Source organism: Sturnira hondurensis, unplaced genomic scaffold, assembly GCF_014824575.4.
Source record: "Sturnira hondurensis isolate 20B ecotype Veracruz unplaced genomic scaffold, ASM1482457v3 Scaffold0003087, whole genome shotgun sequence".
In the NCBI taxonomy this organism is placed as follows: domain Eukaryota; kingdom Metazoa; phylum Chordata; class Mammalia; order Chiroptera; family Phyllostomidae; genus Sturnira; species Sturnira hondurensis.
This window is the reverse complement of record NW_028075718.1, coordinates 219,557-291,645: the sequence shown is the minus strand read 5'-3', so window position 1 is coordinate 291,645 and position 72,089 is coordinate 219,557. Positions and strand designations below refer to the sequence as shown.

Here is a 72,089-nt window from a genome sequence, read left to right as displayed (position 1 = left end):
TAATTATGATGTGCCTTGGTGTGTTCCTTCTTGGGTCCAACTTCTTTGGCACTCTCTGAGCTTCCTGGATTTCCTGGAAGTCTATTTCCTTTGCCAGACTGGGGAAGTTCTCCTTTATTATTTGTTCAAATAAGTTTTCCACTCGTGGCTGTTTGTTTCCCCCTTCTGGTACCCCTATAATCCGGATGTTGGAACGTTTAAAGATGTCCTGGAGGTTCCTAAGCCTCTCCTCATTTTTTTGAATTCTCATTTCTTCATTCCTTTCTGGTGGGATGTTTTGTTCTTCCTTCTGGTCCATTCCATTGATTTGAGTCCCAGTTTCCTTTCCATCACTATTGGTTTCCTGGACATCTCCCTTCATTTCAATTAGTTTAGCCTTCATATGTTCCTCTAATTTGTGACTATGTTCCTTTAATTTGTGACTATAATCTACCAGTTCTGTGAGCATCCTGATAAATAGTGTGTTGAATTGTGCTTCTGAGAGGCTGGCAATCTCTTGGTCTCTTAGAGTTATCGGCTCTGGGAATTTGAGTTCTTCTTGTGCCATCTTTTGGGCTGTTCGTGCCTGTTCCGTAGCAAGATCAGAGCCCTAAAGTGTTCACTAGAACAGGGCAACTAAGTCGCTGGGTTGTGACGCTGTATGTGGGGGTGGAGTCAAAGAGGAACAATGGCGTCCCGTCTGCCACCTCCCGCCACGGCTCCCACAGGTGGCCGGTGCCGCAGCTGCCACCGTCACCTGGGCCCGCGTGTTTCGTCCCACTGCACGTGAGTGCGCCACCGCCATTAGCCCTCCACTGGGTTCACCCCCTGGGGCCTGCGCAGTCCGTCTCACTGTGCGCGAATGTGTAACTGTGGTCAGTCTGCCCCACACCCCGACTGGTTCTGGGCTGCCTGGGCGCCTAGGTCGGGGGATCTTTCCTGCCCGACCCTCCTCCGCTGCTGGCTCCGCCCCTCTTACTGTCCCGGTTGAATGGTTAGTTGTTGTCAGACTTCCGTATAATTCAATTTTCTGTTCTTTGGCTGTGTCTTTGTTCTCCAAACCTTTGTTGTATTCAAACTTGGTTGTGGGAGAAGGCACAGTGTTTCCACCTATGCCTCCATCTTGGTGGAAGTTCAGGATAATGTTTTCTTATTTATTGTCTCCCTATATCTTTTGATTGAATATTTTAAATCATTTGCATTTAAAGTAATATTACTTTGAATATTTTGTGTCAATCCCTTATGGCCTGTACAGTTTCTGTTGAGAAACCAGCTGACAGTCTTGTGGAGCTTCTTGTTGGTAACTAACTGCTTTACTCTTTCTGCTTTTAAGATTCTCTGTTTGTCTTTAATCTTTATTGCACTTTAATTACAATATGTTTCAATGTGTGCCTCTTTGTGGTCATCTTGTTTGAGTCTCTCTGTGCTTCATAGACTTGTGTGTCTTTTTCTTACACCAGATATGGGATGTTTTTCATTCATTATTTCTTCAAATAGGTTCTTAATACCTTGCTTTTTCTCTTCTCCTTCTGCTACCTAGATGATGCGGATGTTGTTACACTTCATGTTGTTGTAGATGTCCCTTAAACTATATTCATTTCTAAAAGTCACAAGTAATGTTTTGTTAAATCCTCACCCAAGGATATGTTTATTGATTTTAGAAGATACAGGATAAGGAGGAAGAGGAAAATGGAGTAAGGGAGAAAGAAGGGTGGGGAGGAGAGAGAGAGAAACACCAATTGGTTGCCTCCTGTACATACATGTCCTGACATGGGATTGGACCTGCAACCTTGGTATGTGTCCTAACAAGGAATCGAATATGCAACCTTTTGGTGTATGGGGTGATGCTCTAACCAACTGAGCCACCTGGCCAAGACAAACTATCCTCATTTTTTAATTATTTTTTTCTTTTTGCTGTACTGATTGGGTGTTTTCTGCTACTTTGTCTTCCAAATTGCTAATGCATACTCTGCTTCATCTTATGTGATAATGATTCCTTCTAGTGTATTCTTCATTTCAGTTATCATACTCTTCATCTCACTGGTTCTTTTTAATGGTTTATGTATCTCTCTTTATGCTATTGATGTCCTTGCCTAGTTTCTTGTGAATCTTTATAATTATTGTTCTGAACTCTGCATCTGGTAGATGGTTTGCCTCCACCTCATTTAGTTCTTTTTCTGGAGATTTCTCTTGTTATTTTACTTGGAATATATTTCTCTGTCTCCAGTTTTGGCTGCCTCTCTATGTCTGTTTCTATGAACTAGGTAGATCTTGGTAGGATAGCCTTATAGTGTAGGTGTCCATTGGGGCACAATGGCACAGCCTGCCTTGTTGTCACCCAAACCAGGTGCTTCAGGTGTGCCACTCTGTGGGCTCTGTGCGCCTTCTTATTTTAGTTGAGTCTTGATTTCTATTAGCATGTCAGTGGGAGGATTGACCCCTTGCCTAATTGGCTATGATAACCAGCTGTGACAGGAGCTTATGTGCAGGGGCCGACCCCATAGAGCAGAACTCACTTTAGTAGGGTCTTGTTTCCTAAGTCTTCCCTTTGAGTGTGTTGCTCTTGGACATGGTTGAGTGGTGCTCTTATGTGGTCTGAGGTGTTAACTGGCTATGTGCCGGCTCTGGGACCTCTCAGGGGATGCAAACCAAGTTCAGTTGCTGCCTGTGCCCTGCCTAGGGCAAGCTGGCTTGAGCTACAAAGTGACCTACAGATGGTCACCACTTAATATTGACTTGGAGGTGCCCTGGAGAGGCCTGACTCAGTAGTGCTGAGCTTGGGGGCTGCTTAGCAAGAGGTATGGAGCATGGGGAGGACAGATACTGCTTGTTTGGGATTTGTGGGCCTTTGAGGTAGAATGAGTCAAGATAGGTAGTTTATATAGAAAAAAACCACTGGAAGTCGCTTGGGTGGGCCTAAATTTTGGGTGGGGCAGGATATCATGGAATCACTAGGGTGGGGCAAGATGTATTAGCTAAGTTAGTGGAGTCTCAGATATGGTGATCTCCTGTGCCTGCAAGGGGCAAGATCAGCAAAGGAACAATGGCCTCTGCCACAACTTCTACCTGGGAGAAAGCTTCTTCTCCAGCCCTCACCCTAAAGCCACACAATTGAGTTCATCCCCATACATCCCCAAGGCCTTTTGAGCTGTTTCCCCAGCACTAGAGAGAGTATGTTCAGGGAGAGTATGTTCAGTAAGTCTGTGCACTGGCCCTTGAAGAAGAATGAATGCCCGGGACTGCAGTAGCCCCTCCACCTCCCATGTTCACTCAGGCACAATCCCTGATGGTTTTTACAGACAGAAGTTATGGGGTCTCCTCCTGACACTGAAACCCTGGGCTGGGGGAGCTGATATGGTATTGGGACCCCTTGCTATTCAGGTTAAACCTCTGAAGCTGAGAAATCCTTCCCAATTTATAGGTTGTTCTGCATTTTCAACCCTCCTATCAGTCTTGAAGTATCTTATTCTTTATATTTCTAGTTATTGGACTTTTTTTCATCTAGATTTCAGGAATTTCTCAATGATGATTGTTTTCTAGTTTGCTTGTTATTTTGACGTGGCCATGGGAGATTGCCACTACTGCATTTTGTTTTACTCTGCCATCTTGACTGGAAGTCCCCAAACATAATTCTTAGAAGCATAAACATTTTAACCAGGAATAAAGTGATGGGTTTTAATTTATTATTTGTACTCATAAAAACAACCTTCATGTAGTCTTCCTCATGTTGAAAAAGACAGAAAACTGTTATTCTATTCAGCATTTAAGATCTCAACAATGTTGCCAGTTTGATTCAAATAAGTTATTATAAAAATTCTCTACAGGTTTGGACGTTCTTACATAACAGCTGAATGCAGAAACAGTCAGATGGAAGAGATGCACAAGGTAAGGTATGGGAAAAGGTTGTGGAGCTCTCATCTTCTTTCCTGGTATACCACTCTGCCAATACCTGCACATATTCACCTACCCAGAAGCTCTCCAAATCGAGTGAAATTTTTTGGTAGCTGTCATTTAAGAGTATATTTGATGTCCATTTGGTCATACTTTTAAAATGTTTTGTTATTATATCCAGCCAGAAAGACATCCATTGTCTTATTACACTACTTCATGATTAGAATGTTTGTTCGTGTTTTCTTCTAACTGTTTCTTAACTTTCTGAATAGAGTATTGCTTTTTATTTCTTGTAAAATAGGTTCTCTAAGGTCCTAGTGAATTAAAATGTAAATATGGTGACTTCCTGGTATAATTATAACCAGTACAGAGATGACTAGTTTCATGATATGTAGTCTTTGAAACAATTAACCTTTACTGACTCAACATAACTTTGTTTAAAAGGGTGTACATTGATTCAGCTATGAAGTAAGGAAAGGGAAACTAAGAGACAGTTTTGATACCCACTTCAGCTTGCCCTGTTCAACAGATATTGAAATTGTTAGATCCTAAGATACTTAGGAATTCTAGCTCTAAGTAATTCACCTCTGTTACTGTTCTTTATAAAGGTTTACAATTACATGAATAAATATTTATTTCTAGAAAATTCATGAAAGTCTATTTGTCCTATTTTATCACAAACCACATAGGTATATAAAGATGTGTTAGGGCTATTGTATTTTTTTTTAAGATTTTATTTATTTATTTATTTTTAGAGGGGAAGGAGAGAGGGAGAGAAACATCAGTGTATGGTTGCCTTTTGTGCATCCCCTGCTGGTAGTTAGCCTGCAAGGAACCGGTTTGCGACCCAGGCATATGCCCTGACTGGGAATCAAACCGCGATCGTCTGGTTCGCAGGCCCGCGCTCAATCCACTGAGCTACGCCAGCCAGGGCAAATTTTTTAAAAGATTTATTTATTTATTTTTAGAGAGAGGGGAAGTGAAGGAGAAAAAGAGAGAGAAACATGAATGTGTGGTTGCCTCTCATGCACCCACCACCAGGGACCTGGCCTGCAATCCAGGCATGTGTCCTGACTGAGAATAGAACTGGTGACCCTTTGGTTCACAGGCTGGCACTCAATCCACTGAGCTACACCAGCCAGGGCATGTTGTAATTTAATTTTAAAGTAATTTCATAAAAGGACTCATTGTGGTGAGGAGTTAGTATATTTTTAGAACATGTGCAGCATGAAGTTATGTTCCTAGAGTACACCCTTCAAGGTCTTTTCAGAGTTCAAATCCAAGAAAACTAGGTTAATCTTGTCTAGAGGCAGAGAGATCCTCCTATTGACCTAATTGGTTTTTCATCTTAAACCTCATATCATAGGAAGTCTACAAGGGGGTCCTTGTAATGACTCACCTTCTCTAGTAGTTAATAATCAACACTGACTGCAAATGTAGCATTGTGTCTTATAGTTCATTAAAATGTCTTCTTTTATTAAATAAATGTGACATGTAATATTGTGTAAGTTTAAGAAGTTCAAGGTGTGACTTTAATACATGTAGCACTATTTGTAAATTACATAATTATAGTACAATATAATTGTCTAGATTCAATATACTGTGCATTAGATGTCTATAGCTTCTTTGCTACTTGTTACACGTTTGTACCTTTAAACACAATCACTCTTAGTCCTCACTCCCCATACCCTGCTAAACCACGATTTTTCTCTGTTGTTTTGGTTTTTAGAGGTTTAACAATTTTAGATTACATTTATAAGTGATATCATAACACTTGTCTTTCTGTTTGACTTAATCTCGTATAGCATAATGTCTATCAAGGTCTATCAATGTTGTTGCAAATGGCAGGATATCCTCCTTTGTAATGGCTGAATACATCCCATTGTGTATATTTATATCTTTCTTATCCATTCATCTGTTGATGATGATTTGGGGTTGTTTTTGTTCCTTGGCTAATACTTCTTTTTTTTTTCAAATTTTTTTATTTAATTATTTTTCAAGTACAGTTTTCTGTCTATTACTCCCATCCCATCCCACCCCCCATCCTCCCCCCTCCCTCCCATTTCCACCCTTCTCAGTTGTTGTCCATGTATCCTTTATATAGGTTCCTCTAAATCCCTCCCTTATTTCCCCTGAAATTCCCTCCCCTCTCCCCTCTGGTCACTGTCAGCCTGTTCTCTATTTCAGTGTCTTTGGTTATATTTTGCTTGCTTGTTTGCTTTGTTGTTTAGCTTCCTGTTAGAGGTGAGATCATATGGTATTTGTCCTTCAACACCTGGCTTATTTCACTCAGCATAATGCTTTCCAGTTCCATCCATGTTGTTGCAAAAGGTAGGAGCTCCTTCTTTCTTTCTGCAGCATAAAATTCCATTGTGTATATGTACCATAGTTTTTTGATCCATTCATTTACTGACGGGCACCTAGGTTGCTTCCAACTCTTGGCTATTGTAAATTGTGCTGCTATGAACATTGGGGTGCATAGGTTCTTTGGGATTGGTGTTTTAGGGTTCTTAGGATACAATCCCAGCAGTGGAATTGCTGGGTCAAAAGGCAAGTCCAATTTTAGTTTTCTGAGAAAATTCCATACTGTTTTCCATAATGGTTGTACCAGTCTGCAATCCCACCAACAGTGGACCAGAGTCCCCTTTTCCCCACACCCTCTCCAACATTTGTTGTTTATTGCTTTGTTTATGATAGCCATTCTCACCGGTGTAAAGTGGTATCTCATTGTAGTTTTAATTTGCATCTCTCTGATAGCTAGTGATATTGAGCATCTTTTCATGTGTCTCTGGATCCTCTGTATGTCCTCCTTGCAGAAGTGTCTGTTCAAGTCCTTTCCCCATTTTTTAATTGGGTTAGTTGTCTTCTTAGAGTGAAGTCGTGTGAGTTCTTTGTATATTTTGGAGATTAAACCTTTGTCTGAGGTATCATTGGCAAATATGTTTTCCCATACAGTTGGTTGTCTTTTTATTTTAATGCTGTTTTCTTTAGCTGCGCAGAAGCTTTTTATTTTGATGAGATCCCATTTGTTTATTCTTTCCTTTATAGTCCTTGCTCTAGGGGACATATCAGTAAAAATGTTGCTGCGTGAAATATCTGAGATTTTCCTGCCAATGTTCTCCTCTAGGACTTTAATGGTGTCATGGCTTATATTTAAGTCTTTTATCCACCTTGAATTTATTTTGGTGTATGATGTAAGTTGGTGCTCGAGTTTCATTTTTTTGCATGTAGCTGTCCAGTTTTCCCAACACCATTTGTTGAAGAGGCTATCTTTACCCCATTTTATGATACTGCCCCCTTTGTCAAATATTAATTGACTGTAGAGAGTTGGGTTTATTTCTGGGTTCTCTATTCTGTTCCATTGGTCTATGTGCCTGTTTTTATGCCAGTACCAGGCTGTCTTGTTTACAGTGGCCTTGTAATACAGTTTCACATCAGGTATTGTGATCCCTCCTACTTTGTTCTTCTTTCTTAACATTGCAGCTGCTATTCGGGGTCTTTTGTGGTTCCATATAAATTTTTGAAGTGTTTGTTCTATGTCTGTGAAATATGCCTTGGCTAATACTTCAATAAATATGGGAGTGCACATTTGACATTAAAATTCAGTTTTTACTTTTTTTGAATATATACCTAGAAATGGAGTTACTAGATTATATGGTACATCAATTTTTAATTTTTAAAAAATGTTATTCACTTACCTTTAGAGGGGAAGGGAAAGAAAGAGGGAGAGAAATATCAGTGTATGGTTGTCTCTTGTGTCCCCTGCTGGGAACTGGCCTGCAACCCAGGCATGTGCTCTGACTGGGAATCGAACCTCGATCGTCTGCTTCGCAGGCCTGTGCTCAATCCACTGAGCTACACCAGCCAGGGCAATTTTTAATTTTTAATTTTTTGAGGAACCTCCATATTGTTTCCCATAATGGCTGGACCAATTTACATTCCAAGCAACAATGTATAAAGGTTCCCTTTTTACCACCCCCTCATCAACATTTGTTTGCTGATTTATTGATTATAGCCACTACAACAGGTGTGAGGTGATATCTCATTGTAGTTTTTATGTACATTTCCCTAATGATTAGTGATGTTGAGCATTTACATGTGCCTGTTGGCCATATGTATAATTTCTTTGGAAAAATGTCTCTAGTTCTTCTGCCCATTTTTTAAATTAAATTGGTTAGTTCTATTGTTGTATTAAGTGGTATTAGTTCTTTATATATTTTGGATTTAACTCCTTATCTGACATTTGCTTTGTAAAAATTTTCTCCCATGCTGCAGGTTGTCTTTTCATTTTGTTGTTTCTTTGGTTGTGCAGAAAATTTGGAGTCTAATATAGTCCTCATTGTTTATTTTGCTATTTCTTGATCTGGAAGAATTCAGATAATAATTATGTAATTTTTACTTAAGGCTTATTTGCACAGAAAAAAATAAAACAAAGAATTTGCAAAAATCTACATAAGTTAAGTATGAAAACCTTGTTTGCTTTTTTACTTTAAATTATTTTATTGTTGTTCAATTAAAGTTGTCCCTACTTTCTTCCCCAACCCCCTCAAAAACCTCTACCCTCCCTTGCTTCCACTCTCCCCTTGGTTTTGTCCATATGTCCTTTTTAGTAGTTCCTGAAAACCCTTCTCCCCACTGTCCCCCCACTCCTCCCCTCTGGTTATTGTTAGATTGTTCTTAATTTCAGTGTCTCTGGATGTATTTTGTTTGCTTTTTTCTTTTGTTGATTATGTTTCAGTTAAAAGTGAGATCATATGGTATCTGTCCCTCACTTCCTGGCTTATTTCACTTAGCATAATGCTCTCTAGTTCAATCCATGCTGTTGCAAGGGGTAGGAGCTCCTTCTTTCTCTCTGCTGCATAGAATTCCACTGTGTAACTGTACCATAGTTTTTTGATCCACTCATTTTCTGGTGGGCACTTAGGTTGCTTCCAGCACTTGACTATTGTAAATTGTGCTGCTATGAGCATTGGGGTGCATAGGTTTTCTAGGATTGGTGTTTCAGGGTTCTTAGGATATAATCCTAGCAGTGGAATTACCAGGTCAAAAAGCAGTTCCATTTTTAGTTTTCTGAGGGAATTCCATACTCTTATCCATAGTGGTTACACCAGTCTGCATTCCCACCAACAGTGCACTAGGGTTCCCTTTTCTCTGCATCCTCTCCAACACTTTTTTGTTGATTTGTTTATGTTGGCCATTCTGACCAGTGTAAGGTGGTATCTCATTGTGGTTTTAATTTTCATCTCTCTGATGGCTAGTGATGCTGAGCATCTTTTCATATATCTCTGGGCCCTCTGTATGTCCTCTTTGGAGAAATGTCTGTTCAAGTCTTTTGCCCATTTTTTAATTGGGTTTTTGTCTTCCTGGAGTGGAATTGTGTGAGTTCTTTATATATTTTGGAGAGCAAACCCTTGTCTGAGGTGTCATTGGCAAATATGTTTTCCCATATAATTGGTTCTCTTTTCATTTCAATGCTGTTTTCTTTAGCCACGCAGAAACTTTTTAATTTGGTTAGGTCCCATTGTTTATTCTTTTTTTTATGTCCCTTGCTTTAGAGGACTTACCCATGAAGATGTTGCTGCATGAAATGTCTGAGATTTCCCTGCCAATGATTTCGTCTAGGACTTTTATGGTATTATAACTTATATTTAAGTCTTTTATCCACCTTGAATTTATTTTGGTGTATGGTGTAAGTTGGTGATCGAGTTTCATTTTCGTAGAGTTAACAATGCCTGTGAATCAATTATTCACTGCATTTGGGATGGAGGTTTTTGTGGCCTCCTTAGTTATAGAAATCCTCCTGAGTATCTAAAGTATTATCTCCATGTCACCCCTACTTGCAGTATTAGAGTTAAAAAACAAACTATCTTTCTGCCAACAATTTTATCCAACTAGCTTCAATTCACAATAGAGTTAAATTTAGCAGATCCTTGTGACACCTGTTCTGCCTTTGCCAAATTTTAATTACATGCATCTCTGCTCAGGATAAGAAAAACACTTTTCTGCATTTGGTGTTGGGAGAGATACTGATTGCCTGGGGTATAGAGTAAGCTTAGCAAACAGAAATATTTCTCCCTAAAAACACCAACAGAAAGTTGCCAATAAAAAACGGCATGCAAAACAAAAACAAAAGGAGAAACAAGTTCTTAAAGAAGTGTGGCATGAACATTTCTTGCTGGAATTTAAAATATCCCACTTCTTAATATGCAGTGGGTTAAACTAATCTGAGAAAAGGATGCTACTATGTTAGTAAAATATATTTAACAGGACAATATTATACCTTTTGGAGGACAGCAGAGAAGAAAATGAAAACACTCTCAGATCATTACCACTGACTATGCAAATCCTGAAACCCTGACGAATGTGAGAATGAGTCCCAAATAGAAACTAGAAACAAAGTGTTGTGAGTCAGAGTTTTAGTGGAAGAAATACTGAATCTTAGTAGTCAAAGATTGAGTACACATGCTGTAATTTCTTTTGTTTAGTATTAGTTCAAAAGGAAACAAGTTCTATAGTCATTGTGTTATTTTTATTATTACCTTTATTATATAGTTTTCTTGTTCATTATAGCAATAACAAACTAGAGAATGGTAGGTCATCATAAAAATACCATTTAAAATTATGTGCTTGAATCAGAAGTAGGCAAGATTAAACAGCACCCCTGGTTTGTTAAATTGTTTACTGTTAGGCTTACTGTTTACTGTTAGGTTTACTGTTAGGCAGGAAGCAAACAGTAAACCTTCAGGAGTTTTAAGAGGAGAATGTGGTTTGGAGGAGAGATTAGTTCATCCCTATGTCCTTTTATTTATTTTCCCAGTCTGTTTCCCTATTATAAACAGGAGGAAAACCTTTTAACATGAGGCTCTGGCCATGCATTTATAATTAGTCAAAACTGCATTCTACTCCACAACCAGAACTCAGGGTAGAAGAATCCAAGAAATACTGTGATTTGTGGCAGTCTTAAACCATAAAAGATGGACTGAGGAAATGCCTTTAGAGCCCAGAAAGATTACATGTATGTGTGAGGCATAGTAAAAGATTATTTGTTGAGTAGCACGACTTGTGGCAACCTGCAGAATGATATGTTTGCCAGTAGGTGGTCAAACTCAGATTCTGAAGAAAAAAATGAATTGGTCAAACAAGTAAATATGTGGGCCAGTGCCCACCAACAGGTGCTAGTTCACTCCTGCCCTAGGATCTGCAAATAAATATTTGAATAAACAAATGATTCATTTATAAAAGGGACCTTGAAAATTCTGCCTGGGCCTGGAAAGTGGCCCGAAGCTTTAAATTTGGAAAGCTCTTCCTGAATAGTACCCCCTGGTAGTTGGAGTTGTTTTTATAAAGGAAGTGATACTGGACCTATAAATTGGGTAGTGTATAAAATTGTGCTTGTAATTAGTTGAGTTTTGGATAAGGGCATGAGTAGAGGCACAGAGGCAAGGAATACATTCAGGAAACAACAAATAATCTATAGTAACAAGTGGTGATAAATGAGGCTTTGAATATAGATTGGATCATTGTGAAGGACATTGAATGCCATTTTAAGAAATTGAATACTACAGGAAATGGAGAAACCAAAGAACTTATATGTATGAACCATAGACATGTACTAAAGGGGGGAATGCTGATGGAAGGGTGGAAGGAGGGGGATAAAGGGGAAAATGGGACAACTGTAATAGCATAATCAATAAAATATACTTTAAAAAGAATTTGACTGTGTCAGATACAATATGAAGCAGCTGGGAAGATTTCTGAGATGGATTCTCTTCTGACTTTTGAGAATGAATATCTGTAGGGGAAAATGACCCTGGCACATTAGATAGGCAGTAGATTTTAAGGTCCACTGCCCTTGCACAGGGACGTTAGTTAAAGAATGTCAGAGGTAAAGAGAACATTTTTATATTACCTACTTCAACCTTCTCATTTCACTGATGGGAAAACAGGAATCTATGGAATTGATATAGCTTGTTTAACATTACACAAGAACTAGAATATTCTTTCTATTACCCCAGACTAACCATCTCATCAGGTTTAGTCCAATTTCTCTTTGCATGGATATTCCATTTTGCTTTCATTTTTGCTGATTTTGAAATGCAGCTAGGCAAAGCTGCATATCACTTCTGAAGAACTATGTAAGTTTCTGCCAATGAAATAAATAGTTCTTGATGCTCTGCAGTCTCCAGTTGTGAGGAAAGATTATCTCATGGGATTCTGGCTAGCCTTTGCTATTTTATGTAAGATTAGAAAAATATTTGAACTTCAGTCCTGGCTGGTGTGGCTCAGTGGATTGAGTGCCAGCCTATGAAGCAAAGGTCACTGGTTCGATTCCCAGTCAGGGCACATACCTGGGTTATGGGCCAGGTCCCCAGTAGGGGGCACACAAGAGGCAACCATCCACTGATGTTTCTCTCCCTCTCTTTTGCCCTCCCTTTCCCCTTTAAAAATAAATAAATAAAATCTTTCCAAAAAAGATTTGAATTTCATTGTAAATTAACTGTGGCGTATCTGTAACCACAATCTTGAGCATGTTAATTTACAAGTAGTCATTTTTTCTTTTCAGTGATGATTCATTTTGTAATCATGAGCTGTCTCCCTCACTTTGCATCTAGGCAAGATTGAGCTTATTTAAAGGTAAAAGAGATAGATGTCTATGCAGTGTGATTTGAAGTCCAGTCCCAGCATGAAGTTTCTAACTAATATGCCTAGCCTCATTTTTATGGGTCTGTTATACGCACATACATTTTAATAATGTCATTCCTTCATTATTGATTATAGCTCGTATCACTAGTAAATGACCCTCCTTATCTCCTTTTAATACATTTTGCTCTAAATTTTACTTTTATTATGTTCATACTGCCATCCTTGACAGTTTGCTTTTGAGTTTGATTAGTGTATCTTTGCAACATATGAATTTTAAGTGCATTTAAGCGTTGTATTTCTGAGAGTGATCACATATTAACAAGGTGACATATTTCTGGGGATTCATTTTTGTGATTTACCCATTATATTAGTTTTGTTTTGCTATTATCACAAATACAGAGGCTTAAAGCAGCACAAATTTAATATTAGCTCATAATTCTATAGGCCAGAAGTCCAGCAAGGTGCAGCAAGTTTCTTGTTGAGAGTATCCTAAGACTGAAATCCAAGTGTCTGTATGGTTGTGTTCTTATCTGGAGTTTCTAGGGAAATGTCTGACTCCAGGCTCCTTCAGGTCATTGGTCACATTCATTTTCTTACATTTGTAGGACTGAGGTCCTCGTTCTCTTGCTAGTTGTTAGTTGTGGTTCTCTCTTAGTTTCTGAAGCTTCCCTTCATTGCCTCTCCATAGTCTCCTCCATCTCAAAACCAACCATGGCCAAATCCTTCTCATGGTTTGAATCTCTCACTTATGCTTCTCCTACTCCCCTGCTATCAGATGGAGAAAGTTTTCAGCTTTTCAAAGCTCCTGTGATTACAATAAGCCTAACCAGAAAAATCTCAACATTTTGAGAAGAAAGGCCCTAATAAGAAAATATGGAGCTCTCAATGATTTCAGGTGAATGGGAAATATGAACATTCTTAGGATATGAATTTTTTTCTCAGCTTTGGTTATAACACAATATTCAGGTATGGCTGTGAGTGATAGACAACAATAAAAGGCACTGGTTTTGAGGCACAGGAGATGGAGGTAAGAGGAAGCATAGTGGAAGGTGTGAATGAAGCATAAGACCACCTAAAAAGTTCCTACTTTCTGCTTTCTTATCTTGCACTGCACTAGTCCAGAGGACAATGTAACCCTGCTTCAAAACTAAACCATTTGATATGGGTAATCTCTTTTTGAGATGTATATTTTAATTGCCATGGAAAGAGTGGTACTAATTTTTCCTACAGAATCTTATTAACCACTAAAAGGAAGAGGTACATGTGCAATACAAAGTGATAATAGCATCATTTGCTTATCATGGTACAGTACAATTAGACAAAATATGTGTGATCTGTAGATGACAGCAAAGATCCCTAAGCAACTTGGTTAGAGTGGGCTTAAGTAAAGTAACTGCAGCTAGGTAAGTAAAGTAATTGCAGTTTTCAGTAACCTGAAAACTTCTTGACTATAATTTCAAAATATTGGGATAATTTATAGACACCAAGGAAGCAAGAGAAGACTAATTGGCTTAGTGTACATCAATCAAGAATGGGCTAGCCATCTTTAAAACAGAACCAGGATCTCCAAAACAGAGACTTCACGTAGTAATCAAATGGTAAATTTAGATGCATCTTCCAAGATAGAGTGGTTGCAATACATCAGTCTCCTCAGATCTATAATTTAATAGGTGGTCATGGCATCATATTTGAATTATAAAAGTTAGTAGAAGCAGTCAAGGAAAAAGGAATAGGGTTTTTTTTGTAGAAATGGTTTATCAGTCCAAGATTAAATTGGACTTTATTCTATGACTCTGGTATTTTCTTCTTTTTTAAATTGTTCTTAAGTACAATTGTCTCCAATATCACACCACCACTCTCCCCTATCCCACTGACACCCACATTCCACCCTCAATCCTGCCCTCCTTTGGCTTTGTCCATAGGTCCTTTCTACACGTTCCTTGATGAACCTTTCCCTTTTTTCTTCTGTTATCCACCTCCTCCTTCCCCTCTGGTTACTGTCAGTGTGTTCTTTATTTCAATGTCTCTGGTTATATTTTTCTCATTTCTTTGTTTTGTTGATTAGGTTCCACTTACTTATAGGTGAGATCATATGGCATTTGTCTTTCATTGCGTGACTTATTTCACTTAACATAATGCTCTTCAGTTTCATTCATACTGTCATGAAGGCTGGGAGCTCCTTCTTTTGTTCTGCTGCATAGAATTCCATTGTGTAAATGCACCATAGTTTTTTGATGCATTCATTTACCGATGGGCACTTAGGTTGCTTCCAGCAGTTGGCTATTGTAAATTGTGCTGCTATGAACATTGGGGTACATAGGTTCTTTTTGTTGGTGTTTCAGGATGCTTAGGGTGTAATCCCAACAGTGGAATGAAGTAACGGTCCCATAAAAGTCCTAGAGGAGAAGATAGGCAGGAAAATCACAGATATTCCACCCAGCAATATTTTTTACCAGTATGTCCCCTAGAGCAAAGGACATAAAGGAAAGAATAAACAAATGGGACTTCATCAAAATAAAAAGCTTTTGCACATCCAAAGAAAACATCAGTAAAATGAAAAGGGACCAAACCATATGGGGAAATATATTTGCCAATGATACCTCAGACAAGGGTATAATCTCCAGAACATATAAAGAACTCACATGACTCTACTCCAGAAAGACAAATAAACCAATTTAAAAACAAGCAAAGGATGAGAACAGACACTTCTGCAAGGAGGACATACAGAGGCCCCAGAGACATATGAAAGGATGCTCAGCATCACTGGCCATCAGAGAGATGCAAACTAAAACCCCAAAGAGATACCACTATGAATCTGGTATCTTCTATCTTCTCACTTACTAAATTCCTTTAGAGTTTACTGAATCAATTGATTGGCCTTCATTTGTTAAGAACATTTAACTATGTCAATCCACTATGTCATGAAAACAGTAATTTAGTCATAACTTATAGGTGTGCTTTACATTTCAGAATTTTTTCTTTTTGCCTTGGGTTTATCTTTGCCTCTGAATTGATTATTTCACTGAATGTTGAGTTGTTCATTTTTACCAGCATTACTTTTTCTGTAGAGTTTCATTGCCAGTGGATATCAGCTACACTCAAAAAAATGAAACTTGATCACCAACTTACACCATACAGAGAAATAAATTCAAGGTGGCTAAAAGACTTAAATATAAATTGAGACACCATAAAAGTCCTAGAGGAGAACATAGGCAGTAAAATCTTACATATTTCATGCAGCAATATTTTCACTCACATCTCTTTTACTGACTTAAAAAAGACACTTCTCCAAGGAGAACATACAGAGACCCCAGAGACATATGAAAGGATGCTCAGCATCACTAACCATCAGAGAGACACAGATTAAAACAACAATAAGATACCGCTTAACACCAGTCACAATGGCTATAAGAAACAAATCAACAAACAAGTGCTGGTGAAGTTGTGGAGAATAGGGAACCCTAGTACACTGTTGGTGGGGTGTAGTACCTAGTACACTGTCTATCACCTAAACTGGTGCAGCCACTGTGGAAAACAGTGTGGAATTTCCTCAAAAAAAAAACCCTAAAAATAGAACCACCTTTGACCTGGCAATTCCACTGCTGGGATTATACCCTAAGAATCCTGAAACACCAATTCAAAAGAACCTATGCACCCCAATGTTCATAGCAGCACAATTTACAATAGACAAGTACTGGAAGCAACCTAAATGCCTACCAATAAATTAGCAGATAAAAAAACTATGGTACATTTACACAATGGAATACTACACAGCAGAAAGAAAGAAGGAGCTCCTGCCCTTCAAGACAGAATGGATGGAACTGGAAAGCATTATGCTAAGTGAAGTAAGCCAGATGGTGAAAGACAAATACCATATGATCTCACCAATAAGTAGAAACCTAATCAATAAAACAAAGAAGCAGGCAAGGTATAACCAGAAACATTGAAATGAAGAACAAACTGACAGTAACCAGTGTGGACAGAGGAGAGGGATAATTGGAGGAAATAGGGGAAAGTCCATTAAGGAACATGTATAAAGGACACATGGACAAAGCTTAAGGGGGTATGTTCAAGAATGGGAGGCATGGATGGGTGGGGTGGCAGGCCATGGCAGTATGAAAATGGAGACAGTTGTGCTTGAACAACAGAAAACAAACAAAACTAAAGTAAAATAAAGAAAAATTATAGTGTGCACTACCAAGATGAAGTTGTCTCTGTGAATAAAGGCAGAAATATAAATTGAGTTCTGACTTCAGATTTTAAAACTTTCTCTGATGCCTGGCTAAATTTTGTTTTTAAAATAAGAACAAGGGGTTTGAGTTTCAAGATGCTCTACTATTTATACCACATTGCAGTGGCATTTTATGACTTTCATGAGTGGCAATAAACCACATTTCACTGATCTTGTTTTATAAGTCACAATGCAAATTTTAAAGATGAGATACAAATTCATTCTGCTGAATGTATTTGGTTCTATAGGTGATAAATATCACACAGGGGAGAGCAGGTCCTCTGAAATATTAAACTGTTATTTCCTCACTTCAGAGAATTAAAGAATAAATAACTCATGAAAAAGCGAAAAACAAGGGGTTGTTTGTATTCTATGTGTGAGATTGAAAGCATGTTGCTTTAGCTATAATATTGAAGCAGCAAGCAATTTACTTATTATCTATTTTTCCATGGAATAAAAATACATTGCCCAAACTGTGCTCCCATTTCTGTACACTTAATTTCATCTTACTTCCTCTTTGACTAGGACTTTTATGCTATAAATGTATCATGATTAAGTAGTATATGAACTTCTTTTGTGGGTAAGGAGTGTGCTATATGCTACTTATAAGAGGTCTAAATATCACTTAATCATTGTCAAGAAAAGGCTCAAAATATTGTCAAGGCAATCATCCTATTATCAAGGCTATCTTCTCTTTCCTCGGGTACATGATCGTCACCCCTATGGGTCTCTAGTGTTGTAAATTCCACACACAAAATCTCAGGAGTGATGAATGAAACACAGGATCATTTGCCTGTTTTATATATTCTGGGCTTGATCTTTTACTACGACTTAATAAAAGGGAAGATGCCCTAAACACTCAAGGTAACCCAAATTTAGGCAGCACAACTCTGATACAGATAAGCACAGCTCACCAAGAATGCCATTTTTGTCTTTGACTAGTCATCATTTATTTTTGTAGTTAATCCTGTTTAACCCCTGATGATACTGTTCATGCTTGGCATATGTGTAATGGAGTACCTCCAGGCTCCCCCAAAGTGGGCATTTGTAGTGGGGTCTAGAACGTGTGGTATTCCAGAATATAGGATAATAGGCCTGGCTGGGGGATGGGACCCATGGAGCATGGTCATTGAGAGTTATTTTGCATATCAATAACAGCAGGATAACTTCATACCTGATATGCAAAAATAGTTACTTCGGGTATCAACAAGTCTGCCTTGGAAGATGGGAGTGACTTTGACCTGTGATATAACTGGGAGGCAGCTCCCCCTGGTTACAGCCCCTGCATGAGAGCTTGGAGGTGGGAAGAGCTTTGACTGCACACCAGAGGCCATTCCTGCCCTAACCAACTACGGCAGCCAAGGAAGACAGAAACTGAGGGAGTGCTAGCAGGTGTAGCCAACCATGGGAGGAGTCAGAAATGGGGTTACAGAGGAAGATTCAAGCCAAGATTTAAACCAAGGTGTGGCTGTCATGCTGTGGCTTAGCCATGAGGTTTTCAGAGTGGAGAAGGGGGCTCCCTTGACCATGCAGTTCAGGAAGCAGGAAAACAAGATGTAACAACCATGCAGAGCTCTTAAGCAGTTTGAAAGAATGCAAGAGAGGAGAGATGATAAAGGACTACATGGAAGGACAATGTGAGACCATGCAGGAAGAAAGGGGCTGAAAGGATTCTTGCTGGTGAGCCCTGAGAAGGTGCCACATGGCTTGGGATTTGGAGATTCAGCAGCAACACAGCTGATGGTCTGGGAACTGCCTGAGACCTGCCAGCCAAGCTCAAATTACTGGAAGGAGCTGGGAGTCTAGCCATGCTACGGACTCTTATTTCTTTTTCCTGAGATATGATACCCCTCACTGGCCTGGTTGGGCAAAAACAAAAGGAAAGACTGTGTGTGTGTTGGGAGCATGTTTTGAGGGACTTTGGGATTTTTGATGGTGGCATTCCACCATTACTCCAAATCTGTATAATTTTTGAATAAATATTTTCTTTCCTTTTCACCAAACTCTAGCATTAAGAGTCATAATTCCTAACACCTGGTGGTGGGCAAAGAACCCACAGTGACAGAAAGATCCCCGGGGAAGGGGCTTGTTTCGGTAACAGTATCTTGGCCCCACGACAGGTCCATTTGTAACATATGTGCTTATTGACATTGTGGGCCCTTGTTCATGCTTTCCCCTGGTCATATGATGGCACCAAGCTATCTGAACACACTTAATAACAGTTCATATCTCTGTTATTGAGGACAAAGTGGAGATTTATCTCTTTAAAGGGAAATCCCAAATGAAGATACCTTTTTTGCTATAATAATTAAGTGGCTAACTCATGTTAAAATTAGTATTCAGTAAGAACTGAGATGTAGGTTCTACCCACATCAGAGTACAGGAAGACCCTCAAATCTATCCTAAGGCATGCAAGACAGGTAAATATTGACTAACTTCAAAAGATGTACTTCTTCAGTACAATAGTTACACTGTGCAAGAAAACCAAAAAATGTTAAGGGAATGTAGCTGAAGTAGGGCATAGAGTTTTTGTTTCTCTACTATCACATCATGTTTACACAAATGGTTTTCAGAAAAAAAAACAGTGAAAAGCAGGCATGCAAGCATGCAAATGCAGGCATGCAAAATGTTTATGTATAAACATTTTAAAGTTTGCCCATAAAAGGCATCAAAACATTGCATATAGACAACCTAGGACTACAAATTGAGCTTAAGAAATATAGCAACTGGTTTTTTATATATTTTGGATATAAGTTCTGTATTTAATATGTGATTTTAAATTTTTTCTGCCAATGTGTAGCTTGTCCTTATAGTCTCTTAACAATTTTCTTTTCCTACAAAACAAACAGGTTTAATTTGAAGAAGTCCAATTTCTCAGGTTTTTCAATGGATCATACTTTTGGTATCATATTTCAGAACTGTGTGTAACTTTAGTATGGTGATTGCAGGGGAGGAAGGGGTGTATAGAAGTGTAAGAGGCTATCAAGAGAATAAATGTTAATGAAAAATATATAATAAAAAATAAACTTAAATAAAAAAAGAAAAAATGACCAAAAAAAGAAAGGAAGAAAGGAAGAAAGCAACAGAACACTTCTGCATAACCTAAGACTAGTTTCACCCAGTATATACTGATAGGTAAATAAGAAACAGTGGTGATTTGAAGTATGGCAAGACATTCATTCAACATAAGAAGGAAGGTAGAATATATATTTCTCATTATTAGTTCCATGTTTATCCATGGAGAATTTGTGTGAAAGACATTTACACTTCACAAATCTTAGATCTTGGTTAAACTATCACCCCCTTCTTCTCCACTGATAATTACCAGGGATTTATTTCCAGGGAAGTGCAAAAAACATTGGATCCAGATAACATGAGGAAAGGTGTTTGACCTCATGCAAGTAGTAATGTCAGATCTGGAGTTAGAATATTGCTATAAAACAAACATACTAGTTCAGGTGCAGGAGACTGTACTAGAATAAAAAGTTAAGGAAATTTTCCTATCTTATAAGAGAGATATAAGGAGAAAAGTATGGAAAAAGGAGCAATAAAGTTAGAGTCAAAGGAATTTATTTAAAGATTTTATTTATTTTTAGAGAGAGGGCGAGGGAGGGATAAAGAGAGGAAGGGAAACAACAATGTGAAAGAGATACATAGATTGGTCACCTCTCGCATGCCTCCAGCTAGGGACCTGGCCCAGGCATAACCCAGGCATATGCCCTGACTGGGAATCAAACCAGCGACCTTTCAGTTCACAGGCCAGCACTCCATCCACTGAGACACACTAGCCAGGGCTTAATTAAACAGTAGTTAAATCATGTTTTCTCTTCTATTTTCCTGAGGCTACCATCTCTACATTAGTCTGTATCTTGAGATTTTAGTCGTTCTTTTTCTCCTCATCATAAACTCTTAGGTGATGGAGAGCTCTACCTTCCTGATATTTATGTGACCATTGCCTAACTTCATTCTGATCAATGTGCTCCAATACCCCTTATTGAAGCAGTGATTCTCCATGGCTCCTCAAAGAAGCACATGGGGAGATTTTATGCCTATGCCTATGGTCCCAATACAAGAGAGTCTCCATTAATTGAGGCAAGACTAGGGATTGGTATTTTTTAAAAACTCTCTGGGAATATCTAATGAACAGTCAGGGTTGCAAATAAGTAGTAACTCATTTGTTTTAAAATTTTATGTGCAGAAATAATCCTCTGGGGAACTTCTTAAAAATGTAGATTTGTGAGGCCCCAGAATTTCACATTGAGTAGGTCTGAGAAGGGGCTTCCCTTCTTATTAAAAATGGGGCTTCCATTTTTAATAAGCACCCAAGTGATACAGATGCAGATAATTCAGGGGCCCATTTTGAGAAATCCTGTATTAACACTCTTATCTGTTTCACATGCTCCCAAAGCTCTAGTTTTTACAACCTGATGTATGAAATGTGACTTTAAAATAAACATAATTCATAAACCCCACAGAAAAAATACTATCTAATTCTCGTGTCTGAGTAAATGTACTTTGTGATTGTCTTAGGTATTGACCATTTAGAAATTTGGGAAACTTTCTACCTATGTACCTGTTAGTTAAGAAAAAGTTACTTAGAAATGAGATTTCATTAATGGGAAGAATGAAAATTCCTTAGAAGTGAGAATTCAATGACTGTAGTACATTTCTATAACTGCTTAACAAATTGCTTAAAAACAACATATAGTATTATTTCACAGATTTCATGACTCAGGAAATCTTAATATGATCCTAACTGGGTCAGATTTCTCATCTCAGTCAGAGCATCAGAGATCTCAGAATCTCACAAGTCTTCACTCTAGTTTTGGCAAGGCTGTGTTAATTTATAGATGAAATGAGCTGTGATATTGAGATTTATAATAAGAAATAATATTTGGTCTCTGTCCACTGTTCTTGGCACAGAACCCCTTGGAATTCACTAAGTGTTGAGAGAGGTAAATGTGTCTTTGTTAATGATATGACTTTCGTAAAGCACCTAAGGATGGAGACTGGTTAGCAGAAGAACCAACAATGTGATTAGAGAGTTAGAACTTTCAATCCTACCCTCCCGAGCTCCTGGGAGGGGAGAGTGCCTGGAGCCTGAGTTCAGTCACCACTTGTCAACAGTTTACTCAATCCTCCCTATTTAATGAAGCATCCATAGAAACTCAAAAGGACAGGCTTTGGTAAGCTTCTGGGTTGGTGAACATGTGGAGATTTACAGAGGATGGATCTCTCTGAGAGGGCATGAAAGCTATGTTTGCTTTCCCCATACCTTTCACTGTGCTTCTCTTCCATCTGGCTGTTCCTGACTTAGATCTTTTTTACAATAAACTGGTAATCTAGTAAGTAAAATGTTCCTCTCAGTTCTGTGAGCCACTCTAGCAAATTAATCAAACTTAAGGAGGGGATCATGAAAGCCTATAATTTATAGCCAGTCCATCAGAAGCACAGATGACAACATGGACTTGTGATTGGCACCGGAAGTGGTGGCGGTATTGTGGGACTGACCCCTTAACCTGCAGGATGTGATCTATCTCAGGGCAGATAGTGTCAGAATTGAGTTGAAATGTAGGACACACTCTGCTTTTTGGTTGGAGAATTGTTTGGTGGTGTGAACAATCCCCACCATGTTGAATTGATACTAGAATCAAGCTCATGTGGTAACAGGCAGAAATCTGTTGCTTTCAGTTATGGGAATGAAGTTCCCACTTTTTTGCTACACATCTGCCAGAGGAGACTCTCAGATCCTAGAGGACCCCATAGCAGTTCCTTGTCACATTACCCTTTTAGAAGTTGCCTCACAACATGGCAGTTTATTTCTTCAAAGCCAGCAGGAAGGGAAATACTTCATTTTGGTCGGCTGAAGCACAGTCTTATATAAAGTAACGGCTTTGCTGTAAAGCATGCTCTAATGAAGGGAGTCCTTTGCCATATTCTGTTGGCTGGGAGAAGGTCATATGTTCTACTGGATCTCAAGGGGAGGACATTATGTAAAGGCTTGATTCATTGGGCAACATCTTAGATTTTTGTTTTTGACAATGACTAAATAAAAAGGTACCCTAAATATCAACTATGTCTTAGAAGGAAACATGGTAAATGGGAAAAAAATCAAAGAAAGAATTTGAGTGATTTTATCCCCATGGAAAAACTAAGGAATAGGAGAAAATCTTCAAAATAAACTATTAGAAATTTTTTAAAATATTTAATTTGTAGACAGAGGGGAAGAGTGGGAGAAAGGGAGAGAAACATCAATGTGTGCTTGCTTCTCATGCACCTCCTACTGGGGACCTGACCCACAACCCAGGCATGTGCCCCAACTGGGAATCAAATCAGTGACCTTTCGGTTCACAGGCCGGTGCTCAATCCACAGAGCCACAATAGCCAGGGCTCTTCAAAATAGATTTTATTTTTGTTTATTTTTATTGTTATTCAAGTACACTTTTCTGGCTTTTCCTCCCACCCCTCCCCACCACCCCAGCCATCCCCACCTCTCTCCCCTGTTTCCAATCCCCCTTGCTATTGTCCATATGCCCTTTATAATTGTTCCTGTAAACCCCTCACCCTTTCTCCCGATTATCCCCTCTGGTCACTGTCAGCCTCTTCTCAATTTCAATGTCTTTTGCTATACTTTGCTTGCTTGCTCATTTTGTTGATTAGGCTCCTATTAATGGTGAGATCATATGATATTTGTCTTTCACCACCTGGCTTACTTCACTTAGAATAATGCTCTCCAGTTCCATCCATGCTGTCACAAAGGGAAGGAGCTCCTTCTTTCTCTCTGCTGTGTAATATTCCATTGTTTAAATGTACCATAGTTTTTTTATCTACTCATTTGTTGATAGGCACTTAGGTTGCTCTCAGTAGTTAACTATTATAAAGTGTGCTGCTGTGAACATTGGGGTGCATAGGTTCTTTAGGATTGATGTTTCAGGGTTCTTAGGATATAATCCTAGCAGTGGAATTGCTGGGTCAAAAGGAAGTTTCATTTTTAGTTTTCTAAGGAAATTCCATACTATTTTCCACAGTGACTGCACCAGTCTGCATTCCCACCAACAGTGCACTAGGGTTTCCTTTTTTCCACAACCTTACCAGCAGTTGTTATTTGTTGATTTGTTTATGATGGCCATTTTGACTTGTGAGAAGTGGTATCTCATTAGACTGGTGATTTTTTTTAGATTTTATCTTCAGAGGGGAAGGGAAGGAGAGAGGGAGAGAAATATCAATGTATGGTTGCCTCTCGTGCGCCCCGCTGCCAGGAGCCTGGAACTGGCCTGCAAGCCAAGCATGTGCCTTGACTGGGAATCTAACCGAGATCCTCTGGTTCACAGGCCCATGCTCAATCCACTGAGGTATACCAGCCAGGGCTAGACTGGTGATTTTTAGTGTGATGCTGTTATAGAATATATGTTCCATTTAATGAATTTAAAAGTTAGGTTCTTTTAAATGGGTCTATGAATTGAATATATTTAAACCAACTGTTAGGTGATACTCTTTGCAATATGACCTTGGATGTACAGCCACTAGTTTTTTCTCATCCAGTTTGGGATGAATTCAGAATACAGTCTTGAAACTAAGCTCATGGAAGGGGTTGACTATTCTCTCACTCTGGTGCCATTACAAATCAGTGACTTTAAATGTTTTATTTTTTACATTTAATTATTTTATTTAATTTTGTGAATATATTCACATGGCTCAAAAAATCAAGTATAAATAGGTACATGGTGGAAAGTCTGCCTTCTACTCCTATACCCAGTTCCTACCTCATGCTTCATATTTAACCATTGTTAATTTTTCTATTCTGTATCTTTCCACATCACTATGCATTGGTTCATTTCTATTCTGTTGCATTGATCTGTCTGTAAATTCATGAAACAATGTGGCTGTGTTTTATTTTGAGGCTTTATATTAAATTTTAATGTCTAGTAGGAAAAAGATAATGTCTAGTAGGGCTGATTTCTCATTCTTACTTTTCTTTTTTCTGTTTTCTGTGATGATTATTTGCTTGTTTTAATACAAACTCTAGAATCAGCTTGTCTAGTTTAAAATGATTAGTATTTTAAGCAAATCACATATGTATAAATTGATTTAGGGAACACTTATATTTTAATGACATTGTCTACAGAAGCATAGTAAAGTCTCTGGATCATTGATTTATTTGCTGATAGTGCTAAAGGACACGTGAAATAAAATTTCCAAGTTTCTAGCTTAGGTTTCTGGGTGGAAGTATACTTGTAGCCAAACAAGTTATAGGTACATAAACAAGATAAACCAAACAAAATTAACACTGTGTGTGTGTGTGTGTGTGTGTTGGGGAGGGGAAGAAGAAAAGGAATCAATTCACTTGATTTTTACTTTTATTTGGAAAAATTTCAAACATTAAGAAAAGAAGCTAGGATAGAATAAATAACACCAGAACAGCATTCACCAGATTCAATTATGAGCTGGTTGCTTCACTTGTTTTCTTTCTTATACTCACACACTCAACAGCATACACACACACACACACACACATATTTTTTGGTGACTTATTGTCACCCAAATTAAAAAAATAACAACAGCAAAATACAGCACAAATCACAAACAGGCGGCTAAAATTTTAAATGTGACCTCTCTCTCCTCTTTAGGATAAACTGTACAGCAATTTTTTCTTCATGAATCTAAACATGTTTGTGGGTTTCTGATAATTTACTCTAATAGTACATCATCCTAGGAACCTGCATTTCCAGGATTTTTAGTTTTTGTTATGATTTTTACCTCCTTAATTTTTTTAAATCTTTTTTAAAAAATATTTATTTATCTTTAGAGAGGAAGGGAAGGAGAGGAGAGAAAGATCAATGTATGGTTGCCTCTTGTGAGTCCCCTGCTGGGAACTGGCCTGCAACCCAGGCATGTGCCCTGACTGGGAATCGAACCACGATCATGTGGTTCGCAGGCCCGCGCTCAATCCTCTGAGCTACACCAGCCAGGGCTACCTCCTTAATTTGTCTTAAGGAGGAGATGCACTCTCCTTTTTCTCTGTGTGATCATTTATTGTTTTTTCTGGTTGAGAATCTGAATTTTCAGCATCACCATTCTTCTCTGCATTCCTTGGCCTGGCAGCTTCACTGTGGACTCTTGCACTGGGCCTCTTCTACAGGCTCTCTAGATGTCACTTTAAAAGAAAGATTTTATGTATTTATTTTTGGAAAGTGGGGAAGAGGGAGAGAAACATCAATTGGTTGCCTAGTATGTATCCCAACTAGGGACTGAACCCACAACCCAGGCATATGCCCTGGCTAGGAACCTAACCAGTGACATTTCACTTTGTGAGGTGATGTCCAACTAACTGAGCCAGACCAGTCAGTGCAATGCCATTTTTTTCTTCCTCTGTTTTGCTATTTACATGAGGAGCTGACAAGGAATTATTGGAGCCCTTAGATATTCTGTGTGTGTGTGTATGCCGGGAGGTTTGACTGTTATGACTGGTAGTTGGAGAGACAGGCATTTTCTGGGCTATGCTTCCCTCTGACTCTTCATTCCTAGGTAGTCCCTAAATAAAATTCTCTGAAGATATTAATATTTCTGGTGAACTGTAGGAGCTTTCTCCTTTTTCTTCTGTCTCTAACTGAATAAACAAAATGCTCCAGAGCACTCTGCTTAATATTGGGAATAGTATTTTCCACAACAGCTTCATGATGAATACATTTTATGAGAGGAGATTTAAAATTTCCATATCCAAGCTCACCAAAACTTTAAACAATGTGGGTGATTCTTAAATAGTTATGCTAGGACTCATAAGATGCTGAAACGATTCTTACCAGTTAACAGACCCAGCAGCATTTCCAGTTTTAATAATCAGTCTTTTTCCTTTCTCTGACTGGCTTATTTCACTTAACATAATGTTCTCCAGATTCATCCATACAGTCACAAAGGGTAAAATTTTCTTCTTTTTTATGACTAAATAGTATTCCATTGTGTAAATGTTCCATAGTTGTTTTGTTCACTCATCTACTGGTGGATATTGGGTTGATTCCATATCTTGGTGATTGTAAATAATGCTTCAATGAACATAAGGGTGCTAATGTACTTCTGAATTAGTGTTTGGGGTTCCTTCTGACATATTCCCAGAAGTGGGATCACTATATCAAAAGGAAGTTCTATTTTTAACATTTGAAGACTCTCCATAGTGCTTTCCACAGCGGCTGCACCAGTCTGCATTTCCACCAACAGTGTAAAAGGATTCCCTTTCTCCACATTCTCACCATCACTTGTTTGTTGATGTACTGATGATAGCCATTCTGATAGCTGTGAGATGGTATCTCATTGTGATTTTAATTTTCATTTCTCTGATGATTAGTGACCTTGCGCATCTTTTCATATGCCTGTCTTCCATGTATATGTCCTCTTTGGAGAAGTGTCTATGTGGAATCTAAAGAACAAACTTAACTAACCAGCAGAGACACATTCATAGATGGAAAATAGAGCACAGCTAGCTGGGAGGGATTACAGATTAGAGGAATAGAACAACAAAATAAAAGGACTCATGGACATGGATAAGAGTATGGTGACCATTGGAGGAAAGGGAGTATGAGGGGCTTAAATGATAATGAAAAATACAATAAAGAACAGGGCTAAGATGGAGGCATAGGTGGAAACACTGTACCTCCTCGCACAACCAAGTTTATCAACAACTGTTGTGGACTGCTCTGCCTGGTTCTAGAATTGTAACTCTACCCCTGTGGCTAAGGACCTCTGGAATGCGAGCCACAGGAGACAAAGTTTGTCTCCGGTAGCAAATGCTGCCTCAGTTTCCTCCCTGCCCCCAAAGCATGGTAGGAGGTCCTTGGTAGGTAGGACCCCTCAGAGGAGGGGCAACCTAGACCAGATATGATCACTTGGGAGGCCATTATGGAAGGACTCGGGGAGGGGGGGCTGCAACAAATAGCAATGGACTCTCGCCCCCCGGCTTTGACAAAGCCCGAGTCCCCATGAACTCTGGGAGAAGCGCTTCTTGGCTCTAATCCCCTTAAGCCTGAATACCTGATGGGGAAGGGTGAAGCTCCTTGCCTTGCTAGAGGGTGTCCTGGGGAAAAATCTGGCATCCAAAAAGACTTTCTGATAAACCTGTGAAATCTGCTCCACCAAGAGTGCTTTCATTCATGTGTTAAGGGTTCAAGCAGGAAAACCTAAAACTCTGTTCCATATTAAGCCCTCAGATTTCTTTGAAATGTTATCTACTGTTTTATCCTTGCCCTGTATTCCTGTGTATTACAACCCAATAAAAGCCCTTGGAGGAAGGGACTGAATGCCTTTTTCCCCTGAAAAACTGACCACTGCTCAAGGCCTGTTTTCCCTGAGAAACTGGCCACCTCTCCTTCCCAAGCAGATCACATCATGTCTCAGTCATGTTTACTCTCATCCGTGGAACATGGGGGAACTTGTGAGGAAAGTCACCTCCACAAAGTACAAATGGCATATTTCACATAGAACAAATACTTCAAAAATTTATATGGAACCATAAGCAACCCTGAATAGCTGCTAAAATTTTGAAAAAGAAGAGCAAAGTAGGAGGGATCACAATACCTAATATCAAACTGTATCACGAGGCCACTGTAATCAAAACAGCCTGGTACTGGCATAAGAACAGGCACATAGACCAATAGGACAGAACAGAGAGCCCAGAAATAAACCCAAGTTTCTATGGTCAATTAGTATTTGACAAAGGGGGCAGAAGCATAAAATGGAGTAAAAAATACCCTCTTCAATAAGTGGTGTTTGGAGACCTGGACAGCTACATGTGAAGAAAGGAACATCAACCACCAACTTACACCATACACAAAAATAAATTCAAGGGGGATAAAAGCCTTAAATATAATTCTTGATATCATAAACGTCCCAGAGGAGAATATAGGCAGGAAAATCACAAATATTTTATGCAGCAATATTTTCACCAATATGTCCCCTAGAGCAAGAGACATAAAAGAAAGAATTAAAAAATGGGACTTCATTAAAACAAGAAGCTTTTGCACAGCTAAAGAAATCATTATCAAAAAAGAAACCAACTGTGTGCAAAAAATATATTTACAAATGATACCTTGGACAAGGCTTTGATTTCCAAAATATATAAAGAACATTACTCCACTCTAGAAAGACAAATAACACAATTAAAAAATGGACAGAGGACCTGAACAGACACTTCTCCAAGGAGGACATACAGAGGGCCCGGAGACCTATGAAAAGATGCTCAGCATCACTAACTATCCGAGAGATGCGAATTAAAACCACAATGAGATACCACTTCACACTGGTCAGAATGGCCATCATAACCAGATCAACACTCAAGTGCTGGTGAGGCTGTGGAGTGACAGGGACCCTAGTGCACTTTTGTTCAGAATAGAGACTGGTTAAGCCACTGTAGAAAACAGTGTGGAATTTCCTCAAAAAACTAAAAATGGAATTATATTTTTATCTGGCAATTCCACTGCTGGGGTTATACTATGAGAATTCTGAAAGACTAATTGAAAATAACCTATGTGCCCCAATGTTCATAGCAGCTCAATTTACAATAGCCAAGAGCTGGAAGCAACCTAAGTGCCCATCAGTAAGTGGGTCAAAAAAACTGTGGTACATTTACACAATGGAACACTACACAGCAGAAAGAAAGAAGGAGCTCCTGCCCTTCAAGACAGCATGGATGGAACTGGAGAACATTATTCTAAGTGAAGTAAGCTAGGCATTGAAAGACAAATACCATATAATCTCACCTATAACTGGAACCCAATGAACAAAACAAACAAGCAAGCAAAATATAACCATATATATTGAAATAAAGAACAAACTGGAGTAAAACAAATTTTTTTAATTAAAGAAAATTTTAAAAAAAGAACAAACTGACAGTAGATAGTGAGGAGAAGAGGGAAAGAGATAATGGGGTACAGCAGGGAAAAGGTCATAAAGAATCATGTATAAAGGACCAATGGACAAAGCCAAATGGGGATAGGATTGAGGGTGTTAGATGGAAGAGAGGAGGAGTCGGTGAAAGTGATGGTGGGGAAATAGAGACAACTGTATTCAAACACCAATAAAAATGATTTTAAAAAATTTTATTCCAAAAAATTCTAACATCATTTTATAAGCCAGGAAGAATCATCCAATTCTTCCCTTTTGGTTTTTTGTATTTTTCAATTTCACATGCAGTTAGCTCTTTTCCATAAAATTTGAAGCCTTGTTCTCTCAGTGGAAAGAACCATTCAATGTTATAGAGTGGTTATGCTCCAGCTTTTCATCAGCTCCTGCCCACTTAATTAGAATTTCTTCAATGTAATCACCATTTGGTTTAAATAAAATTTTCCTGTTTTTTTTAAAAATATAGTTTATTGATTATGCCATTACAGTTGTCCCATTCCCTCCCTTCATTCCCCTCCACCCTGCACATCCCTCCCCCACCATCCCCCCCTTTCATTTATGTCTATGTGTCACAAGTTCTTTAGATTCTGTGTTTCCCATAGTATTCTTGCCTTCCCCGTGTCTATTTTCTACCCACTGTCTATGCTACTTATTCTCTGTGCCTTCTCCCCCCTTCTCCTCTTCCCACTCCCCTGTTGCTAACTCTCCATGTGATCTCCATTTCTGTGGTTCCACTCCTGATCTAGGTGTCCTCTTGGTTTGCTTTTGTTTTAGGTATGGTTGTGAATAACTGTGAGTTTGCTGTCCTTTCACTGTTCATATTTTTCATCTTCTTTTTCTTAGATAAGTCCCTTTAACATTTCATATAATAAGGGCTTGGTGATGATGAACTCCTTGAATCTGATCTTATCTGAGAAGCACTTTATCTGCCCTTCCATTCTAAATGAAAGTTTTGCTGGATAGAGTAATCTTGGCTGTAGGTCTTTGGATTTCATGACTTGGAATACTTCTTTCCAGCCCCTTCTTGCCTGTAAGGTCTCTTTTGAGAAATTCGCTGACAGTCTGATGGGCACTCCCTTGTAGGTGACTGTCCCCTTATCTTTTCCTGCTTCTAGGATTCTCTCCTTCATTTTAATCTTGGCTAATGTAATTATGATGTGCTTTGGTGTGTTCCTTCTTGAGTCCAACTTCTTTGGGACTGTCTGAGCTTCCTGGATTTCCTGGAAGTCTATTTCCTTTGCCAGACTGGGGAAGTTCTCCTTTATCATTTGCTCCAATAAGTTTTCCACTCGTGGCTGTTTCTTTTCCCCTTCTGGTATCCCTATAATTCGGATGTTGGAATGTTTAAAGATGTCCTGGAGGTTCCTAAGCCTCTTCTCGTTTTTTTTGAAATCTTGTTTCTTCCTTCTTTTCTGTTTGGTCATTTTTTTCTTCCTTCTGGTCCACTCCATTGATTTGAGTCCCAGTTTCTTTTCCATCATTATTGGTTTCCTGTGCATTTCTCTTCATTTCGATCAGTTTAGCCTTCATATGTTCCTCTAATTTGTGGCTAAAATCAACCAATTCTGTGAGCATCCTGATCACCAGTCTTTTGAACTGTGCATCTGAAAGTTTGGCCATTTCTTGGTCACTTAGAATTATAGGCTCCGAGGCTTTGAGCTGTTCTTGAGTCATAATGTTTGGTCTGTCCACACCTGTTATGTATGAGGGACAAAGCATTAGGTGTTCATCAGCACCAGGCGACCCAGTGGCTGGGTTGTGAGGCTGTATGTGGGGGCAGGGTCAGAGAGGGAGAAAAAATGGGGCTTTGCTTCGCTCTGCTGTCTCTCAGATTTCTGTCCCCTCTGTGGCTTCCCACAAGCAAATTGGGCCCCTCTGGTGCTGGTTCCCAGGTGTGTGGGCTCGTGTACTCTCCAGGACCCTGTGTGTCTTTCCAACAAACTCTCTGTGAGCCTGGGAGCCTCACCCAGCTCCTCGACCCTGAGAAAGTCTTTCCAGTTGGTGTTTTCAGGCTCTAATTCCTGTCGCTGGGGCCCTAGCCTGAGTGGTCTGTCTCACTGTTCGCTCCTTTGCTTGGTTTATCTGCACACAAATGTGTGACCGCGCTTAGCCAGCCACCCTGTGCCCTCACTGGGTCTGCCTGTTGCCACCCCACGCCTGGGATCCACCAACCACCGCCGCCTACACTCCTGGGTCAGTCCAACTGAACAATCTTTCCTGCGTGACCCTGCTCCACCGCTGACTCTGCCCCTCTTACTGGTCTGGCTGAATGGTTCATTGTTGTCGGACTTCTGTATAATTCAATTTTCTGTGTTTTGGCTGTGTTTTTGTTACTAAAACTTCGTTGTCCTTAAACTTAGTTGTGCCAGGAGGCATAGTATTTCCACCTACGACTCCAACTTGGTCGGAAGTTTATTTTTCCTGTTTTTTTAATTACATTTATTTCACGATTCTTAGGGTAACAAACTGACAGTAACTCTAGGGGAGAGGAGAGTGAGATAAGAAGGCAAAGAAGCGGAAGTGTTATCAAGGAACATGTATAAAAGACCCATGGACAAAGACAATGGGGGGATTGAATGTGGTAGATGGGGGCAGTTAGGGTGGGGTAGAGTAATGGGGAGGAATGGAGGAATGGGGGGGAATTTACTATTGCACAACAATAAAAAATTAAATTTACTGGGATGATGTTGGTTAATAGAGTTCTATAGGATTCAGATATACAGTTCTATTACACATCATCTATATATTGTACTTTGTGTTCACTACCCCAAGTTGCCTCCTTCCATCATTTATCCCCTCTTTACCTTCTCCTACCTTCCCTCACCCTCTTTCCCTCTGGTAATCTCCATACTGTTGTCTGTGTCTATGAGGTTTTTTTCCTTGCTTAATCCCTTCACCTTTTCCACCCAGCCCCCAACCCTCTTCTCTTCTGACAGCTGTTTGTGAGTTTATTTTGTTCATTAGATTCCATATATAGATAAAATCATATGGTATATATCTTTCTCTAGCTGGCTTACTTCACTTAGCATGATATTCTCCATGCTATCTCAAAGGGTAATATTTCCTGCTTTTTTATGGCCAAGTGGTATTTCATTATATAAATGTACCATAACTTTTTTATCCACTTATCTACTGATGGGCATTTGGGTTGCCTCCAAGTCTTGCCTATTGTAAACAATGCTGCAATGTATATAAGGGTGCATATGTTCTTTCAAATTAGTGTTTTGGTTTTCTGTGGATATATTCCCAAAAGTTTAATTGCTGGTTTATAAGGCAGTCCATTTTAAATTTTTTGAAGTAACTCCATACTGCTTTTCAAGTTGTGTGCATCCAGTAAAACCTCAGATATTTCTCATAGCTGTATATTTTCTGATATATCTCTTCAGGAAAGGTAAACAAAAGAAAAATTAAACAAATTGGTCTACATCAAAGTAAAAAGTTTTTGCACAGCAAAGGAAAATATCAACAAAATGAAAAGACCACTGAATGGGAGTACACATTCCCCAATATATCTGATGAGGGCTTAATATCCACAATTTATAATAAACTTACAAAACTCAACACCAAAGAAAAAAACAATCCAATTGAGAAATTGCCAAAGTACCTGTATAGGCACTTCTTCAAATAGGACAAATGGGTGACTAATAGACATATGAAAAAATGCTCAACATCACTAATCATCAGACAAATGCAAGTTAAAACCACAGTGAGACATCACCTCACACCTGTCAGAATGGCTACCATCAATATATCAACAAATGTTGAAGAGGATGTGGAGGGAAGGGAATCCACCAGCACTGATGGTGGGAATGGCATTTTATTCTTATAAAAACAAAGGTAGCTTAAGTAATTTTAATATCAGTATCTTTGAAGCTTTGGTACTGGTGCTTGTATTTGTACAAATCCTTCGCACTATAAAAATTTCTTTTTGATTTGGCATTTGCTTCAGTGGAATCAGCACCCTACTCAGCTGACACCTGCTATCTGGGCCTCCTGGTCCACTGTAAAACTTGCGTGATACAGGGCGGCCCTATGGCTGGCTCCAGGGGCTGCTGGGGCTGCTGGGGCTGCTGGCACTGCTCAGGCTGGGGCTATGAATCTGTCTCCCAGTTAGAGTTGCAGTCCTCCACCATGATGGACTTGCCCAAGCTGACCTTGCCCAACAGGCTGCCCACTGAAGAAGTGGAAGTGAATCTGGGGTTGCTGCAGGACTTCTTTGGGGTGCTAGGACCCTAAGACTCAGGCATGGCCACAACAAGGAGGCTGGGCAGCAGCTTCTGATTACCCACCAAAGAACTAACAAAGCAAGTTGAGCAGCAGACAAGCACACTACTTATTTTTTCAAATGAAACCTTTATTAGGGTTTTAATGTATCAGCTTGAAGTTATGTGTGTTTATGTGACTATATAAATGAAACTACAATATCAAATTTCAGCAGAAAAATTTTGGAGACAGCCACAGCATGCCTTTTCCTTTTAAGGGTTATCTTCCTATGGTTTTATTTCTTAGGAGTCTCCTTAGCACTTCTCTGACAACCCTTCCCCAAAGCAAATAAAAGAGTATCAAAGATCAGTGAGGGCTGTTAAAAAATGGTAATATGGCCCTGGCTGGTGTAGCTCAGTGGATTGAGCATGGGCCTGGGAATCAAAAGATCACGGTTCGATTCCCAGTCAGGGCACATGCCTGGGTTGCAGGCCAGTTCCCATCAGGGAACACATGAGAGGCAACCATACATTGCTATTTCTCTCCCTCCCCCCCTCCCTTCCCTTCTAAAGATAAATAAATAAAATCTTTAAAAAAATGGTATTCTGGAACATCATTCTGATTTCCCTTAGGGAACCATTTTGACATTTTATCAGACTGTGTAGTAGTCTATGGAGATTTTACTTATATTTAAGACTTAAAACCCATAAAAATCAACTGTATTTTTTGTTGTATTTGCATTTATATAGATCCTTTAATATATTTTATATTATAGTTCTTTTACAGACCAATGAATTATATAGTTTTATGGTAAGGGCTATAGCTAGCAAAATTGACAGCTCTTATATACAAAAGTTTCTATTTTACACATTTCTGCATGTGTAAAGGAATGTTGCAGATTATATAAAAGTGTAAATGTAGGGGAATTAATTAATACCTAGCAGCAGTTACAGCCTGGCCTTACTATGTCAACAGTGATCAGAAAACATACTTAGTAAATGGATATGAAGGGACTTTTATTAGTTCAGGCAACCAACCATTGATACATCATATCAATTATGATCACATCAGTGCTCCTTTATATAGCATAAGGATTCGCTTTTGGTCAGTACATATTTCTAGAGGTGGCAAACATTTATTCACAACTTAGACTTGAACTCTTCACTATAGAAGGGATGTTTGAAAGCCTATGTATCACTAAACAGGATTACAACAATCATTGTAGAATCTTGTCTACTCTTCATGACTGTTTTCACAGCACACAGTTGGGAAGATTTTTCATGTATTTGTAAGAATACACACCCTGGCCGCTGTAGCTCAGTGGATTGAGCAAGGGCCTGTGAACCACACGATCGCAGTTCAATTCCCAGTCAGGGCACATGCCTGGGTTGCAGGCCAGTTCCCAGCAGGGGACCCATGAGAGGCAACCATACATTGATATTTCTCTCCCTCTCTCCTTCCCTTCCCCTCTAAAGATAAATAAATAAAATCTTAAGAAAAAAAGAATACACAGATTGTGTAATTAGCAAATGAGAAAAGTAACAAATTGAGGTGAGAGAAAAAAGAGACAATGTATAGAAAATGTAATTTATTCCAAAAATGAGAAGTTTTACTATTTTCTAAATTCAATTCCCTCTCAATGGTCATGTTTTAAAAAATATTACATGCCTTAAGGTATCAGTGTATTAACTATATGGAGCCCCTCTTGTCTTCATACTGGAGGTTCTCTTATGCTTTGAAAAAAGATGTTTGATCTTCTTTCATATAACTTAAATTCAATAATAATATACTTCAAAGACTACTATAAAAACTTTTAACTCATATTATCAGTTATGGATCTTCGGGTTGTATATGAAGTAAAAACTTACTGGTTCATGTGTATATATTAACCCTTTACAAATAATCAGAAAACCTTAGAATTGAATGAGCTCTTTATATAACACTTATCATGGAATTAAGAATTTAAAGGTTGCCCTGGCCAGTGTGGCTCAGTTGGTTGGAGCACAGGTTTGATTCCTGGTCAGGGCACTTGCCTAAGTTGCTGGTTGGGTCTCTGGTTGGGGTGCAGATGAGAGGCAACAAATTGATGTTTCTCTCTCACATCAGTGTTTCTCTCCTTCCCTTCCCCAGTCTCTCTAAAACAAATAAGCATGTCCACAGGTGAGGATAAAAAAATTTAATTTGTTTTTTAATCTTAATTGTTGTTAAAGTACAGTTTTCTGCCATTTTCCCCCATCCCAACCCACCACTCCAGCCCCCACCTCCCTCCCATTTCTACCTTCCTCCCTTGCTTTTGTCCATGTGTCCCCTCTAAATGTTCTTTAAACCCTTCCCCTTTTCTCCTGAAATTCCCTCCCCTCTCTCCTCTAGTCACTGTCAGCCTGTTCTCAATTTTAATATTTTTGGCTATATTTTGCTTGTTTCTTTATTTGTTTTGTTGATTAGGTTTCTGTCAAAGGTGAGATCATATGGTATTTGTCTTTCACCACCTGGCTAATTTCACTTAGCATAATACTTTCCAGTTCCACCCATGCTGTCAGGAAGGGTAGAAGCTCCTTCTTTCTTTCTGCTGCATAGAATTCCATTGTGTAAATGTACCATAGTTTTTTGATCCATTCATTTACTAATAGGCACCTAGGTTGGTTCCAGCACTCTCATCAAAATAAAAAGCTTCTGCATGGCTAAAGAAAACAGTATTAAAATAATAAGAGAACCAACTGTATGGGAAAACATATTTGCCAATGATTCCTCAGACAAGGGTTTCATCTCCAAAATATATAAAGAACTCACACGACTCCACTCTAAAAAGACAAGCAACCCAATTGAAAATGGGCAAAGGACTTGAACAGACACTTCTGCAAGGAGGACATACAGAGGATTCAGAGACACATGAAAAGATGCTCGATATCACTAGCTATCAGAGAGATGCAAATTAAAACCACAGTGAGATACCACTTTACACCGGTAAGAATGGCCATCATAAACAAAGCAACAAACAAGTGTTGGAGAGGTTGTGGAGAAAAGGGAACCCTAGTGCACTGTTGGTGGGATTGCAGACTGGTACAACCACTATGGAAAACCGTATGGAATTTTCTCAGAAAACTGAAAATGAATCTGCCTTTTGACCCAGCAATTCCACTGTTAGGATTATATCCTAAGAACCCTGAAACACCAAACCAAAAGAATCTATGCACCTCAATGTTCATAGCAGGATAAGAAAATATTTTAAAACTTGAAGGTTAAAAGTTTCTTGCCATAGAGTGAGTGTGTCCCCCCAAAATTCATTTGTTGAAACCCAATTCCCAGTGTGATTGAATTTGGAGGTGAGGCCTTTGGGAGACAATTAAATCATGAGGGCAGAGCCTTTAGGAGTGGGATTAGTGCCCTTATAAAAGAGAACTCAGAGACATCCGTTTTCCCCTCTGCCTTGTGAGAAGAGCAAAAAGCCAGCTATATGCCAAGAAACTGGTGCCAGACATCATGTCTGCTGGTTCCTTGATCTTGGACTTCCATTTAGTTATCCTCATGGTTCCTGTGTCTGGATCATCATTAGAATCCACCTGAGAAGCTTTACTAAACAGATTGCTAGTCCCAGACCAGACCTACTGAATCAAATTTTTCCAGGAGCAGTGAAATTTTTCCAGTACTTCTAGGGGATTCTTATGACAAGCCAGATTTCAGAATTATGGATTTGGACAAAAGCTAACCAGATTTGGTGGAGTTTTATCTCACGGTTTAATGAGAAATGGGGATTCCACTAGATCCATAGATAATGTGCATTTTGAATTAATTATGCTGAAGTGACGTAATTTTATTTTTTTCAGATTTTATTCATTTATCTTTAGAGGGGAAGGGAAGGAGAGAGGAAGAGAAATATCAATGTATGGTTGCCTCTGGTGTGTCCCCCTCTGGGAACTGGCCTGCAACCCGGGCATATGCCCTGACTGGGAATCGAGCTGCGATCCCTTAGTTCACAGGCCTGTGCTCATGACATAATTTTAGATGACTTCACCTTGCACAACAAAAATATAGGCTCTAACTTGACTCACCTAAGAAACTTCCATCTAGCTTTGCTCAACATTTTTTAAATCAGCTATTCAAAATGTTAAAGTGTTATATTTAATTATCCCCCCAGGCAGTTTTGCTGTATACTAACCAGCCTCTAAAAATCTTATAGGTCCTATATTGTAATGGATTCTTTAATGGATTTTGCTTTCCTCAGAAGTCTAGTTTCTCTAAACACAGAGATGTAGCAGCAATAGCACACTAACACTGAGAAATATAAAGTTGGCTAATAACTAGTCTTGCTAGAATAGCCATTTCTAATGCCAAGAAATTAAACTTAGTTGTTGCAGTTTTGGTTGACCATTAGAGTAGATAATTAAAATTAATACTATATAAGCATTTCTATAGTCAATCCAGACTTTATGAAATCAGACCTTCATATCTTTTTTGTTTTTAGGATAATATCTAAGCACATACATATACATGAACATATGCATAGTTGTCTGAGTGTTAATTGGACCACTGTGATCAGAAATAGTTGATTAGACATAACACTGACAATACTGCATTACTTAGTTTCTAATGATTAAAATAAGGTGCTTGAACTAATCATGAGCTCCTCTCACAAAGAAAAATAATGAATTTAAGCTAATTGGCTGAACTTATCTAATACGCTGAAATCTGAACCAAGCCTTCCTTTTTATCCACTTTTTTAAAACCCAAATCAACAAAGAACCAGCTGAGATATCAATACAAAGTAAAACTGAAATGTCAAAACATCTGCTACACTGATTGTGAGTTGCTGAAACTTTACTTTAATTCCTTCATTAGAACTGCCAAATGTGGATATAGCTATATTTTGTCTGGTTCAGTAGACAAGTTGATCCTCAGGGGGAGCAGGAATAGAAACTCATTTTTTTGTAATTTTTAAATATATTTTATTGATTATACCATTACAGTTGTTCTATTCCCCCCTTCATTCCCCTCCACCCTGCACACCCCCTCCCCTACCACTCCCCCCCTTTAGTTTATGACCACGTGTCTCAAGGTCTTTAGATTCTATATTTCCCCTACTATTCTTGCCCCCCCTATCTATTTTCTACCTACCGTCTATGCTACATATTTTCTGTACCTTCTACCCCCTTCTCCCCTTCCACTCCCCTGTTGCTAACTCTCCATGTGTTCTTTATTTCTATGATTCCACTCCTGATCTAGCTGTCCTCTTGGTTTGCTTTTGTTTTAGGTGTGGTTGTTAATAACTGTGAGTTTGCTGTCCTTTCACTGTTCATATTTTTCATCTTCTTTTCCTTAGATAAGTCCCTTTAACATTTCATATAATAAGGGCTTGGTGATGATGAACTCCTTGAATCTGATCTTTTCTGAGAAGCACTTTATCTGCCCTTCCATTCTAAATGAAAGCTTTGCTGGATAGAGTAATCTTGGCTGTAGGTCTTTGGATTTCATGAGTTGGAATACTTCTTTCCAGCCCCTTCTTGCCTGTAAGGTCTCTTTTGAGAAATCAGCTGATGGTCTGATGGGCACTCCTTTGTAGGTGACTGTCCCCTTATCTCTTGCTGCTTCTAGGATTCTCTCCTTCATTTTAATCTTGGCTAATGTAATGATGATGTGCCTTGGTGTGTTCCTCCTTGGGTCCAACCTCTTTGGGACTCTCTGAGCTTCCTGGATTTCCTGGAAGTCTATTTCCTTTGCCAGATTGAGGAAGTTCTCCTTTATTATTTGTTCAAATAAGTTTTCCACTCGTGGCTGTTTCTTTTCCCCTTCTGGTACCCCTATAATTCAGATGTCGGAACGTTTAAAGATGTCCTGGAGGTTCCTAAGCCTCTCCTCATTTTTTTGAAATCTTGTTTCTTCCTTCTTTTCTGTTTGGTCATTTTTTTCTTCCTTCTGGTCCACTCCATTGATTTGAGTCCCAGTTTCCTTTCCATCACTATTGGTTTCCTGTGCATTTCCCTTCATTTCACTTAGTGTAACCTTCATTTTTTTCATCTAATTTGCGACCAAATTCAACCAGTTCTGTGAGCATCCTGATCACCAGTGTTTTGAATTGTGCATCTGAGAGGTTCGCTATTTCCTTTTTGCTTAGAGTTATTGGCTCTGGGGTTTTGAGTTCTTCTTGAGCCATATTTTGGACTGTTTGTGCCTGTTATGTATTAGGAGCAGAGCCCTAGGTGTTCACCAGGCAGGGCAACTCAGTCGCTGGATTGTGATGCTGTATATGGGGGCGGGGTCAAAGTGGAGCAATGGCGATTCCCTCTGCCACCTCCCACCACCGGGGCCACACTGTCCGTCCCACTGCGTGCGAATGTGTGTCTGCAGTCAGCCCGACACCTTGTGTACTCACTGGGTTCTCCCACTGGGGCCTTCAAGGTCCATCTCACTGCTCTGCTGGTTTATCTGCCCACAAATGTGTGACCGCCGCATATAGCCTGTCTCGCACCATCACTGGGTTCTCGCTGCTACCCCGGCCACCTGCATGCCTGGGTCAGGGGATCTTTCCTGCCCAACCCTGCTCTGCTGCTGTTTCCGCCCCTCTTACTGGTCCAGGTTGTACGGTTTGTTCTCGTCGGACTTCCATATAGTTCAATTTTCTGTTCTTTGGCTCTGTTTTTGTTTACTAAACCTTTGTTGTATTCAAACTTGGTTTTGGGAGAAGGCACAGTGTTTCTACCTACACCTCCATCTTGGCGGAAGTCCAGGAATAGAAACTCTTAATCAAAAACCACCTAGCTTCATCTAGTTAACTCTGGTAAATTAAAACTAATTCCTCCTGCCCTGGCTGGCATAGCTCAGTGTACTGAGCGAGGGCCTGCAAACCAAAGGATTGTGGTTCGATTCCCAGTCAGGGCACATTCCTGGGTTGCAGGCCAGTTCCCAGCAGGGGGCGCATGGGAGGCAACCATACATTGATACTTCTCTCCCTCTTTCCTTCCCTTCCCCTCTAAAAAAATAAATAAAACCTTTTTTAAAAAACTAATTCCTCCTGAATGTTTTCTGTTAGATTAATCTATATGTTTATTATTTGTTCTGAGTATATACAGACAGACATACCCATGATTTCAATTGCATTTACAATTGAATAATACCATTTAATTTATGAATTTTCTTGTTAATTTACCTGAGCATTGTTTTTTACTTTGTGGCAACACACCATACCCATTTTAGAGAGTTTTCTAATAAGAAAACATCTTGTGGAACAATATTTAAATAAACTCACTTGATTGATCCCTTGATATTTGCTAACTGAGGTTCAACATAATATACTTTCAGTCTCAAATGGCAATAAGCATCAAAATTTCTGCTGTAAAACTGTTCTGGAGTGCATGTGTGTGTGCCTAACACCTTATTTCTGTACAATCATTTTACTTTTTCAATGCAGTTTCACATTCATTATTCCATTTAATCCCCATATTTTAAATTAAATATATTCGCATATTACCTATTTAAAATTCCCCCATCATGAAAGCAATATAATTTACTCATATATTTAAATAACAAATATTTACCATTAAAACTGACAGGAATTACTTCATGTTTTCTTTATGCTGCCTTCTTCTGTTTCTCTTTTTTTTAAGACTTTATTTATTTGTAGAGAGAGGGGAAGGGAGGAAGAAAGGGAGAGAAACATCAATGTGTGGTTGCCCCTCACTCACCCTCTACTGGAGACCTGGCCCACAACTCAGGCATGTGCCTGAGACTGGATATCGAACCAATAACCCTTTGCTCAGCAGGCCAGTGCTCAGTCCACTGAGCTACACCAGCCGGGGCTGTTTCTCTTGTTTTTAATGGTATCTCTACTTGTCAATTTTCCTCTTGTGTCAACATTTAGTATTTAAGTTCCTATTATGTCCAAGAGCCCTTGCTAGATGCTAAGGAGAATACAAAAAGCATTGAAATATCTTTGGGCCTCAAAGTATTTGCATTCTAAAAGGAAAGTAAATATATACTATTCTAAGGATAATTTACTTTCCTCACATTTTAAATTTAGTCCCACCAGGGTCCTCATTTTAAGTCTGTCTTTCCTGTTCGCTAATGAATTACCTAAATGCAGAGATTGAGTTTTACTGATTTTTCCAATCCTAGCATTGATCCCAGTGTTGAACGTGTACTAGATGTTTGCTGTTTCATGTAACTCCCTGTTTTAAATCCTTTAATTACTCCTTATTGCCTTAAAGATAGAATACAACCCCTCAGCATGTTAGGTAAGGCTTTTGTGATTTAGGTCTACACTGCCCTGTGTGATAGCCACTGCCACATATTTTGAGCATCTGAAATGTAACTAGTCTGAACTGAGATGTACTTAAAAGTAAAATACACATTAGATTTTGATAACTTAGTAAGAAAGCAATGATGTAAAAGTTCTCATCAATAATTATTATCTTGATTACATGTTGAAGACACTTCAGTCATATTAAAGTAAATACAGTTTGTTAAAATCAATTTCATCTTGTTTTTGCTTTTTAAAATATGGTTACTAGAAAACTTTAAATTATATACTGGCTTATATTTATGACTCATATTTTTTAAAGATTTTTTATTTATTTATCTTTAGAGGGGAATGGAAGGAGAGAAGGAGAGAAATATCAATGTATGGTTGCCTCTCGTGAGTCCCCTGCTGGGAACTGGCCTGCAACCCAGGCACGTGTCCTGACTGGGAATCAAACCGTGATCACGTGGTTCGCAGGCCTGCGCTCAATCCACTGAGCTACACCAGCCAGGGCTGACTCATATTTTTGATGACTGAGATGCTCAAGCACCCTTCCCACCTCATATACCTTATTTTTCACATCCACCTTTTTTCCACCCTTAAAAAGTCTCTGTGCTATCTTCCAAAACACATGCTAAACTCTCACATCAATATTTTTGCAGCTTTGCCTGGCATACTTGCTTTTAGCACAGTCCCTGGAAAAAGCTAACTCACTGCACTTCACCTCAGACCACTCCCTCCCAATACCTATTTTAGATGTCCCATGTCTGTAATACCACATCATCCTGCATAAAGCTTTATCTAGGACTCACACACTGTATTGTACTTCTTGGTTTACTTTTGCCACTCTTTTTTGTAGATTTTATTTATTTATTTTTAGAGAGAGGGGCGGGAAAGAGAAAGAGAGGGAGAGAAACACCAGTGTATGGTTGCCTCTTGAACTGCCCCTACTGAGGACGTGCCTGCAACCCAGGTATGTGCCCTGCCTGGCAATCAAGCCGGGATCCTTTGGTTCACAGGCCCACGCTCAATCCACTGAGCTACATCAGCCAGGGCTACTTTTGCCTCTTTTAAAACTGGAACTGAGCCTTTCTGACTCTACTGCACTGAACACAGTTTCTAGCTTAGAATATCTTTTAATTTTTAGTAAGGAATACAAGAAGAACGTAGTTGAATAGCAAATCTAAAAAAATTTTTTTAGATATTTTTTCTTTGAATCTGGACAATAGCCTTAACCCAAACATACCACCAGAGACACCCCTCCCCTCTCACCCTCTTACCGGGTCAAATTGAAGTCCATAGCAGACCAAAAATTCCTCCACTCATCCCCCAGAAATGAACAAATAAAAACACCAATCCCCCAATAGAAACCACTACAGAGTTTCATGTAAAACTATTCAACATTTATTTTTGAAAGGTTAACTTTCATTAAACAAAAAACTCAGTGTTATCTGGTCATCACTCTAATGTCAGAAGGTCATGGGAAAATAACTGCCTCTTATAAACAGCTGGGAAAAGCTGTGGAACAAAGTGACATGCCCTGGCTGGTGTGGCTCAGTGGGTTGAGCATGAGACTGGGAACCAAAGTGTCATGGGGCCAATTCTCACTCAAGGCTCACGCCTAGGTTTTGGGCCAGGTACCCTGTAGGGAAGCACGTAAAAGGCAACTACACATTGATGTTCCTATTCCTCTTTTTCTCCCTCCATTCCCCTCTCTCAAAATAAATAAATAAAATATTTTAGAAGGAAAATGACAGTGCCTTCTCAAAACAGTCATTAATTCATTTTTTATCAGAAACTTAACTTTTCACTTGAAGACAAGGTGTTTCTGCAATGGTGGCTTCCTCTTTTGTACTCAGAAAGGTCGATAAAGTCTCTGGTAATCACTACCAAAAGCAGCTGCCTGGTTTAGTTGCACATCGTAAATAGCAAATGCAGTTCCGATGGTTGAGTCCCATGGTTACATATAACAACATACTTTCCACCACCATAGCTATTAAAAACTGGCTAGTTATCGTAAGCATCATAGAAGTGGCCATACATTTGATTAGAAAAATTAAAACCTTGGTTGCAGGCTGAAATGGAAATGGAAACAAGCACCATAAAAGGGTTCCCAACATCTCTCATTGCCCCACAAACATTTTGGTTGACTCCATAAGCATTCGGGTTTGTGGGGAGCTCTCCTCCTTCCCAGGGGTCGCCTTGCCTGGGAAAGGGAACATCTCCACTTCCCTTCAGTTGTGTTTCAACTTTCATTGTCCATGGCAATTTTAGCTTTACACTACCTGGAGCCAATAAAATGATATCTGGTTTCTAACAGCCTCCTCAGTGGGTTGTCATCAGTATAGGTAATTAAAAAAGCTCATCTATTTGTTCTTGAACAAACTGGCAGCTCAATATTATCAATCAATCCAGATGTCCCAAAGCACTCTCTGCTTTTTTCTTCAAATAGCTTAGGGTTCACCCCACCCACAAAAACCTTTTTTGGAGGGAATTTTAATTCCAAGGCTTGAGCCCTTCTAGGTTCAAATTTCCTGACATCCACTTTGTGCTATTTGACTTGGGGCACCTTGTCAATGGCAGCACTACCTTCAAAAAGCACAAACCTGAACCCTCTGGATACTTCTGTTTCTGAGTGGGTTTTAATAGTAAAATGGATAATCTCACCATATTGAAACAAATATTCAAAAAGAACTCCCCTACTGCATTTATGGGAGAGCCCCCCAATGAACACTTTGCTGGCCATATGCTGAATCTTGCTGTCCTCAATTCCGAAGTTTTAAAGGGAGTTTTACAATGAGTTTGCTCATCACATAGCTGAAGTGGTCCATTTTCCTGAGGTTGGCAACTCTGGGGCTTTCTGGGAAAACACGTGCTTGATCCTTAACTGTTAGAGAGGGGACAGCATGGCAACAAGTGCTGGAGGGGATGCAACAGAGACCTAATGACATGAGACCAAGGAAGTGAGTGATTGGAAGTTTTGAAATGAGCAATCAGGAAAATTCATGGTTTTATCGAAGCCGTGAATGCCACACAGAGGTTGGCTTGCTGTCGGGCATTTATTTATTATACTGTACTTAAAACATTAGTCCTCAAAACATTAGTCCTCCACAAGAGGAAAGTTTGCTGAGAGCACAAGCACCTTGTTCTCTTCAGGTAGTAGCTCTCTCAAATTTGGTTTAACTAATTTTTTTGTCTTTCAGATGGGCATTGCCTGTGTAAATGATCATCTTTTCATTGCCTTCTTTAGGTAATTCCTTATTCCATTGCTGTATTTGGGGGGCAGAGTTGGGAAAAGAGTTGGGGAGCACGTAGAATAGAAAGTAGATTACAGGAAAAGCAACTTCCTATGCTAAAACATTTTAAATAATAGCAATGTTGAGATAGAATTTACATACCATACAATTTGATATTCTGAAGTTTTTCATGTATTTAGAGAGTTATGTGATTGCCAAATGTAATTACCACCATTTCATTTTAGAAACCATTTGTCTCCCCCCAAAAAGAAATTTTTTTACCTCATTAATCAGTCACTCCTGATTTTCCCCTCAGCCTTCCCAAATCAGACAATCTGTGGTCTTTTGTGTCTGGCTTCTTTCACTTTGACCATTGATTGCTAGGTTCTTCCATGTCATGCCATGTTTCAGTATTCCATCCATTTTTATAGGTAAATAGTATTCCATTGCATTGATATATCACATTTTGAATATCTAAATTAACATTTAAATACTCTAACATTTAAATAACATTTAAATATTAACATATCTAAATACTCTAAAATAACATTTGAAAGCATTGATGCTTTTATAGCATTCCACATATGTGTCATAGTTAAAATAAGTACAAGGGATTCTTTTCTGGCAGTCATTTGCATTTCTGAATTCTGGCACCATCCATTGGTGCAGTTAGAATTCATCACAATTGTCCAGTCTACTGAGATGTTATTTAATATTAGCTTAACTGTTACTTACACATGAAGGCCAAACATCAGATTCTTCAGCTCAGTTTGGCTACTTCAAGGTGGGCACTGCTTAACCCCTATATTGTTCAAATGTTAACTGGATTAGCTTTTAAGGGGAAGTGCTGTTATTCCTCCACAGCACCGTTCCCCAGGCTCTGTATATATTATACTTTCAACTGAATAGTATTCCATTGCATCAGTTCCTGTGATTACTCATTTCTTTTTAAAAATCCTACTGTTAATAATAATACCTTCTTATTCGGTCTGCAAATGTGTACTCACCATAATTTGGAGATAAGTAAAATGGAACTTTTAAAAATACCCTCAGTGAAATAAAATTATACAGAAACTGAAATATTTAACAACAAAGGTAAAAGAAAAATCTTTAAGGGGAAAAAAACTCTGACTCGCACTTTAACCATAACCTATTTGAAACCACAGCTGCTCCCACATTTTAGACACTATTCCACATCCTCATGTTTTTGTTCATTATGAACATTCATCCTCAAATGCCTGTATTGTCTCCTCAACCAGAGACTGTTCCCATTCCAACTGCCTAACCCTTGTAGCCTCTTCTAAGAGCCTCACCTCTGTAAAACTATCACACTTTTTTATACATCTTTATCAAGGAGCTTATAAATGTATTGGTCAGTGAGCTTCTCATTGGACAGGCACTGTGCCATACTTAACTTAAAGGTCTCAACACTTAGGATAATACGTATAATACTTAGCACAATAAAAAAGAAAAAAGGAACTCACTAAGTGCTTGCTGAAATAAGCTAAGCACTGGAGTTCTAAGAGGCACAATTTTAAAAATCATTGGTCTAACTGTACTGTGAGTAGATAAGAATAGAATTCTTATCTATTCTTATCTATTCCAGCAGCAGATTACTTCCTGAATGCTGATCTGTCACAAATTTGGACCTATGACCTACCATTCCTATGAAAGAGGTTGAAAGTTTGAGATTTTCTAATTTCTGGGTCATTTTTATTTATTTTTTTTAGATTTTATTTTATTTATCCTTAGAGGGGAAGGGTAGGAGAGAGCGAGAGAAGTATCAATGTATGGTTGCCTCTGGTGTGTCCCCTGCAGGGAACTGGCCTGCAACCCAGGCATGTGCCCTGACTGGGAATCGAACCATGATCACGTGGTTCGCAGGCCTGCACTCAATCCACCAAGCTACACCAGCCAGGGCTATTTCTGGGTCATTTTTAAATCAACTGAGATAACCATAGAGTAGCCAGAGCTCCCTTCACCTCCTGCTTTCACTAGAATGAAAATCTTAGAGTGATTATACCATCTGTGTATTTCTAAACTAATGAGGCACCTTGATGACTAGTTATTTACCTGTGGTTATCATTAGGCCATGGCTGAAGTCATAGTTTTGACCCCTGTGTGGGCTGCTTAGCTTTACTTAATTATATGACTGGAAATTGCACCCATTACCCCAGTTCTGGGCCTTGTAAATGCTTGTCCCCTGGTCACAAGGGACCACTGGGTCTGAGCATATCAATGAATCAATGAAAAGACTATCTTCACTTATATATACAAAATTCAAATAATTTAACCTACTGATCTTGAGTCAGTGGTGTCATCTTGGTACTCAAAATACAACAAATTATTGCAATAATTACTTTTGAGGCAGTTAAAGGGAGCATTTTTTAAAAGGTTATATCTACTCCTGGACCTCTAATAAAAATAATTATGCTCGATGAGGTACTTTCCTCCCACACACATGCTCCAAGATCTTTAACTGTCTTAAATGTTTTTGAAGTAACTCCTTTTCACTTTTAGTGTATGAAGAAATTAAAAATTGTGCTATTTACCTTTAGTTTTCCATGTTGATGTTGCCAAAGAACATTTTTCTTATTTATTTTTTAATTATTTTATTGTTGCTTGAGTACAGTTGTCTCATTTACCCCGCACCACTCCCCCTCACTCCAGCCATTCCCGCCTTCCTCTTCTGATTCCACCCACTTGGTTTTGTCCATGTGTCCCTTATACTTGTTCTTTTTTAAAAAATATATTTTATTGATTATACCATTACAGTTGTTCTATTGCCCCCTTCATTCCCCTCCACCCTGCACAGCCCCTCCCCCACCATTCCCCCCTTTAGTTTATGACCACGTGTCTCAAGTTCTTTAGATTCTTACTTCCCCTACTGTTCTTGCCCTCCCCCCTATCTATTTTCTACCTACCGTCTATGCTACATATTTTCTGTACCTTCTACCCCCTTCTCCTCTTCCCACTCCCCTGTTGCTAACCCTCCATGTGTTCTTCATTTCTATGGTTCCACTCCTGATCTAGCTGTCCTCTTGGTTTGCTTTTGTTTTAGGTGTGGTTGTTAATAACTGTGAGTTTGCTGTCCTTTCACTGTTCATATTTTTCATCTTCTTTTTCTTAGATAAGTCCCTTTAACATTTCATATAATAAGGGCTTGGTGATGATGAACTCCTTGAACTTGACCTTATCTGAGAAGCACTTTATCTGTCTTTCCATTCTAAATGAAAGCTTTGCTGGATAGAGCAATCTTGGCTGTAGGTCTTTGGATTTCATGACTTGGAATACTTCTTTCCAGCTCCTTCTTGCCTGTAAGGTCTTATACTTGTTCTTGAAAACCTTTCCCTCATTTCCCCCATTATCCCCACCCACTTCCCCTCTGGTTACTGTCAGATTATTCTTAATTTCAACAACTCCGGTTATATTTTGCTTGTTTGTTCATTTTGTTGATTAGGTTCCACTTATATGTGAGACCATATGGTATTTGTCTTTTACAACCTGGCCTATTTCACTTAGCATAATGCTCTCCACTTCCATCCATGGTATCACAAAGGGAAGGAGCTCCTTTCTTTCTGCTGTATAGTATTCCATTGTGTAAATGTACCACAGTTTTTTTGATCCACTTACTGATGGGCACTTCGGTTGCTTCCAGCTCTTGGCTATTGTAAATTGAGCTGCTATGAACATTGGGGCACATAGGTTATTTTCAATTAGTCTTTCAGAATTCTCATAGTATAACCCCAGCAGTGGAATTGCCAGATAAAAATATAATTCCATTTTTAGTTTTTTGAGAAAATTCCACACTGTTTTCTACAGTGGCTTAACCAGTCTCTATTCTGAACAAAAGTGCACTAGGGTCCCTGTCACTCCACAGCCTCACCAGCACTTGAGTGTTGATCTGGTTATGATGGCCATTCTGACCAGTGTGAAGTGGTATCTCATTGTGGTTTTAATTCGCATCTCTCGGATAGTTAGTGATGCTGAGCATCTTTTCATAGGTCTCTGGGCCCTCTGTATGTCCTCCTTGGAGAAGTGTCTGTTCAGGTCCTCTGTCCATTTTTTAATTGTGTTATTTGTCTTTCTAGAGTGGAGTAATGTTCTTTATATATTTTGGAAATCAAAGCCTTGTCCAAGGTATCATTTGCAAATATATTTTCACACACAGTTGGTTCTCTTTTCATTTTGCTAATGATTTCTTTAGCTGTGCAAAAGCTTCTTGTTTTGATGAAGTCCCATTTGTTTATTCTTTCCTTTATGTTTTTTGCTCTAAGGGACATGTTGGTAAAAATATTGCTGTGTGGAATATCTGAGATTTTTCTGCCTATCATCTCCTCTAGGACTTTAATGGTGTCACAGCTTATATTTAAGTCTTTTATCCACCTTGAACTTCTTACAATGCAGGCCTGTGGCTGGAGCCACCCTGGTCCCCTGCTGGTCCCAGGGACCTTACCGTACCAAAGCAATCTCCTTACCATCTGTTTTTCAATGTCCTCTACAGTTTTGGCCTTTAACCTTCATATATGCTGGGATGCCATTGGCTGTTCATTTTGTTCCTCAGAAGATCATTCAGGTGTTCCACCTGTGAGCTGGGGTTAGTGGACTCCACTCCCACCTACCTTGCTGCTGTCATCCGAGATCACCACAGGACTTAATATATTTTTTTAGTACTGAAATATTGTCATCAGATTCCTAATGTTAACTTTCCTTGTGAAGCAGTGCAGTAACAATAATTCTGACCAAAAATTTATTCTTATTCCCTATTAAGTTAAAACACATATAATATTGAACTAAAGCACCTGGAGATTTCTTTGTTGAGAAATGAATAAATTAATGAATGTTAGGTACACAGACAAGTAGCAAAGGTATTTTATATATGTGCAATGCCTGTAAAAATTAATACTATAAATCAAAGACTAAATGACACAGAAGTTAATGATATAAAATAAGTATTGGCTGCTCCTGGAATAGGGGGACCAAGTGCTGTAACACATGCAGACCATAATAATTTTTGTATCTTAGGGAACATGGCATACCTGATTTGGATTTGTTTTGCTGTGATTTACACCATGCCTGCAGTATTTATAGCTCTTAATTTGATCATCCTTTAGACATTGGTATCTCATTTATAATTGTTGGAGAATGGGGAATAAGAGGATGGATGACATATGCTTCTAGAATTAATTGGCCTCTCTTATTGTGGGACTCAACCGTGGCAGAAGGATGCTGAGAGAATCATAAATCAGAAAGGTAGCATGGATGTATCTTGATTTGATATGCTGGCATAGACCTATCTCTGTGGTAATATGTTCTTCAATGCTCTGTTGAACTTGTTCTCTTTAGTGAAATGAAAATGTATGTGTTTGACATACTTGGTCTAGCTGGCTGTTTAATAAAATGAGATTTCCCTTACTCTTTGTTCTCCTTGTTTTCCACAGAAACAGCCAGTGCCCTTCACTTAAATTAAGTTTCAAGTGCTTCCAGATAGTTTGAAAAATGATCTAGCCCTGGCTGGTGTGGCTCAGTGGATTGCATGCCAACCTGCAAACCAAAGGGTCACCAGTTCGATTCCCAGTCAGGGCAAATGCCTGGGTTGTGGGCCAGGTCCCCAGAAGGGGACATGCAAGAGGCAACCACACACTGATGTTTCTCTTCCTCTCTTTCTCCCTCACTTCCCCTCTGTCTAAAACTTAATATATAAAAGCTTTAAAAAAAGAAAGATGATCCAGGAAATACTATTCTCTACTAACTTCGAATGTATACAACTAGTAACCTAGCTGAATGTAGTACAATGGAAATAGACAAAAATTAATTTAACATCAAAAGTTTTTTAAAAGATTTTATTTATTTATTTTTAGAGAGAGGGGAAAAAGAGAAAGACAGGAAGAGAAACATCAATGTGTAGTTGCCTCTCACATGCCCCAAACTGCAGACCTGGCCCACAACCCAGGCATGTGTCCAACTGGGGAAAAACCAGCGGCCCTTTGATTCACACACCCGTGCTCAATCCGCTCAGCTACATGATCCAAGGAAGGACATCCAAAATTTTTAACAGCTAAATCCTGCTGCTGGACATCTGCCTAGATGAAACTAATTTAATAAGTCTCTTTTGACAGAGAAGATGGTGGTGAAGTAGGTGTGAGATGAGCCCACTTGCACATGCACCTAACTAAGACACTTAGCTGATCTCCAAAGGACAAAGTAAACAGCCAACAGAATCTTTGTTGATATGAGGTTTGGGAGCCAAAGTGTGCACAGGACACTTCAAAAAGGGGTAGTAAGACAATAAGACATAGAGCAGAGAGAAAGCCAGAGAGAGATCCCAAAGAATCATAAGCCAGGTAGTGAGGGACAAATACCATAGGATCTCACATTTAACTGAAACATAATCAACAAAAGAAAAAAACAAACAAAATATAACCAGAGACATTGAAATTAAGAACAATCTAACAATAGCCATAGGGAAGAAGAAAGGGGAGAGTGGGAAGAAGGGTCTTCAGGAACTACTTTAAAGGACACATGGACAAAACCAAAGGGGAGGGTGGAAGCAAGGGAAGGAGGTGGGTTTGGAGGATGTGGGTTTGGAGGGGAAAAATACAGACAACTGTAATTGAACAACAATAAAACAATTTAAATAAAAAAAGAAGTCAAACACCAACAGCTGAAACAAATTTCACCTTGTTCTTCACCAGAACTTGCAGGGTTTTTAAAAATTTCTCCTTCTTCTTTTTATTAATTTAGGTTTTTGATTGTTTGTTTTTAAATTTTTATTTATTTATCTTTAGAGGGGAAGGGAAGGAGAGAGGGAGAGAGGGAGAGAAATATCAATGTATGGTTGCCTCTCATGGGTCCCCTGCTGGGAACTGGCCTGCAACCTAGGCATGTGCCCTGACTGGGAATCGAACCTTTATCCTTTGGTTCGCAGGCCTGTCCTCAATCCACTGAGCTACACCAGCCAGGGCTTTTTGTTTGTTTTTTTTTAATTTGCAATGTTATCTCACTTTTCTACTCCTTTTCCTTTTTTGATGTATATTGTTTTTTTAATACAAACAATATTTATTTTTTCTTTCTCTTTTTAAATTGCTGTTCAAGTACAGCTGTCTCCATTTTGCCCCTATCACTACCTCCCACTCCAGCTATCCCCACCTCTCAACCCTGTGGCTTTCTCCATGTGTCCTTTATACATGTTCCTCTACAACATTTTCTCCTTTCCCCCTGTTACCCCCTCCCACCTCCCCGCTGCTTACTGTCAGTTTGTTATTTATTTCAATGTTTCTGGTTACATTGTGCCTACTTGTTTGTTTTGTTGATTAGGTTCCACTTATTGGTGAGATCAAATGTTATTTGTCTTTCACCACCTAGCTTATTTCACTCAGCATAGTGCTCTCCAGATCCATCCATGCTGTCACAAAAGGTAGGAGCTACTTCTTTCTTTCTGCTGTGTAGTATTCCATTGTGTAAATGTACCATTGTTTTTTGAACTTTTTTTATTGTTGTTCAAGTATAGTTGTCTCCATTCCCCCCGCAACCCCAGCCATCACCACCATCCACCCCTGACCCCACCCTCCCTTGGTTTTGTCCATGTGTCCTTTATAGATGGTCTTGAAAAACCATCCCCATTTCCTCTCCATTATCCTCTCCCACTTCCCGTCTGCTTACTGTCACTATGTTCTTAATTTCAATGTCTCTACTTATATTTTGCCTGCTTGTTTTTTTTCTTGATTACGTTCCACTTATTGGTGAGATCAACTGGTATTTGTCTTTCACAGCCTAGCTTATTTCAATCAGAATGATGCTGTCCAGATCCACACATGCTATCATGAAGGGTAGGAGCTCCTTCTTTCTTTCTGCTGTGTAGTACTCCATTGTGTAAATGTACCATAGTTTTTTGATCCACTCATTTACCTATGGGGACTTGGGCTGCTTCAGACACTTAGCGATTATAAATTGTGCTCCTATGAACACTGAGTCCATAGGTTTGTTTTTATTGATGTTTCAGGATTCATAGAGTATAATCCCAGCAGTGGAATTGCTGGGATCCAGTTTTAGTTTCCTGAGGAAATTCTATACTGTTTTCTACAGTGGCTTCACCAGTCTGTATTCCCACCAACAGTGCACTAGGGTACCATTTTCTCCACAACCCTGCCAGCACTTGTTCGTTAGTTTGTTTATGACGGTCATCTTGACCTGTTTGAAGAACTCGTTGTGTTTTTAATTTGCATCTCTCAGGTGGCCAGTTATGCTGAGCATCCCTTAATATCTGTTTGGACCCTCTGTATGTCGTCCTTGTAAAACTGTGTAAGCAGGACTTTTGCCCGTTTTTTAATTGAATTGTTTGTCTTCCTGGAGTGGAATTGTGTGAGTTCTTGGTATATATTTGGATATCAAACTCTTGTCTGAGATATCACTTCAAAATTCATTTCCCCATATGATTGGTTTACTTTTCATTTTACTGCTGTTTTCATTAGCCACACAGAAGCTTTTAATTTTGAGAAACTCCCATTTGTTTATTCTTTTGTTTATGTCCCTTGATCTAGGGGATATATTGGTGAAAATATTGCTACCCAGAATATCTAAGATTTGCCTCCCTCTGTTAAACTCTAGAATTTTATAGTGTCATGACTTACATTTAAATTTTTTATCCATCTTGAGTTTATTTTTGTATATGATTTAAGTCAGTGGTCGAGCTTCATTTTTTTTTTTGCATGTAGCTGTCCAGCTGTCCCAACACCATTTGTTAAAGAGGCTATTTTTACAGCTTTTTATACTTTTTTCCCTCTTTGTTGAATATTAATTGACCATACAGACTTGGGTTTAATTCTGTGCTCTCTATTCTGTTCCATTGATCTATGTGTCTGTTCTTATGGAAGGACCGAACTGTTTTTATTTCTACACCATTGTAATGTAGTATGATAACAAGTATTGTGATCCCTCCTACTTTGTTCTTCTTTCTCAAAATTGCTGAAGATATTTGGAGTCCTTTATGATACCATATAAATTTTTGAAATGTTTGTTCTATATCTGTGAAATATGTCATTAGTACTCTAATAGAGACTGCATTGAATCCATAAATTGCTTGGGATTGTATGGACATTTTGATGATGTTAATTCTTCCAGTCCATGAACATGGTACATGCTTCTATTTGTTTGTGTCCTCCTTAATTTCTTCAGTGTTGTGTACTTGTGTGACTATAGGCCTTTTACATAATTGGTTAAGTTTATTCCTAGGTACTTTATTTTTCTTGTTGCTACATCAAATGGGATTTTTTTCCTGATTTCTGTTTCTGATATTTCATTGCTGGTGTACAAAACTGCCTTTGATTTATGAATATTGACTTTATATCCTGTTGATTTGACAAACTCTTATTACGCCGAGTAGATTTTTGGTGGAGTCTATAGGATTTTCTATGTACACATAATGTCATCTGCAAACAATGACAGTCTTGCTTCCTACTTTGCAATTTAGATGCCTTTTTTTTTTCATTTTCTTGTCTGATTGCTGTGCCTAGGACTTCCAATACTGTGTGCAATGGAGTAGTGAATGTGAAAATCCTTGTCTTGCTCCTGATCTTACTGGGATAGATTTTCGTTTTTGCCCACTGAGATTGATCTTGGGTATAGGATTCTTGCATATGGCCTTTATAATATTGAAGAATGCTCGCTCTACTCCCACTTTGCTGAGTGTTTTCACCATAAACAGGTGCTGTACATTTTCAAGTGCTTTTTCCACATCTATTGATATTATCATGTGATTTTTATCTTCTCCTTTGTTCATGCGATGTACTACATTTATTTATATTTAAATATATTTTCTTCTTTTAATTTTTGTTTTGTTTATTTAATTATTGTTCAAGTACAGTTTTCTGTCTTTTACTCTTATCCCAGCCCACCCGCCCAGTGCTCCCACATCCCTCCCATTTCCACCCCTGTTAGCTTTTGTCCATGTGTCCATTATACTTGTTCCTGTGAATCCTTTCCCTTTTCCCCTGAAATTCCCTCCCCTCTCCCCTCTGGTCCCTGTCAGCCTGTTCTGTACATCAGTGTCTTTGGTTATATTTTGCTTGTTTGTTTGTTTTGTTGTTTAGCTTCCTGTTAAAGGTGAGATCATATGCTATTTATCTTTCACCTCCTGGCTTATTTCACTCAGCATAATGCTTTCCAGTTCCATCCATGCTGTTGCAAAGGGTAGTAGCTCCTTCTTTCTTTCTGCTGCATAGAATTCCACTGTGTAAATGTACCGTAGGTTTTAGATCCATTCATTTACTGATGGGCACCTAGGTTGCTTCCAACTCTTGGCTATTGTAAATTGTGCTGCTATGAACATTGGGGTGCATAGGTTCTTTTCGATTGGTGTTTCAGGGTTCTTAGGATATACTCCTAACAGTGGAATTGCTGGGTCAAAAAGCATGTTCATTTTTACTTTCCTTACAAAATTCCATACTGTTTTCCATAGTCATTTTACCAGTCTGCAATCCCACCAACAGTGTACTAGGGTCCCCTTTTCCCCACAACCTCTCCAACATTTGTTGTTTGTTGCTTTATTTATCATGGCCATTCTGACTGGTGTAAAGTGGTATCTCATGGTGGTTTTAATTCGCATCTCTCTCATAGCTAGTGATGTTGAGCATCTTTCCATGTGTCTCTGGATCCTCTGCATGTCCTCCTTAGAGAAGTGTCTCTTCAAGTCCTTTGCCAATTTTTTAATTGGGTTGCTTGTCTTCTTAGAGTGGAGTTTTGTAAGTTCTCTGTATATTTTGGAGATTAAACCCTTGTCTGAGGTATCATTAGTAAATATGTTTTCCCATACAGTTGGTTCTCTTGCTATTTTAATACTGTTTTCTTTAGCCTTGCAGAAACTTTTTCTTTTGATGAGATCCCATTTGTTTATTCTTTCCTTTATGTCCCTTGCTCTAGGGGATGTATCAGTAAAAATGTTGCTGTGTGAAATATCTGATATTTTCCTGCCAATGTTCTCCTCTAAGATTCTAATGGTGAAACAGCTTATATTTACGTCTTTTATCCACCTTGAATTTATTTTGGTGTGTGGTGTAAGTTGGGGCTCAAGTTTCATTTTTTTGCATGTAGCTGTCCAGTTCTCCCAACACCATTTGTTGAAGAGGCTATCTTTACCCCATTTTATGTTACTGCCCCCTTTGTTGAATATTAATTGACTGTAGAGACCTGGGTTTATTTCTGAGCTGTCTGTTCTGTTCTATTGGTCTATGTGCCTGTTTTTATGCCAGTACCAGGCTATTTTGATTATAATGGCCTTGTAATATAATTTGGTATCAAGTATTGTGATCCCTCCTACTTTGTTCTTCTTTCTCAAAATTACAGCTGCTATTCAGGGTCATTTATGGTTCCATATAAATTTTTGAAGTGTTTATTCTATGTCTGTGAAATGTGCCATTCGTACTTTAATAGGTATTGCACTGAATCTATAAATTGCTTTGAGTAGAATGGACATTTTGATGATGTTAATTCTTCCAATCCATGAACATGGTATATGTTTCCATTTGTTTATGTCTTCCTTGATTTCTTTCTTCCATGTTGTATAGTTTTCTGTATACAGGTCTTTTACCTCCTTGGTTAGATTCATTCCCAGGTATTTTATTTTTGTTTTTGCTATATTGAATGGGATTTTTTTCTTGATTTCTGCTCCTGCTGTTTCATTGTTGATATACAAAAATGCCTTTGATTTCTGGATATTAACTTTGTATGCTGCTATTATGCCAAATTCATTTATTAGGTCGAGCAGTTTTGGGGTAGAGTCTATAGGATTTTCCATGTAAGCTATCATGTCATCTGCCAACAATGACAGTTTTGTTTCCTCCTTTCCTATTTGGATGTCTTTTATTTCCTGTTCTTGTCTGATTGCTGTGGCTGAAACTTTCAATACTATATTGAATAGAAGTGGTGAAAGTGGGCAACCTTGTCTTGTTCCTGATCTTAGTGGAACTTCCCTGTTGCTAACCCTCCATGTTATCTCCATTTCTGTGGTTCTGTTCCTCTTCTAGTTGTTTGCTTATTTTGTTTCTGTTTTTATTTTAGGTGTGGTTGTTAATAATTGTGTTTGCTGTCATTTTACTGTATGTGTTTTAATCTTCTTTTTCTTAGATAGGTCCCTTTAATATTCCATATAATAAGAGCTTGGTGATGATGATCTCCTTTAACTTGACCTCATCTGAGAAGCACTTTTTTTCCCTTCCATTCTAAATGAAAGCTTTGCTACATAAAGCAATCTTGAATGTAGGTCTTTGGATTTCATTTCTTGGAATACTTCTTTCCCACCTCTTCCTGCCTACAAGGTCTCTTTTGAGAAATCAGCTGACAGTCTGATGGGAACTCCTTTGAAGGTAACTGTTTCCTTATCTCTTGCTGCTTCTAGGATTCTCTCCTTCATTTTTACTTTGGGCAATATAACTATAATGTGCCTTGTTGTGTTCCTTCTTGGGCCCAACTTTCTTGGGATTCTCAGAGCTTTCTGGACTTCCTGGAAGTCTATTTCCTTTGCCAGATTTGGGAAGTTTTCCTGTATTATTTGTTCAAATAAGTTTTCCACTTGTTGCTGTTCCTCTTCCCCTTCTAGTACCCCTATAATTTGGGTGTTAGAACTTTTAAAGATTTCCTGGTGGTTCCTAAGCCTCTCCTCATTTTTTTGAATTCTTGTGTCTTCATTCTTTTCTGTTTGGTTGTTTCTTTCTTCCTTCTGGTCCATTCCATTGATCTGAGTTTGTTTCCTTCCCATCACTATTGGTTCCCCGTGCATTCTCCTTCATTTCACTTAGTGAGCCTTCATTTTTTCATCTAATTTGTGACTAAATTCAACCAATTCTCTGAGCATCCTGGTCAGCAGTATTTTGAAATGTGCGTCTGAATAGTTGGCTATCTGTTCATTGCTTAGTTGTATTTCCTCTGGAGGTTTGATCTGTTCTTCCCTTTGGGCAATTTTTTTGTCTTGTGGCACCTGTTATGTATGAGGAGCGGAGCCTTAGGCATTCACCGCAGCATAGCAACCCAGTGGATGGGTTATGACACTGTGTGGGGGTGGGGCCTGAGAGGGAACAATGGCTCTTGCTCTCCTCTCTGCTGGATTTTATTTCCTTCCACTGCTTCCCCCAATCAAAGTGGGCCTTTCTGCTGCTGATTCCCATGTGGGTGGGCTTGTATATGTTCTAGGACCCTGTGGGTCTCTCCAACAAACTCTCCTATTAGGGTGAGAGTCTCTCCCAGCACCTCAACCCCCACAGGTTTTATCAATCAGTGTTTTGAGACTTTATTTCCCCATGCTGGGACCTTGGGTTGCTTGGTCTTTCTCATTTCCCAGTTTTGCCTGGTTTATCTGTGTGCATGAATTTGTGACATCCTGGTCAGCCAAATGCCTTGAGCACCATGCTCTGCTTCACAATGGCTGCCTTGCTAGGTCTGCTTGTTGCCACCCTGAGTCAGGGATCTGCCAGCCACCACCTGCATGCCCAGGGTCCGTCCATTGCTGTCTTGCTTGCCTGGGGTTTGTCAGCTGCTCCCTTGCACACCCAGTGCCAGCGCTTTTTTGCCACAACCCCTCTCCACCTGGCCGCCTGACTCTGCCCCTCCTACTGGTCTGGATGAATGTGTCTATTTTAACTCTTTGCTTGTCTGACTTCCATACAGTTCAATTTTCTGTCAGTTCTGGTTGTTATTTTGCTTCTAAATTGTTGTTGTTCTTATTTTGATTGTGCAAGGAGGCACAGTGTGTCTACCTATGCCTCCATCTTGGCCGGAAGTCTGTATTACACTTATTGATTTGTGAATATTGTACCATTTTTGCATCCCTGGGATGAATCCCAGTTGACTGTGCTGTATGATTTTTTTAATGTATTTCTGAATGCAGTTTGCCAATATTTTGTTGAGGATTTTAGCATCTAGGTTCATCAGTAATATTGGCCTGTAGTTTTCTTTGTTGTTTATTTTCTGGTTTTCAAATTAGGATGATGCTGTCTTCATAAAAATGTTTATGAGACTTCCCTCTTCTTGGATTTCTTGGAATAGCCTGGGAAGGGTAGAGGTTAGCAGTTGCTTAACTGTTTTGTAAAATTCTCCTGTGAAACCATCCAGTACAGGGCTTTTGTGTACTGGCAGCTTTTGGATTAATGCTTTGATTTCACCAGCTGTGTTTGGTCTGTTCAGGCTTCTGCTCCTTCTTTGTTCAATTTTGGAGGGTTATTTTTTCTAGAAATTGGTCTATTTCACCCAAGTTTTCTAATTTCTTGGCATTTACTTGTTCATAATAATTTCTTATAATCCTTTGTATTTCTTTTTTTATATTAATAGAACTTTTATTACAGTATATTATTAGTATAATTGTTGAATTTTTTAAATTCCAAACTTTTTTCATATTTTATTGATTATATCATTACAGTTCTATTCCTCTCCGCCCTGCACACCCCTTCCCCCACCATTTCCCCCCTTTAGTTTATGACCACGTGTCTCAAGTTCTTTAGATTCTATATTTCCCCTACTATTCTTGCCCTCCCCCCTGTCTATTTTCTACCTACTGTCTATGCTATTTTCTGTACCTTCTCCCCCCTTCTCCTCCTCCCACTCCCCTGTTGCTAACCCTCCATGTGTTCTTCATTTCTATGGTTCCACTCCTGATCTAGCTGTCCTCTTGGTTTGCTTTTGTTTTAGGTGTGGTTGTTAATAACTGTGAGTTTGCTGTCCTTTCACTGTTCATATTTTTTATCTTCTTTTTCTTAGATAAGTCCCTTTTTACATTTCATATAATAAGGGCTTGGTGATGATGAACTCCTTGAACTTGACCTTATCTGAGAAGCACTTTATCTGTCCTTCCATTCTAAATGAAAGCTTTGCTGGATAAAGCAATCTTGGATGTAGGTCTTTGGATTTCATGAGTTGGAATACTTCTTTCCAGCCCCTTCTTGCCTGTAAGGTCTCTTTTGAGAAATCTGCTGACAGGGATGGGAACTCCTTTGTAGGTGACTATCCCCTTATCTCTTCCTGCTTCTAGGATTCTCTCCTTCATTTTAATTTTGGGTAATATAATTATGATGTGCCTTGGTGTGTTCCTTCTTGGATCCAACTTCTTTGGGACTCTAAGCTTCCTGAATTTCCTGGAAGTCTATTTCCTTTGCCAGACTGGGGGAGTTCTCCTTTATTATTGTTCAAATAAGTTTTCCACTCGTGGCTGTTTCTTTTCCCCTTCTGGTACCCCTATAATTCGGATGTTGGATCATTTAAAGATGTGCTGGAGGTTCCTAAGCCTCTCCTCATTTTTTTGAATTCTTGTTTCTTCATTCTTTTCTGGTTGGATGTTTCGTTCTTCCTTCTGGTCCAGTCCCTTGATTTGAGTCCCAGTTTCCTTTCCATCACTATTGGTTTCCTGTTCATTTCCCTTCATTTCAATTAGTTTAGCCTTCATATGTTCCTCTAATTTGTGACTATAATCAACCAATTCTGTGAGCATCCTGATCACCAGTATTTTGAACTGTGCATCTTAGAGGTTCACTATTTCTTTTTAGCTTAGAGTTATCGGCTCTGGGGCTTTGAGTTCTTCTTGAGCCATATTTTGGACTGTTTGTGCCCGTTATGTATGAGGAGCGGAGCCCTAGGTGTTCACCAGAGTGAGGCAACTAAGTCACTGGGTTGTGACGCTGTACCTGGGGGCAGGGTCAAAGAGGAGCAATGGCGGTCTCGTCTGCCGCCTCCTGCCACCATGGCTGCAGCATCACTAGGGCCCACGCGTTCCGTCCCAATCCTGGAGAATGTGCGACCGTGGTCAGCCTTCCACCGCTGGGTTTGCCTGCTGGGCCCTGCGCAGTCCGTCTCACTGCTCACTGTGCTGGTTTATCTGCACGCGAATGTGACCACGGTCAGTCTGCCCCCCACCCTCACTGGGTCTGTGCTTCTACCCCGGCTGCCTGCGTGCCTGGGTCAGGGGATCTTTCCTGTCCAACCCTGCTCCACTGCTGGCTCTGCACCTCTTACTAGTCCCGGTTGTTTGGTTCGTTGTTGTTGGACTTGCGTATAGTTCAATTTTCTGTTCTTTGGCTGTGTCTTTGTTTACTAAACCTTTGTAGTATTCAAACTTGGTTGTGGGAGAAGGCACAGTGTTTCTACCTATGCCTCCATCTTGGCAGAAGTAATCTTTCCTGTTTCTGATTTTATTTATTTGAGTCTTCTTTTTTTTTTTGATGAGTTTGCTTAACAACTTGTTGAGTTTGTTTATCTTTTTAAAGAACCAACTCCTGGATTTATTGATCCGTTGAATTCTCTTAATCTCTGTGACATTTAATTCTGCTCCAATCTTGAAAATTTCCTTCCTTGTACCCACTGTAGGCTTTTTGTTGTTGTTCTTCCAGCTTTTGTATATTAAGTGTTAGGTTGTTTAGTTGAAATGTTTGTATCTTTTTTAGGTAGGCCTGTATTGCTACTAACTTTCTTCTCAAAAATGTATTAACTGTGTCCCATAAGTTTTGCACTGTTGTGTGTTCATTTTCACTTGTTTCCTGAATATTTTTTATTTCTTCCTTGAACTCATTCTTGACCCATTCATGATTTAATAGCATGCTGTTCAATCTCTAAGAACTTGAGTGGGCCCTGGCTGGCGTAGCTCAGTGGATTGAGCGCAGGCCTGCGAACCAGATGATCGAGGTTCAATTCCCAGCCAGGGCACATGCCTGGGTTGCAGGCCAGTTCCTTGCAGGCTAACTACCAGCAGAGGACGCACAAAAGGCAACCATACATTGATGTTTCTCTCCCTCTCTCCTTCCCCTCTAAAGATATATAAATAAATAAAATCTTAAAAAAAAGAACTTGAGTGGGTTTTGTTGTTGTTGTTGTTGCTGTTGTTGTTTTCCTTGAAGATGGTTTCTAGTTTCAGGCCTTTTTGGTCCTAGAAAATGCTTGATATTTCAATTTTCTTGAAGTTGTTGAGGCTTGATTCGTGTCCTATCATGTGGTCTATCTTGGAAATATTCCATGTGCACTTGAAAAGAATGTGTATTTTCTTTGGGATGAATGGTTCCCTGTATATAAGTTAATTCCATTTGATGAAGGACATTTTTCAATGCCACAATATCTTTTTGCCATTTTGTTTGGGAGTCTATGCATTTTTGACAGTGGGGTGTTAAACTCCGTTAGCATAAGTGTGTTGCTATCTATATCTTACTTGAATTCCTCCAAGACTTTCCTTATATATTTGGATGCTCCTATGTCGGGTGTGTATATGTTTATAATGTTTGTGTATTCTTGAGGGATTCTTCCCTTGAGTATTAAGAAGTATTCTTCTGTGTCTCTCTCTATTTTTTAATATTTCATGTATTTATTTTCAGAGAAAGGGAAATGGAGGGAGAAAGAGAGGGAGAGAAACATCAATGTTTTGTTGCTACTCACATGCCTCCCACTGGACATCTTGCCAGCAACCCAAGCATGTGTTCTGACTGGGAATCAAACAAGCAACTGTTTGGTTTGCAGGGTGGCTTTCAATCCCCTGAGCCACAATAGTCATGACTTCTGTGTCTCCTTTTATGACCTTTGTTTAGAAGGGTATTTCGGGTGATGTAAGTATTGCTACCCTGGCTTTTTTCCCCCAGTCCATTTGCTTGGAATATTTTTTCACTTTATCACTTTCATTCTGTGTAGATCTTTTCTTCTGAGGTGAGTCTCTTGTAGGCAGTATATGTGCAGCTCATGATTCCTTATCCATTCAGCTAATGTATATCTTTTGATTGAAGCATTTTATCCATGTACATTTAATGCTATTATTGATAGGTACTTATTCATTGCCATTTTACACCCTTCATACCTGTGGTCCTCAAACTCTCACTGTTTTTGTTCACTGTTTTTGTTCCTTCTCATAAACCATTCCCTTCAACATGTCTTGCAGTACTGGTTTGGTAGGGGTGTATTCTTTCAGCCTTCTTTTCTGGGAAATTTCTTATTTTACCTTTCATTTTAATTTAGATACTTACTGGATGGAGTAGTCTTGTTTGCAGGCCTTTGCTTTTCATTACTTGAAATATTGCTTGCCATGCCCTTCTGGCTTGGAGCATTTCCATTGAGAAGTCAGCTGCTAGTCTTATTGGGGCTCCCTTTTATGTTATTTCCTGTTTCTCCCTTGATGCCTTTAAGATTCTCTCTTTATCTTAGAATTTTGCCATTTTAATTATAATATGTCTTAGAGTGGACTTCTTTGGGTTCCTCTTGATGGGGACCCTCTCTCCTTCCTGGATTTGTATAATTTTTTTCTCATCAAATTAGGGAAGATCTCCATCATTACTTTTTCAAACAAGTTTTCTATCCTTTGATCCTCTTCTTTTCCTTCTGGTATCCCTATTATATAGATATTATTATGTTTCATACTGTCTTGCAGTTTCCTTAACCCCTCTTCATTCTTTTTTTTAAGATTTTATTTATTTATCTTTAGAGGGGAAGGGAAGGAGAGAGGGAGAGAAATATCAATGTATGGATGCCTCTTGTGCACCCCCTGCTGGAAACTGGCCTGTAACCCAGGCATGTGCCCTGAATGGGAATCGAACCCTGATCCTTTGGTTCACAGGCCTGCACTCAATCCACTGAGCTACACCAGCCAGGGCCCCTCTTCGTTATTTTTTAGTTCTTTTTCCATTTCTTGTTTTCTGACAGTTTTTTTCTACCTTGCCCTCCAGCTCAATGATTTGATCCTCTGCTTCATCTAGCCTACTTTTGATTCTTTCTACTGTGTCCTTTCAACTCAGAACTTACATTCTTCATTTCCTCTTGGCTCTTGGTAGTTTCTGTGTCCTTTTTCATGCTTTGGTAATTTGCAGTAAGTTTCTTGTAGCTTCCCTGAAGATTTAGGTAATTCTCTGTGAACTCACTGAGCTTCCTTATAACTATTGCTTTGAACTGAATATCTGATAGTTGACACACCTCTATTTCATTTAGCATCCTTTCTGAGGATCCCTCCTTTGTTTTCTTTTTTAAATATATTTTATTGATTATGCCATTACAGTTGTTTTATTCCCCCCTTCATTTCCCTCCATCCTGCACACCCCCTCCCCCACCATTCTGACCCTTTAGTTTATGACCACATGTCTCAAGTTCCTTACATTCTATATTTCCCATACTATTCTTGCCCTCCCCCTATCTAGTTTCTACCTACCATCTATGCTACTTATTCTCTGTACCTTCTCCCTCTTCTCCTCCTCCTACTCCCCTGTTGCTAACCCTCCATGTGATCTTCATTTCTATGGTTCTGCTCCTGATCTAGCTGTCCTCTTAGTTTGCTTTTGTTTTAGGTGTGGTTGTTAATAACTGTGAGTTTGCTGTCCTTTCACTGTTCATATTTTTCATCTTCTTTTTCTTAGATAAGTCCCTTTAACAGTTCATATAATAAGGGCTTGGTGATGATAAACTCCTTGAATTTGATCTTATCTGAGAAGCACTTTATCTGGCCTTCCATTCTAAATGAAAGCTTTGCTGGGTAGAGTCATCTTGGATGTAGGTCTTTGGATTTCATGACTTGGAATACTTCTTTCCAGCCCCTTCTTGCCTGTAAGGTCTCTTTTGAGAAATCAGCTGACAGTCTTATGTGAACTCCTTTGTAGGTGACTGTCCCCTTATCTCTTGCTGCTTCTAGGATTCTCTTCTTCATTTTAATCTTGGCTAATGTAATGATGATGTGCCTTGGTGTGTTCCTCCTTGGGTCCACATTCTATGGGACTCTCAGAGCTTCCTGGACTTCCCGAAAGTCTATTTCCTTTACCAGGTTGGGGAAGTTCTCCTTTATTATTTGTTCAAATAAGTTTTCTACTCGTGGCTGTTCCTCTTTCCCTTTCTGGTACCCCTATAATGCAGATGTTGGAACGTTTAAAGATGTCCTGGAGGTTCCTAAGCCTCTCCTCATTTTTTTTAAATTCTTGTTTCTTCATTCTTTTCTGTTTGGTCATTTGTTTCTTCCTTCTGGTCCACTCCCTTGATTTAAGTCTCAGTTTCCTTTCCATCACTATTGGTTTCCTGTGCATTTCCCTTCATTTCACTTAGTATAACCTTCATTTTTTTTCATCTAATTTGCGAGCAAATTCAACCAATTCTGTGAGCATCCTGATCACCAGTGCTTTTAAATGTGTATCTGATAGGTTGGCTACCTGTTCATCATTTAGCTGTATTTGCTCTGGATGTTTGATCTGTTCTTCCCTTTGGGCCATTTTTTTTGTCTTTTGGTGCCTGTTATGTATGAGGGGTGGAGCCTTAGGTGTTCACCAAGGTGGGGCAACCCAGTAGCTGGGTTATGACACTGTATGTGGGGGTGGGGTCCGAGAGGGAACAATGGCACTTTATCCACTCTCTGCTGGATTTCAGTCCCTTCTGCTGCTTCCTCCAAGCAAACTGGGCCTTTCTGGTGTTGATTTCTATGTGGGTGGTCTTGTATACGTTTTAGAACCCTGTGGATCTCTCCAACAAACTCTCCTGTGAGGCTGGGAGTCTCTTCCTGTGCCTCAAGCCCTACAGGTGTTTTCAATCTATGTTTTGAGGCTTTATTTCCCCGTTCTGGGACCCTGGGTTGTGCGGCCTGTCTCTCTCCCCAATTCTGCCCGGTTTATCTGCACACATATGTGGGACTGCCTGGTCAGCTGCCTTGGACACAGTGCCTCACTTCACAATTGCCACCTCACTGGGTCTTCCAGTTGCCACCTGCACCCGGGGTCTGTCAACCACCACCTGCATGAAGAGGTTCAGCCAGCTGCTGCCCGCACGCCCAGGGTCCACCCACTGCTGTCTTATGTGCCAAAGTGCCTTTTCATGCCTGGTGCCACCACTTTTTGTGCTGCTGCCCAACTCTGCCCCTCCTACCGGTCTGGATGAATGTGTCTATTTTATTTCCTTGGTTGTCCGACTTCCATCCAGTTCGATTTTCTGTAAGTTCTGGTTGCTATTTTGTTTCTAAAGTGTTGTCCTTATTTTAGTTGTGCGAGGAGGTACAGTGTGTCTACCTACACCTCCTTCTTGGCCAGAAGTATGACTTTAGTATTTTTAATGAAGGCAATAAGTCATTACTCTAAGTCTGTATAACTTTTTAAATAAATAATTCCTTTCCTTTTCATCAATGTCTGGCATTGAGAGACATCTTTCCCTGTTGGCAGGCAAGATGAACCCAGTATGCGGGAGGGGGTGGGGGGGGCTGGGAGGCCTGGAGCACAAGGGTGGGTCCATTTGATTATAGTATATTATTCACCCCCACACTGGGTCTGTTCTGTTATACTCTTTGGCAAAGTGTCTATTCAAGTTCTCTGTCCATTTTTTAACTGGATTGTTTTATTTTGCTATTGAGTAAGATGAGCTATTTATAAATTTTGGATATTAGCCCCTGAACAACTGATTTTTTAATTACAGTTCTCAGGTGAAAGATGAATTTAAAACTATTCAGTAAGTGCTAAAAGAGCCTAATATAAGTATTGCAGAATAATTATGATATTTTTTTTACTCAGAGGTCTATTAATGCTCTTAATCACCTTACTGTAAGTCGAATTCAGTGCTCCTCTGTAATGGAGTTTCTGAGTTTGCTCATAGTGGAGGTATATTTTTTCTTGCCTAATTTTATCATTTTTATAGTTGTCTTACTGGATTTTGAGCACAAGAGTGCATCTAGTAGCCATAAAATCCTCTTAGATGATTTTATGAACATTTAAAAACTTTTTAAGAATATATGTAAAAAACTATTTTTCTCAAAAACTTAGAAGTTCAGAAACCATCACCTAGGCAACAGAAAATGAGAAACAATCCCTTTGATTCCAATATCTCATTATATGCAGGTGAATAGGATTCAGGGAGAGCTTATTTTTCTTCACTTTAGGTGAAAAAAGAATTTCCTTGAATCAGGTTTCTGCCTTGGTCTGTTTGAATTAGATGCCTGCTAGGTTCATTTATATTCCAATAGACTTTCTGAAGAATATATACCTATAGTGGACAGTTTTATTTCTATTTAATATATTATATACTATATTATACATGTAATTTTATATTACATAATATAAATATTGCCTGATATTATATAAATAATATCATTGTATAATATATATTATTTTATATTATTTAATATATATTTATATATACATTCCAACAAAAATAGCCAAACTATGGATTCTAATATCTAGTCACAATGTAGAATCTGAAAGGTGAGAGTTAATATAAATGGTAATTGTAAAGATCCTATTTAAACATATTTTGATTCAGAAAAGATAGTATGGAAGAATGTTAAATAAAAATTTCCCCTGGCTGGTGTAGCTCAGTCAATTGAGTGGAACCAAAGGATCACCATTCGATTCCCAGTCAGGGCACATGACTGGGTTGCAGGCCAGTTCCCTGCAGGGGACATACCAGAGGCAACCATACATTGCTATTTCTCTCCCTCTCTGCTTCCCTTCCCCTCTAAAGATAAATAAATAAAATATTTTAAAAAATAAATTCAGTTTTTAAAAAAATTTCATAACTTAGTTCTTTTTCAGACAAATTTGGTTGTTTTTTTTTTCAATAAAATTTTAAATTTTAGAATAGTAGTTAGAGAAAAGTCTCATCAAAAAAGTGAGTAATTCCCAAATTCCAAACACTGTGTTTATCCCTGTAAGATGTTAACATCTTATAATATTATGGCACATTTGTCACAAGTGAGGAACTGGCATCTGTACATTACTATATAATGTAGTAATTTATTAACTCCACAGTTTATTCAGGTTTCACTAGTTTTTCTCTAATGTCTTTTTCTCTTACTTTAATTCATCATGTCTTTAGTTTCCTCTGGGCTGTAACAGTTTCTCAGATATTTCTCTCTTTTTTTTTAAGATTTTATTTATCTATCATTAGAGAGGAAAGGAAGGAGAGAAGGAGAGAAACATCAATGTATGGTTGCCTCTGGTGAGTCCCCTGCTGGGAACTGGCCTGCAACCCAGGCATGTGCCCTAACTGGGAATTGAACTGCGATCGTGTGGTTCGCAGGCCCATGCTCAATCCACTGAGCTACACCAGCCAGGGCTCTCAGACATTTCTTGATTTGATAACCTTGATAGTTTTGAGGAGCGCCAGTTAGGTATTTTGTAAAACATCCATTGGTATGGATGTTTCCATTGTTTTCCTCATGGTTAGATTGATGTTGTGGGCTCTTGGGAGGAAAACAGCATAAGCTAAGTGCTATTTTCAGCACGCATCAGAGCACAGGTGCATGCAGTTAGCCTGATTTGTCACTGATGATCACCTTAATCACCTGTTTGAGGCAGTGGTTGCCAGGCTACTTTTCCTTCATTCCATACTCCACTCTTTGATGGCTTAGTAATTTTAAAAGTATTTTCTTTATTAAAGTGGTTTTAGAATGACAGTTTAATTTCATCTTGTTTTTTGTCTAAGAATAATATCTTTTTCTGATATAGATAAAAATATATAACCATTTACTTAATCTGCTTTGTGTGTGAGGCACAATAATGATTTTCTCTTTTAAAAAGTCAAGATACAATTATGACTACCAATTGTCAATATGAATATTTGTATAACATTTGGTTATTTCTCTTCATTGATATAGCAACATATGGTTATAAATTTATTTATTTCTTAAAGCTACTATGCCTGGACTTCTCATTTTGGCTATTATTCTTTAGGTCTATGATAGACTCTTTTGGCCCAGAGAAGGCATTGAATGGCAATGCTTCTGCTGCATGACATGGGACTGGAAGGTTATCCCTGGTAGAATATGAGGTCTCTTGTCCACGTAGGGCCTCCTGCCAGGTGACTGACTAGAATTATCTCATTCGAATCCATCTTCTGGGAATGGCCATGATGCCCCAAACACCTAGATGTGCTTCTCTGAGTTAATTTTACAGCAGTGATTACACTTATCATTATGAATAGCAATGCTCATTTTACTGCTGGTGGGCACACTCTTGTGCTCACTCCAAGGCGTATTTGTAGAGAGAACTTGGAACATGTTACTTTCAGAAATACAGCCCCTTCCCAGGGTTGTTAAATTCATTCTTAACCTACCAAATAAATCTTCAAATGATTGAATGTAGTGTGTAGTATTTAAATGTTTTCTCTGCTTTTCTGGGATTTCCTGCTAATGCAGGAATCACTCAAGATTTTGAAATTGCAAGGCTTCATTAGATTGACAGTTTATATTTCTGAAACTGAGGTTGCCTGGAGAGGCCTTTATTTTAACCATTAAACTTTTTTTTTGTTTTTTGTTTTTCTTTTGCTTTTTCCTTTGTTTTACAGTGCAAGAGTTCAATTACCACAGCATGGCCTGTTAAAGTGAGGGGAAGGTAGCATGAGTCTACAGTCAGCACATGACAGATAGGAGATGAAGCAAAGGCCCAGTAGTGATTGCTCCTGAAATCAGTTTTTTTAAAAATGGGAGTCGATGGGCAACTGCGGTATTTTTAGGGTCATCAGCAATAGCTTTGACTTGAATGCATGTCTCCTCTTTTAAACTCTGCTCTGATGCAAGTAATCAATATTGCAGTTTTGGTTTAAAAAATCCTTTTTGACAGAACCTCCGAGATTAATTACCTAGATCAATAACATTTTTAAGAACAATTCATCAAGATTGTATTTAAACAGAGACCATGATGCATTTAAACTGTTAATAATACCAACCTTTCCTCTTCCTCTCCTTCTTGTGGATTATCTGTTTTCCCCCAAACAGAGCAGTAGATTTCACAGTAGGGTATAAAGTTTCCCAGGAGCCAAAATAAGATAAGTTTGTCCAAGTTGTTGTTACTCTCTTCTCCCCTGTTCTCACAGTTCTTTATTGTTCCTAATTTACAAATAAACCCTATGTTCTCACAATACTAAGCTGTGAAATCTTATGTTTTCTTGGTCTTATAAAATTGAGAACACATATCCTGGAATAAAATGAATACCAAAAAACACAAAGCATTGCTGTAATCAGTCTCTTACACTTTTCAATCAGCAACCACTCTAGGGTAGGTATAATTGTCTTTATAATTCAGGCAGACACATATCTTTGCCCTGAATGACTTTGGCTGGTGGATCCAGTTTAGTAGAAGATAAAAAATGACCTTGTATGTCAGTGTATACTTCTAAAAGTCATAACAGCCCTGGCTGGTGTAGCTCAGTGGATTGAGCACGGGCCTGTGAACCAAAGGATCGAGGTTCAATTCCCAGTCAGGGCACATGCCTGGGTTGCAGGCCAGTTCCCAGCAGGGGACTCATGAGAGGCAACCATACATTGATATTTCTCTCCTTCTCTCCTTCCCTTCCCCTCTAAAGATAAATAAATAAAATCTTTTTTAAAAAGTCATAACAATGGGAAACAGTGACTAACCATTACTGAAACTTAGAACTGTGTAATGCAATCATTTGCCCCAACATCTTTAATAATAAACAATAATCCATTTATCCAGAATGCAAAACTAATTCAGAATCACAAAGGTAAGAGTGGTGTTCCAAACCATTTTTTCTATATTCTTGCTGGAAATATCAGGAAAATGAAAGATACAAAGTGGAAAAACTGGGCTATATATAAGGCTTGTAAGAGCTATCAATTGGTAGTCTTAAAATTTCTTTGAACTCTCATATTGATGGAGACATGGAAACTCTGCTGAAGGCTTGAAGAGGATCCAGAGTAGTCCCATAGGGTTTGTTTGCCTTGGAATTCAGATATCATTTTCAAATCTCTTCCTATAAGTCCTTTCTCAGTTTGGCTTTAGACCGTGTTAAATGCACTGACAAGGGAGCCAAGAGGTGCTGTATGAAAACTAAAGGGTTTTAATTCAGGCCAAGAAAATGTAAATTGCTTGCTGATTTAGGATGATAAAAGACTAAAAACATAATTGATGCCTGAGTTTCTATTTGTAAGAGATATACTACAAATGAATTATGAATTTTAGGTAAGAGTATTATACAAGTAAATTTTTTAAAGCATCAGGAAATATTTTTTAAATGCTACAAGGTTACCGGTTCCCCAAAACAGCCTCATATCTTGTATCCTTAGGGAGCTTCAGTTTATAATCAGAGTACACTCATAGGAGTGGCGCACATTAAACTCTGATTCTTCGAGATTCAAACTTGGTAAGTTCGTTGGACACACTGTCCTAGATGTCAACTCTAAGTAAATAAGACTACCCAGGTCCATTTTGATGAAGAGCCTGTAAAAGTTTCATAATAGAAAATGCTTCTAGAAAAGCCCTGGGAGACTATGAGCAGGCGTTAAGGGATTGTGCATGTGAACCAGGCAGCAACAAACAGGAAAGGGGGAAGAGCTGTGTATAATGAAATATGAGAATTAGGAAGACTAACTTGGTCTTGTTTTACAATTTTGCCTGACATTATACCCGATTTGTCTTTAAATATTAATTTCTAGTTCTGTGATTGAAAGTTTGAATGAAATTAATGGAAACTAAAGGAAAATTTCTGAAGAAAATATTTGTTTTTCTAATTAAAGATATTTCCATGTGGCTTAAATAAGATTCTTACCCATATTTAAATAATTGTCAAAGATTTTATGGCAAATTGTAAGGGGAACCCAAAACTCTCAAACTTGAGACAGTTTTGTTTTTGTGGATTAGAAATAAATGCAGCCATAACCAGGCCATTTAATTTACTTTGATTTTATCATTCTGTGGCATTATGGGGGGAAATGCACTCACTTTTGCTGTCTTTTGTAACACAGAATCTAGAAAGGCTTTCACCAAGGAACTATCAACTCTATTTTCTGTTCGTATGTGCTCACTGAACCAATGGCATGACAATATTTTCATCACATTTCTGGTTCAAAAATGACATTGCCTCCTCTTCA

The 72,089-nt window shown here is 38.9% G+C and overlaps 1 pseudogene; it reads right to left on the bottom strand.

Moving 5' to 3' along the window:
- Positions 1–25,733: 25,733 nt before the first annotated feature.
- On the bottom strand, positions 25,734–55,079 carry LOC118983777 (opioid growth factor receptor-like protein 1; annotated as a pseudogene).
- Positions 55,080–72,089: the final 17,010 nt, after the last annotated feature.